Genomic DNA, 72,089 nt, shown 5'->3' with positions numbered 1-72,089 from the left:
TGCCCTGATGCCTTAAAAATGAAACACAAAGTTAATCAAGAATTTGTCCTTAAACACTAATGATCTTGCAAACATATAAAGAGCTTGAATAACCTAGATTTCGTTTCTAAAACTGCATGGAGTTTGTTAGAAACTCTGACCAATAATAATAATAATAATAATAATAATAATAATAATAATAATAATAATAATAATAATAATAATAATAATAATAATAATAACGGCGTGTGGCCTCCGAAGAGGCCTAGTGCAGGTCTTTCGAGTTGCCGCCGTGCACGGAAGTCAACGACATCTGTATCTTCGTCCTTCCCATACCTGATGACAGCACAGTTTTCCTCACCTGACTTACTTTTGTCGCCGCTACTTTGGCTGCCCATCAGACCTTCGTCAGCGTTCTAACAGACGGCTTCTTTCATTCCAGCTCGTTCTTGTCATTTTGCGCTATAACCACATTTATCTTGTTTCATGCTGGCCAGTGTCCTGTTTTACTAATGCACAGTGTTTACTTCCATAAAGCAATGTACTTCACAAAAACTGATGGTCTGATGCAGAGTACGTGTCGGCCTACAATGGCCACGTCTGGTCCGTAAATCTGTGAGGATGGTGCCCTACTTATAATGAATGCCAATGCTGCACGGTGAACACACCCAACCCCCGAGCCATCGGATTTAACCAATGAAGGTTAAAATCCCCGACCCGGCCGGGAATCTAACGCGGGAGCGCGTGGTCCAAAGGCCAGCACGCTAACCATTTAGCCATGGCGCCGGACAACTCTCACCAATACAAGGCACCTACCATCCCAGATTCTGAGAAGGAATTTGTGCTGTTGCATGCAGTTGAGTTAATCGAACCTACTGCATTTCACACACAAAGGGTTAGAAATCCCAATTTTAAAGGAATTTTACAGCCAGCTTTAGGAATTGAAATATATTCTATATGAGATGAAATTCGCTAACGATTTTACTATAGACTGAAAATTAAACGATCCGACACAATTTTTAATTTTTGTAATAATTACCTACATTCTTCATATAATATGTAATATTACCAAAACCATGTAAAAATACGTTAAATAAAACACAGGTTTAACCATTTCAGAATCAGAATTTCCGACATTTTTCATATTCAGTTGTATACAAGTAAAGGAATGCAATATGTAATTGCACAAGAATGCGGGCTGTACTCATGTCATCTCATTCGGCTTTCCTTGAACTTCTCCGTGAGAGGACTTACTTTAGAAGAGCCTCTTATACTCACTGCGGATGTTATTAAGCCGTTTGCCACTTCCTACCCAACTTTACAGTTTCATTTCAATTACATGAAATTTACAGTCATCTTGACTGACTGATGACTTCGTTATCGTGCTGTCCCCGTGGTCTAGCGGTAGCGAATCTGCCTCTAACTGAAAGGTGGTGGGTTCAATTCTCACGTTGGATCTGAGGGCTAGTGAAGGTCCACTCTGCCGACATCAGAAAAATTGAGGACCCGTCTGACGCTCAGTAGGCCGAGGTCCATCAGGGCTGTTGTGCCACGCCTTTATTCTTCTTCTTTTTCTTCGGGGGACATTCATATACAATGTGCAAAGTTATATAACTCCTCAGTTACTTTCCGCCAATATTCAGGCATGCTCTTTGACATAGATCGCAGCACTAATCCCATCTATCGGAGATGAGTGGCAGCAGAAGATAGAAATCATATCACAGCAGTGGTAAATGCCATGTTATTGTTGATCAGTTGTATGATCTTTCGATATTGTACGCCTTCATATTTAGTTTTCTTCCGTGCCTGGGATATTAGAAAATGTAAGGCAGGGCCACTCAAACGCCCAAAATCTTACCCTGCAAACTGAGGTGCAGAGTTTCTGTACACAGTGCATCGGTCCCACTCGGCTCGGCTCGGACCAACGCTTCGTCTCTGGGCTACTCGGCTAAGCTCGGCTCAACTCGGCTCGGATTTGAAGCGCTACGGAGGAAGTAAGGAAGAGGGAAACAGGTGGAGTGAGAGGGAAAGAGAGTGAGACAGAGCTATTGCTCCAAATCGAGGAGTGGGCGTCTGCACTCTGGTCAGCCCAGCGAAGTCGTCTTTTGCACCGTGCACAGCGCAATGCACAGGTGCATGCACCCTCAGAGGCCCTGATCTAAGGTAAAGGCAATCATTCCTTCTTTCATGATTCTCTCTTGTCTTACTCTTCACGCGATCGTTCATTTACGGTTTTTATCAATTTTATTAACATCTTCATAAATTTCCTTGTCAATACGAACCGATGACCTAACGGTTTTCCACCTCAAGACAAAAGCTATCGCCAGTCAACACGACTGAACAATACTTTCACGTTAGCAATGCTCAGCGTTTATATGGACTAAGCAACAAAAGCCCAAATTCATGAATTCTATTATAATAATCGGTATGGTTAAACTGTATATGCCACAAATGATTGGAAGAGATTCAAAAAATTAATTTTAGGCACCTTCCCCTAAATTACTATCTGATCCAGCGTGAATAGAAGTTATTTATAGCCTAGACTGTAGTATCATACTCCCAAACTTACATAAAATGAAGAGCCAAGGGAATTGGGGGGGGGGCAGTTTGGATCATTTATCAGGAAATTATTTCAAAAGTTTAAAACAATATAATTCAGAAGCTAGTTAAGAACAGTACCTCATATTTATTCTGTGTATGAACTATAATATACTGAACTATGGTGAAAAGTTGCAAGGACAATACTTGCTTATTAGAAGAACAATAGTTGGAAAACTCACTTAACATTTCACTCTAAAGGGTAAAAGGGAGGGTTCTTTCACCAGACCAACAATGAATAAACGGGGATCACTGTACTTGAAAACATAAAACTCACAACGTGCCACCTATAAAACATGACCTACTATTACATAAAGTATTGCGAAACAAATCACATCACAACATTACTTCTGAAATCACAAAATTATCTACTTTATACAACATGTTTTACAGAAATAAAGAATGGTTCTCTTTTCGAATGCCTCATTTCATGAAGATTCACTTTCTTGGCAATTCTGCGTAGAACTCCTGGGATTCAGCTCCACACAAAACCTTTAAAACTTGCAGATCTCGCCACTTCTCTTGTGTTATCAGCAAATCACCTGAAATGCAACAAACAATATAAAGTCATGTCTGAAGGTCATATGAAGTTACAATGTAAAATAAAGTAATATCCGTACCATTATACGCTCTGTCAGAGTACAGGAGTTCTCCTTCTGATAGTTGTGCATTCATACGGTACTTCCTTCGCGGGGGCCGTATCACAGAAGAGTACCAGGGACCATTGTAAGTGTCCCTATGAAATATCATTCGTGAATTGTTCTCCTCTATTCGGAACCCTCTGATGGGCCTTGATTGAAAAGGGCACTTCTTCAGGCAGAATGATTCTATGTACATAGTCCAGTCTCGGACTATCGAATAGTCAAATTCATTAACTCGAAATGGTGTTGGTTTTGATCGTGTACTCCTGGTTACGTTGCTCAAGTCTTCAGCTATTTCAATTCGTGATTTTTAATTTATTAGTCCCATGTTTTTGTTAATTCCAGGTAGGAATGACACCGAATCGGGAATGTGACACGAACAGATCTGAACCTCATTTCATACACCATGTGATGGAGATAACTTTTCAAGGTGTAATTCTTGTTTTGGCCATTGCACGAGTCAGGGATAATTCGACCTCAAAATAGTGGTCCAAAAGGGATACTACTTATTTAGCACCTTTTCTAGCTGTAACTTCTGTGTACGTGTAGAAAACTGATTTAGAATCCGAGAACCGGTGAATATTGAATGAGTAGAATGCCACCTGGCGCTTGTAGTAAACTGTGTTAGACGAGATGTTCGGCAAAGGAAGATTCTTCCGGTAGTCCATCGCTATGCTCTCGTCCTCTTCCGACTTCCTGCTCCGGATTTTGGATTTGCATTTTCGATGATAAAAAATATGTGCTTTTAAAAGGTGTACTTTCTTCTTGACTTCTAAACATTTCACTTTCCTTTCAATTTCGGCTTTCCTGTCCACCTGTGCCACTGACAGGTTGTTGAATTTTGCACTTAATGTTTTTAATTTTACTTCGTACTCGTGGCAGGTACTGCATGTGTCCGATCTAGGGTAGTCAAACGATGTATTAAATTCAATAGAAAATATAGTTCTATAGGTTCCGTAACTCACCCGATTCGCACTGAACATCTCGCAATCTTTTTCATACATTTTCCTTATAATAGTACCTAAGGTATCCTAGACAATATAACTCCGTTGAAGTCTAGAGCCATTAGGTGCATAGGCTTAAGGTATAGTATGGAACTACCTTGTTTCAGTAGTTCTATTAGACTGCCGTATTGCCGAATACTTTTCAAAATGCCATCTATCAACGTAACTCCAACATTCAGTTTACATTATTCTTTCTCTGTTCAATCTCTAACCATCTGTTTTATATTAATAATCATCGAATGTACCAGTTATTAACATAATTCTCAATACTTATCTCAAGTTACTCCTCCTAATTTTGTATACTGCATGAATCACAAATTGAAACGGTTACAATAAATAATACCCTCTCCCTAATCTATGGTTTTCGAGATTAAGGGAGACGGGTATCTTTGACTTTGACATTTTCTTTATGTTAAGATCATCAGGAAGGTAAACCTTAGACGTTTTCTCTGCTGAGTAGTGGCTTTGTAGGCCCTTGAAGGACTTGTTATGCTCGCAAATTCTATCATGAATGTCCGCTCGAAGCTTATGTGGTCGATTTCTGTGTTTCCCTCTGCCATCCTTAGGTGTTAACAAATAAATTTTCAAAGAGCGTTGAACAGTTTGCAATCTTTTTCTTATTCCGTGAATGGATAAGAAGTCTTTCTGACATACCAAAACATCAGCAACGTTTGCATCTTCGTCAGTTCTCCTTATTCTGTAGCATCGTAGCTTTGGGCTTCATCCTCATTCTTCCTGCTCCTTCGTCGTGTTATCCACTGGACTGTAATCAGGCCCGCCAGGTGTATTCCAGTCACCCAACGCATTAAAAATCACCAATAATACTCTGTATGTCACAAGTTTGTAACTTACTGAAACACTTGTTTTTGCAGCTGCATTCCTCACCAGTTTCATAACTCTGAGCTCTTAATTTCTTTGAAGCATCACTGACAACGTTTGCATCTTCGTCAGTTCTCCTTATTCTGTAGCATCGTAGCTTTGGGCTTCATCCTCATTCTTCCTGCTCCTTCGTCGTGTTATCCACTGGACTGTAATCAGGCCCGCCAGGTGTATTCCAGTCACCCAACGCATTAAAAATCACCAATAATACTCTGTATGTCACAAGTTTGTAACTTACTGAAACACTTCTTTTTGCAGCTGCATTCCTCACCAGTTTCATAACTCTGAGCTCTTAATTTCTTTGAAGCATCACTGACACGTTCATACTTCTTCCTCTTCCTGGGTTTATCACCCACTCAGTTACTTTGTCACACACCATTTCGATTCAACAGCCAGCCAATAACTGAGGTATTGCTACCGTAAGAGATTGTTGAAGACAATGCTCTGTTAACAATCGGCAGAGGATTTATAATGAAAACTTGTTTCCCTCCAAACTAAGCACAAGGAACAAAGTATGAGTGTAATCCGTGACCACCTTCTTTCATTGTTCACAATGGACTTGCCCCCTTTATTTCCCCCTGTCCAAGGAATCTCCTTCTAGTAATTGCAAGAAAACTATGAGCCTTCTTCCCCTGTGTCATAGCGAGCATGAAACTACTCAGCGTCTAGTATGTTATGGAATCAAAACGTGACAATCGACAAAAATTGGACATTGCCCCTTATTCTCCTGGGGTCTTCATATCGATTTTCATTAAATTCTGCTCAGCAATTTTCTCGTGGTTCGGCATTGATATGGACTTAGCAAAGAAAAAAAACCGACAAAAATCGAAATCCATGAATATCTGTTATAATAGTCGGTACGGTAAAAATGTGTAAGACAAATGATCGGAATTTTAATTCTATATAACGTTGGTTATGCAGTATTTATCGATAGGACCACTAATAACATTAAACTAAATTTTAGGTCTTCCCCTTTATTACTATTTACCACTACGGTACTCAACGCCCTTGAAACAGCCTTGGCCTGCCCAGCGACCGCTGCTCAGCCCGAAGGCCTGCAGATTTCGTGCGTCGTGTGGTGAGCACGACGCATCCCCTCGGCCGTTATTCTGGGCTTTCGAGACCGGGGCCGCCATCTCACCGTCGGATAGCTCCTCAATTCTAATCACGTAGGCTGAGTGGATCTCGAACCAGCCCTCAGGTCGAGAGAAAATCACTGACCTGGCCGGAAATCGAACCCTACAACACGGGGCCGGCATATTACTATTTCACTCGGCGTAAATAAAATTATCTATAGCCTAGATTGTAGTGCCTCCTTCCCTGACTTTACATAGTGATTTTCATTAAATTCCCTTCAGCCGTTTTCTCGTGATGCCCATACATACATACATACATACATACATACATACATACATACATACATACATACAGAGCTGACGGAAAATTAAGAAGTGCATATCCTTGTTAGTAGCGTCCGTGACTCAGACGGCAGCGGGCCGGCCTCTTACCGCTGGGTTACGTGGTTCAAATCCCGGTCACTCCATGTGAGATTTGTGCTGGACAAAGCGGAGGCGGGACAGGTTTTCCTCCGAGTACTCCGGTTTCCCTGTCATCTTTCATTCAGGCAACGCTCTCCAATATCATTTCATTTCATTTGTCAGCCATTAATCATTGCCCCAGAGGAGAGCGACAGGCTTCGACAGCCAGTAAAATTCCTCTTCTCGCCGCTAGATGGGGCTTCATTCATTCCGGTCAAATGACTGGAAACAGGCTGTGGATTTTCATTTTCATTTTTTTCATATCCTTGTTACTGTCGACACGACTGATACAGAAATAACATGTCTTCAAAATTCTGAGCAATGTACAGACAAAATTATTATTATTATTATTATTATTATTATTATTATTATTATTATTATTATTATTATTATTATTCAGGTGCATTTTTGGCAGTCTAACAAGGTAATCTATGCAGCACGGCAGATTTAGCATCATTCTTGTAGATTTTGTCTTCGTTTCTTATTGATCTTTTGGGACTGAAGACAAACATGACAGGGATCACCGTTATTTTTAATCCGGCAATGAAAGCAGAATAAGAAGGTGGCCAGTGAGTAAGAAATCCTACCGGCATTTTATTAGGCAACACAGACGCTAAAAAAAACCGACATAGGACCAAGCGGAATGCCAGGAGGAAAAAATCAAAGGAATTAACGCCACACTCACAGAAAGCAATCTAAATAAACAATATCACTAAGTAGCGAACAGAGCAAAGTTCTGTTATTGACCTGAAGAATTCCAGCAGCATTCCAAGCTGGCGCCGGTTGTCTCGTGCTATGCGCGATGCTCATTGGAAACAGTTCACAGTGAATGAAAACCTGACGAAAAGCGAATCACCTTGTTTTTATCTACTTATGTCACCAAGACGTGATCAGAATAAGTCGATGAGAACATGGGCTTGAGCTGATCTACTACGACAGCATGGTCAGTGGCTGCATGTTCCAAACTGAGCTCTCATCTGGTCCTTGTTCAAAATAACGAATATTCTTCCTTCAAGAAGTATATTTTCCAGTTTCTCTTTATAGCCGCGGAAGCGTATAGTTCCAGCGTGACCTGATAACAGCCTGCAATCGTAAAATCCAGGTTCATAATAATAATAATAATAATAATAATAATAATAATAATCACATTAAAGCTACTTCGTTTGGATATTGCTAGCCTGGTCGGCATAAAACTCCAAGAATAAGAGCCGAGAGTATTCGTCGCACTGACCTTGCTTCACCTCGTAGTCTGCAGGGCTTCTGCTGGCTGAGGAGCGGTTGCTTGGTAGGCCAAGACCTATCAGAGCTGTAAGGCCATGGTTTTTCTTTATTGCTAGCCTGGAGCAGTCCTTTTATGGCAATCCCTCTAACAAAGGTAGCCGGCGTTTGCCTTGTATAAATGTTTGTGTGGTGGAGGATAGAGCTCTGTGTGGTGCATGAGTTTTAGTGATGTGACGAGTCGAATATTTCAACTCGTTTAACTTGAGTCAAACATGTATTCGAGTCAACTCGAGTGACTTTCTGTTGTAACTCGAGTAAAGAAATCGCCGCATGTCCAGATGAATCATGGCCGACTGCGATAAGACCTCACTTGCTAACGCGCTCCCGAGTTAGAGACACGAACTCGCCCGAATCCTCCCGGGTGAGATCGAATGGTTTCTGTTCAATGACTTATCGATTTTTAATAAATGCCAGGAAGGGAACTGAAGTTCATCTATAGAGTATTCATTCAATTATAAAAATAATAGTTGTTTACTTTTGCATCCTATCTCATTCACAAGACATAGCGATGGTTGCCAGCTCGAGTTGGCAGAGTTTCCGAACACGATTTACTTGACTTGAAGTATTCAACTCGTCATTTGCTACATGAGGGCAAAGTTAAGAAATGTCCCGAATAGCCCCGAGTTCGGCCGAGTGCTTTCTGTTCTTTGATCGGTTCCTAACCCAAGCAAGAAACCAGTAACAGCATTAACTTTATTTTTTAAAATTATTAATTTTTTCCTTAGCCTTAGTGAAATGTGTTACAGAATTAGTTTCTTTACAGAGGATTGAGACTATTATTATTTGGTTTATGTTTGAGAAGAACTCACTATTTCTGGTTTCTTATTTATTAATGCTTTCTTCAGCTGCCAGCCAGTGTTAAGTTAACAAGTATGTGATTTTTGGTAGAGAATACATTACTTTACTATTACTAATACAATTGTCTTCGTTTTCATGCCTCAAATGTGCAACTCGCACAGTCATAACATAGATTAGAGTAACTTCTGCGCACACAGAAAGCACTCGGTTTCCCTCACTCGCCTCTTTTACGAGACATAACGATGGTCTCGGCGTCTCGTCTCGCTCCCCCTGCCCGACTCGTCATTTCGAGTTTCCTTACTCGCTTCTTTCACGAGATATTCCGATTGTCTTGCTCTCCCTGCCCTACCCGGTCAACTTGTCAACTCGAGTCCAAACTCTAGTTGGTATTGTTTCCGAATGCGAGTGACTCGAGTTGAAGTATTCGACTCGTCACATCGCTAAACTTTGGAACGGCGCAAATATTGCGTCACCAATCCTAAGAATTTAGCTCTCTAAAATTAAAATCCAGACGCTGCCAGGAATCAAAGCGGAGACCGCATAAACCGAAGACCAAGACGTGACCACTTAGCCATGAATTCCGACGTGATGATGATGATGATGATGATGATGGATTACTTACTGAATAGTACCAGAACATGTTGCTTTTGTCGTTGTTTGGGTCATCGGTCCACAGACTGATTTAATGCAGCTCTCCATGCCACCTGCCACTATACTGATCTTTTCATTTCTGTGTAACTACTGCCTCCTACACCTACTCTGATCTGCTCGTCATATTCATGCCTTGGTCTACTATTACCGTTCTTACCTTCTACACTTCCCTAAAAAACTAACCGAACAAGTTTCTTCTTCTTATTTTCCTTCTTCTGGTCTAATTTAGCCAAATCATTCTCCTCTCAGCAATCATATTCACTACTTCTTCATTCGTGATCCGACATTGCTTTTTACATCGAGTTCTTAGCTGTAATTCTTATATTTTACAGTTCTGATTATTATTACTCGTATTTCGTTTCTGATTAATAATGCTTTCTTAAATTCAAAGGAATAGCCTATCGGAACTTCATTCAGAGTTCACTGGTTTTCCCACTACCCATTTGCTTATTAAAAATATATTCGTTGATGAAAGGATTAAATTGTATTTTTTTGTTCAGCGATCACATGATCACATTTAATACAAATTTCACTTCATAAAGTGTAAAATTTGATTAATGCTTTGGAATTTGTTACGGCGCTGAATGGACCTCTCTTAAGGTAATAAAACACAGTTCCTTCATGGCTGAAATCCCAGAGGCGACGGATGTTTTATGTATTTCTTCAGAATTTAGCTATTGTACTCATTTCATAATTATAACACTACATCCTACTTACAATACGAGTACAAGGGAATGAGGAAAAACATAAAGCCAATAATTACAAGCCAGTCAGCTTCACGTTTGTTGTTTGTAAGCTGTGGCAAAGCATTCATTCTGATTAGTATTTAGACACGTTTGCGAAATTACTAACTGGTTTGACAGAATGAATTTCGGGTGTAGGAAACGTTATTCCAGTGAGACTCAACTTTTAGCATTCAAGGAAGATTTTTTTTTTTTGCTTTACATCGCACCGACACAGATAGGTCTTATGGAGACGATGTGACAGGAACGGCCTAGGAATGGGTAGGAAGCGGCCGTGGCTTTGCCTGGTCTGAAAATGGGAAATCACGGAAACCCATCGTCAGGGCTGCCGGCAGTGGGATTCGAACGCACTATCTCACGTACAGCTCACAGCTGCGCACACCTAACCGCACGGCCAAATCGTCCGGTATTCCAGGAAGATAGAGCAGATATTGCACCCATAAGCGAATTTACCTAATTAATTTACAAATTAAAAGTTGTATATTTCGCATATGGGATACTACAGTTGGCTGGGAAACTAGCAGTCACAAAGGAACTTTCTGGCGCCGGTGTGACGGCGAGTAGAATCCTCGAAACTCTTCTTAGAGCACGACCAAATTGTAAACCGCCCTGAGTACTCCTTCCAATAAATTTTATGATACCGCCTAGGAGTGGCGACTTTCTGTTAGTTCTCACGAGAAAATCACGCGTTGAGGCCTGACCTACTTAGCTAGGACAAAAGGGACAACGACCATACCCGCCAACTCTTAGGAGGAAATGGAAGCATCCACGCTACGAAGAGCGCGAAAGTCTCAGCCAATCACAAAATTCTAAATTTGAATGAACTGTCATAGCGGGAATCTACAGTCAGTATTTCGCTATCTGAAGCCCAGTGTGGTGGTGAAAAACAGTGTCCTGATTTCTTTATAATATTTGGAAATTTATCAGTGCGAATCTGTGGTTAATAAATGCCTAATTAATAAAATTTAACTCCACACGGAGGGGTAGTAGTCTCCAGGAGAATGAAGTGTCATGGCGGGATGGAGCCATTCACCGGAAGAAAATAACACCAGTGACGCGCGCCGTCGTGTGGATTATCCTGTGATCATTTCCCACGACGCAATCTTACATGTAAGTCAGACCGAAATTAGGAAGTTGTGTACATAAATTTTGAAAACTTTAACCTACGGATGTACGATAAAGCGCTCCCGAGGGCTAGATCACTACGCCACATCCCTTCCACAGAACTATTTTCAAGGTGGGGGGGAGAACTCTTTACAAAACCCAGCGACCAGGGGGTAGAATCCTCAGTGTGATTCTTCAGTCCCCTCAGTGATTCTTCAGAATTCTCAGTGTGATTCTTCAGTCTCCTCAGTGTTTCTTCAGATTCTCAGTGATTCTTTAGTAGTCGCAGTGATTCTTCAGTATTCTCAGTGAAACTTCAGTTTGACAGTGTGAATCAGAGCGACAGTGTGACAGAGTGCGACAGCTAATTCAGTTAGTCATTTTTACTTTTGGCTGGTAGGAAAGCGAGTAGAGACACTTGTAGGCATTTTGAGAAAGCCTTGTATTATTTTACTTGGGAGAGTAACATTTCAGAAATGAACACTTTAACAGACTTTTACTATTTATGCAGGAATAACAGGCAAGGGCTACACTTTCAACACTTGACTTAAATGAACTCACATTATGAGTCGAGAGGAACAAGTCCATGTTTTCAGCATAATTACATAAAACCTCTCTAACCCACGGGTAGTTTCACATTTGTTATCAGCATAGACTTCTCCACAACATTTGAAACTTTATTTTAGCTTGCTTTTACCACCTAATAAACTGTTTGGCAAGCGAGATGTTTACGGGGAGAAACTGGTAAAGGCAGACAGGGAGGAGAATGACTTTTCTTGAATGAAGGCCGCAGTGGTAGACCTTGAGCAAACAGCTATGTCCCGTTGGGGTTAATGTTCGATAAGCCCTATGTAAACAAAAGCTGAGAGACCAGAGTGCAGACCAACAGGTGATTTTCAGGTAGATAGCGGAGACGACCGGCCAACTTCACGACAGGAGTCTGCAGTGGTATCGTCTAACCTTCACTGGAGTGCGAGAAATGCGAGTGTTTTATGTTAACGTAAGCGTGTGTTACGGCATGACAAAAATGTGTCAAATTTGCGCGTGTGGAAATTTGGAATACCACAGCAGCTTCAAGATGGTATTCTAATTCACCATGACCGAGTCCGGAGGGTGAGCCAGCATGCCTCCATCACCCAGGTATGAGCATCAATAAATAATGTAAATAAACATGTAGGACCGTGACTAATCGATGATCAAATGTAGTTTAGAGTATTAGGTAGGATTGTAAATAATTCACAGTTTTATAATACTACTATAATAATAATAATAATAATAATAATAATAATAATGTCGCACTTTTCAGCTAGGGTTATTTGTGCATTTTTGTTGAGGTAGATGTTGTTTGCGTGTTGTCATGGATTATTTTTGTAGGATGTCACTTTGACAATTTAGGAAGCTGTGATATTTGATCTATGAGTGTAATGCCGATTTATAATTTTATTATTATATTCATCATGTTATTAGATCGTTGGTTGTGAGTTATATTTTGTTGGTGTTTTGATCTTGTAGACGCCGCCTCGTTGTTTTTAATGTTTATTTTTGCTTTTTATGCGCATTCAGTTTGTTTATGTTGTGGGATCATCCTTCAGATGACCGTTTCTGGTAGTACTTATCCCGTGTATTTTTGCGACGATTTTTGGTAGACGCGAGTATTTATTTCTGTGTAGTTGCGTTACACATGTTTCAACACCTGTGTTTTGAGAGGCAATCTCGTCACTTTTTTTTAAAAGAAACAGTGAGTGCCAGGAAGCCATTGATGAGTCAGTTCTGATATTTTGTGATATGTGAAGCAGAGAATGATCGAGAGATCGAGCTAGATGAATAATATCCCTGATGACCTACGTTGATAATGGAAATGTGATATTTGGACCATGTCATGAACTGTCGTAAGAAATCGTAATATGCACGACAGATATTTCGCCCGCCGGATACGAGCGAGGCCGTATTGTGAGAATAATGAATAATGATGACGTCGAGAATTAATGAGTAAATAGAATTGTGAAATAAATATTGTAACCAAGAGTGTTAAATGTCTTACGACATGGGTTATGATTGTAGGCAGGAGCCTGTATTTGTTTAAATAATTCCAGGGAAAGTAGATGCTCGGCAAATATGCTAGCCATTGTACAATGTGAGCAGAGCGACGAGTCAATGTGTTTTTCGATAGTCATGTAAAGTCATGGATGACATGAAATAACTGTAATTATTGTCCATAAAGTTTAAATAGTATCATGTCCAGACATTTGTCGTCTGAGGTTAGAGATTGCCGTCAAATTCGCAATTTTTGCTACTTGCAGCGGGATATATTTTCTGGAGACTCCGATTTTATTTTGCGCATTCCATCCTTATTAATTTCCAGTAGGCCGCGATGGTGGGATCTAGTTTTGCTTATTTGTTTTTCTTTCTGAGTGTACTTTATTACCGTTTAGTTTGTAGGACGTGAGCGTATGTGAATTATTTATATTTGATCTGATGTAAATAGATAGGAGTAGATAGGCTAGTTTTCATTTCTGCATTTTCTTTGTCGGAGCAGTGTTTCACCGTTAACAGATTTAATGATGTAAATAAGATTTCAGATGTTAGGTTAATGGATCATCGATTAAGTCACAGTCGAAACCATAGTAGTGGTATGCTCATACCAGATTTCAGTAATTACCAAACCTTTTAAAATCCACTACATTTTATTTAGAAAGTGAAGCGATCTTTAATAAACCAATTGTATAAAAACTGCCGCAATGAATGAGGTGAACAAGATGGCATCTGCCTCCATCTAGTAGTGGTACCACAAATAATGAGTTGATAATGAAATGCAGTTAGCGGCAAATTCAATAGAAATTTTAATGTACAAGGATCGCTGTCATTTTGAAATATTAACGTAAGGCACTTGGCCTAATCTTTTGGATTATTTTTAAGAAGTCCAGTCTATCACAGGCAAGCAAGTGAAGTTTTAAAATTAGATGAGTGGTTATGACACTCAGATTTATGTTTCAATAATTTATTTTGTTTAATCATGAGGTGTTTGAATAAGACAGTGGTTATCTGGTAAATGAAGGGTGATGTTCATGGCTGTTTTCTTCGAATTATTCCTTATGTGATACACTTGGTTAGTGCAGTCCATGATTATTTTAAAGTTGGGTGTTTTCCCAAATGAGCCACATGTGTTAATATTTGATAACTCCTCTGAGACAGTGGATTTGATGACGTAACTAATTACTTTATTATGATTCAACTACTTTTAATTTATTTGAGAGATATTTTTCTACGTAATATCATTCTGTAGGTCAAAGTAGGTGGTCTTTCTGACCAGAGTTTAAATTGATTCACGTTATCAACTTGAAGACAGTGTCAACATAGTCTGGAATATTTTAATTAATGTGATTGACCATCAGTCAGTTTATTAGGCAGATAATGTGTTATTTGTAAGGCAGATCCTCAATTTATTTTAACTTTTCTTAATCTCATTTATTTCATTTTGTTTACATTTTCACCAGTCTAGTTCATTTACATTTATTTGGCATTTTGCATTTATTTCAATAAATCAGTCTTTTATTTAAATTTTTAATTCAGTCTTTGCGTACCGTCATTTGTAGTTAGTTTACCCCATCTTTTCATTCCCTCACTCCTTGATCGACGGGTGGCCTCTCTTCGGGGATAGCGGACGGTCACGACTGAGGAAGAAGAGTCTACATGCAGCGGTGAGTATCATTTACATGTCATTTATTACAGGAGCAGCCGGCGCACAGAAGAAGGAAGAGTTCACCGCAGTTGTTGCCTTGAAAAGGGCACAATATTTTATATTCAGGAGGTCGTATAGACTATCAGTATTGACCTATCCAATGCTTTTTATAGAGTAGCTACTCACGAAAATGATGGCTATTAAACTGGACAAAATAGTAGTTGCGTGGGTGGCTAAATTTCTAGAAGACAGCACTGAGAGAATTAGGTTAGGTGAAGTGTTCTCTGATCCCGTAATTATTAAGAGACGGGTCTCGCAGGACGGTATTATTCGACCTTTGTCTTCTTATATAATTAATAAGGCTATTTCCGAATTATGTTATACTGTACAGAGTAGTAAATGAGTTGAAGGATTTTGATTGACTGTAGGGGAGCCTAGACAATGTTGTGAGGTGGATCACGGATAATGCTATGATGGTAAATGGGATAAAACTCAAGTTGTAACTTTTACCAAGATAAAAAGTTATCTCAGTTTTAATTATTGTATTGAAGCGGGTGATAGTACCTCATGGAGAACACCGTAAGTACCCAGGTGTTATTATACAGAATGAGGATGAAGCACGGAATGGTTCCATGGCTCAAGCCCAATGGGACGGACCATTTGATTGACGAGTATCAAGCGTGTTTCAGGAAATGTTGATCGTGTGCTGAACAGATATGGAATCTGAAAACGATATTAAAGACCCGCAGATTCAACAAAACGATCGTCACCATCGTCGACTTTAAAAATGCATAGGAGTATGTGTTCGACACGCTAGAGGAGTTCAGAGTGAACTGGAAGAGGAGAAAAATGATCTGTGCGACCGTCACGAACACGATGTATTATGTACGATTAGTTTGGTCAGTCTCCGAGCACCGAGCGAGTTGGCCGTGTGGTTCGTGTCGCGCAGCTGTGAGCCTGCATGCGAGAGATAGTGGATTCGAACCCTACTGTCGGCAGCCCTGAAGATGATTTCCCGTGGTTTCCCATGTTGACACCAGGCAAATGCTGGGGCCGCAACTTAATTATGGCCACGGCCACTTCCTTCCCAATCCTCGCCCTTTCATATCGCATCATCGCCATAGGACCTAAAAAGCTCTTGAGCCTTTGGAAGTAGGTAGCGGGTGCGACAAGGAGATTGCCTCTTCCCTCTTCTGTTTAACTTTGTATGTCATCAGAGAATGGGCGTTAACGCAGCCGATACACGCACTAGATCCCCTTTGTGCGAACTATTTCAGAAAGGTCAGAGACTAAAAGAGGCGGAGAAACTTCCTCGAGAGTAGAATTTGGTTCACATCCCGATGTCCGTCCCACATTCATGTCCTGGGAAGCTGAACAAAACATATCGTCGCTGCACCAGCAAAACCCCGTATCGTACAATGCTCTTCCTATCCCTTATTCTCCTTGAGAGTGGTCAGCTCTAGCCACGTATGGATATGCAGTCCATCAGAACAATTTTCGTTGTGTTCATTTTCGTATGCCAAAGTATAAAGGAAATTGAACTTTACTGTACCGCGCTGTAGGCATGCATTTAATGTTCATTTTCGTTTACGCGTCAGCATAGGAAAACGAACTCAACGAAACTTGTTCTAATGGACTGAATATCCAGCTGTGACTGCGAGGCGTGATCAGTCCTGAGGAGAATAATGAATAGGAAGGGCATTGTGGGATACGAGGTTTTTCCGGTGCAGCCACGATATTAACAAAGGACTTGGAATTGTTGATCACCACGTCCCAACCCCTTGTAAGCAAACTGGGCCGATAATGATGTTTACGTTAATCTCGGGAACAAAAAACTCCTCAGCTATTCTCACAATGTCTAGCGAGCCAATGATAAAGAATTACTTCTTACTACTTCTTATAATTATTTCGATCCTTAAACATTTTATTTAGCTAATGTGAAATAAATGATCACTTGATGAGAGATGACCGCCACAGAAGGACTTACAAAATGTTTGCCTCGCATATCGCGACACATACATTGTAGATAGCACGATAATAACGCAAGAAAAACATATTTTACTACTTAACGCGACTCGTAAAGTGTGTCATGAATCACGGAATACACTAAAATAGTTTACATAAAAATAACAGTTAAGGGTGAACATGAAGCTCTGTTAATTTCTTTGAAAGTGACTTTAACAATTACCATGGCACCACTGAGTCATCCTAAAATACGAGGTACTTTTTCGGAGGGCAGCTGCTCGGTAATGAAGTTTACGTGATTGATTCTGAAATACTAAACGTAAACTTAGATAATGCGTGGACCATTTGTAAGCAATGTATATACCGGGTGAGTTGGCTTTGCGGTTAGGGCCGCGCGGCTGTGAACTTGTATCCGGGAGATAGTGGGTTCGAACCCCACTGTCCGCAGCCCTGAATATGGTTTTCCGCGGTTTCCCATTTTCATACCAGAAAAATGCTGCGGCTGTACATTAATTAAGGTCACGGCCGCTTCCTTCCCACTCCTAGGCCTTTCCTGTCACATCGTCGCGTAAGACCTACCTGTGTCGGAGCGACGTAAAGCAAATTTAAAGAAAAAGGAAAAAGAAAGCAATTATGTTTTATTCCCATTCTTTCCACAGAAGATATTTGTTTTCCATCAGCTTAAAGCTCTGTTACCGGCAAGGACTACATTGTTCGAACAGCAACGAGGGTGTTAGCAGTCGGGACTAGGGTATATAAGAAATTTTCAGTTAGGTTTATGAAACTACGATGGATATCCTGACTTTCTCGTATTCAAACAGTAATTCATGCCCAAATTTAACAGTTATCATTCGCACAGAAATAGATTATAACTAAAATATTAGTTGTGTAGCTGTGATCAACTATGATCATGATTATCGTATGATTTATTTTTATGCATCACGGACTCAGAAGTATTTCGGCAAATCATACACATGCGGTTATACAAGAAATGTGAATATCATATGGTGCAGAGGCACCAAACCAAACCAAACCAAACCAAACCAAACCAAACCAAACCAAACCAAACCAAACCAAACCAAACCAAACCAAACCAAACCAAACCAAACCAAACCAAACCAAACCAAACCAAACCAAACCAAACCAAACCAAACCAAACCAAACCAAACCAAACCAAACCAAACCAAACCAAACCAAACCAAACCAAACCAAACCAAACCAAACCAAACCAAACCAAACCAAACCAAACCAAACCAAACCAAACCAAACCAAACCAAACCAAACCAATCAATCAATCAATCAATCAATCAATCGATCAATCAATCAAATCATTTTTTAACAATTTTCTTTACGTCGCACCGACACATGTAGGTCTTATGGCGACGGTAGGACAGGAAAGGCCTAGGAGTGGCCTTATTTAAAGTACAGCCCCAGCATTTTCTTGGTGTGAAATTGGGAAACCACTGAAAACCATCTTCAGGGCTGCCGACAGTGGGGTTCGAACCCGCTATATCGCCGATGCAAGCTCACAGTTGTGCGACCTTAACCGTGGGGCACAATTAATTGATGGATCGATCGATCAATCAATCAATCAATCAATCAATCAATCAATCAATCATACCGAGTGATTTGACGTTCTCCCCTGTATTTCTATTCATTCATTTTCGATATTTCAGCAATTTTAATTTCCGTTAGCGCGTAAGTGGGGAAAGAACAGTAACGTAGTTTTACCTCAAATTCTATAGTATCAGTTAACCTGTAATAATTAGAATACAACTAAGTATTGTTGATGATTGTTCTTTATTTATTTTACTACATAGAGTACAGTAGTATCTTGCCTGCTATATTCGTGTGTGTCCATATAAACCTACACAATTTTGATAGAAGTTAACGTAAACTTGAGTTATTTTTAAGGATCTCAATGGCTCTGGGACATCTCAAACTTCTGATATTAATGCGGCATTAACAGTCTCTAGTTACCATACAGATACCTGTAATCTGCAGGTTTACAAACACTTGGAAACCTCACTAGAACTAAATTTTGAACTGTCACTACTTTGTAATGGGGATACACAAAACTGGCTTACAATGAACCCTGAAAAGATCCAGATCATCACAATAGGCCAGGAGACAGATTTATGTTGTATTAAACGTGGAAATCTACTTGACGTTGCGTTACCTGACACAAAAGTTGCACAGGGAAGAATAGTAGAAAATATCCGCCAGAGTATGTAAAATGTACCTGTTCGAGAGTGTATCAATTCTTCCATCCGTTGTAAAACGCCAGAAAATGTCTGCCTCTATCAACAAAATAATACAGCCAATACTCGATTAATTCTCTTATTTGACCATCTTATTTGACCACTGTGATATTGTGTACAGCGACCTTAACCCATAGTTAGCCAGTAGACAAAAAAAAAAAAAAACCCACAAGGATCCGACTCAGTACTTTTCCGTCTCCATAACTTTAATCGGCCATCAATTCGGTATGCATTTAAGTGTGTTTGTCGAACCCTTGACCCGTTTCTCTACGAGTTTTTAATCACCGGATGCCCTTCCTGACGTCAACCTCATCAGAGTAACGAGATGAAATGAATGACGTGATATATGATAGTAGGAAGGGAGAAGGTGAAACCCCGTGCCGGCACATAGCCTCCTCCTGTCGAATAGCACCAAGGGGTCTGCTCAAGGCTTAACGTCGCCATCCGACGGCCGAATCACCATCAACAGCGTCATATACCCTCACTCCTTATGAGAAATGCGTAGGGGTTTGGAATTTCATCCAGACTTTTGGCACGCAATCTAGTGATTAGAAATTAGAAACCACCACCTCCCTTAACCTGCCGGCCAACATTCTGATGGTGAAATCGAACCGGCTAACCGCGATGTCAGACCGTTTAGACTTCAACACCTTTACGATCATAACGATAACGTAGCAGTAGAATCACTAAATAATACATAATTCCACCTTCTGTGTCGTGCAATTCAACATTTAAAGCTGCATAACCATAGATTTGAATACTTCTGTCCGCCTCTGTATGTCTTCCGGTCATGGCCAACTATCAACGGCTCTCCCATCAATAAACTGAACTACAGTATCTGGCTGGGCTTGCTCCATCTGATATCAGAAGGGAAGTGAGTGCGAACGATGAAAGCAGAAAGTCATCTAATATGACCTCTCACACACTCTACGGATATCATCCTGCTGAAAGGAGAATAAAATCGAGAACGGGCTTCCTAACAACTACTCAACCACTGCGAGGAACAGTTGCAAAAGCATTAGTTTCTATGGGGAAGGAGAGACCTAGTAATTTGTCTGAATGGACGGAACCGAAAGAATCTCTACCTCCCGGCCACACAGAGAACTGGCCAATCTGAACTTGTGTCGATTTTATGCTTATAATTTTTTAATGTTTGATTGTTTCATGTTTTGTACCCTACTTCTGACACGAATAAATAAATAAATAAATAAATAAATAAATAAATAAATAAATAAATAAATAAATAAATAAATAAAATAGTAAAGAAAAATGGAGCTTGCATTCCACCTTACAAAAAACACGTACAGCAAGAAAGCGATCCATGTTAGGACAAAACTACGCCACTATCAGGCAGTAATTCAACCAGAGTGCTTGTATGCTTCAGAATGCCTGGGATTAACAACCAGGAAAGAAATTGAAGAAACTGAGAAGAAGAAAAGAAAGATTTTAAGAAAAATCCTCGGTCCAAAGAAATGTACTGACACATATCGATTACGCAGTAACAAAGAAATATATAAAACATGCAGCAGGATTTCAGATGCCATTAGAAAGCGAAGAGTTAAATTTTTTGGACATATTTCAAGAATGCCTGATGACAGACTTGCCAAGAAAATCTTTAACCACTTCAATAAGCCTAATAGGAAAGGCAGCTCTTATGAAAAATGGTTTGTTAACACGAAGAAGGATTTGCAAGAAATGAACATCACACATCAAGACATCCACAATAGAACCGCCTCCAGAAAAAAGTTACAGACATTTAAGGGTTTCCTAGAGCCGGAAACAGCGACCAAGAAGAGACAACAATGGGCGACTGAAAGGAAAGAAGCAGCAAGCAGGAGGATGAAGGAGTACTGGCGCCAAAGAAAATTTAAATCATGAGGAGTTAATTACGTGGTCGACAGCTGGCCAAAATCGATAAACGAAGAGGAAGAAGACATAAATAAATAAATAAAATAAATAAATAAATAAATAAATAAAAAATTCCTGTAACTTCCTTATAATATCCGTCCTTTCCACGCCCCCCCCCCCCACCCTCACACATACCTTTTTACTTCCTTTCCGTTTTTACTCAATTTCGTTCTTATTTTGATCTTTTTTTATTTGTCTTAGTCAGTCCTTGGCTGTCTTTTTTTTTTTTACGTATTTATTCTATATTATTCCTCCTGAACGCCTTTGTTCATTCTCATTTCGCAACACACGGACAAACTGCACAGGAAACATCTTACTTTGAGGTAAGGCGGCATCGTCATTTCCCAATGGTAAGGTTGGCGCGCCACGGTAAAGTATTTTTAAGTTCAAATCGCCATTGTTAGAAAATTATGATTCCTCTTCTGAAGAAGAGGAACAAAGTATCAATCGAACGTACAGAATTTTCCTTTTGTTTTCTTTGACACGGCAAGAATCCCAGAAGATTAACATGTCTATCAATATGGGCGGTGCAGACATCAAGCTAGTTGTACCTTCTTGTTTTGGTCTAGTCGCACCTAGTATCTCGTTTTCATGTGATGATTTTCTTATATTTTATTATTATGTATTTTGGGTTTAAAATTAATTCATTTTGTGTGCTACGGTTCGCATTAAATATCTCCGAAATGTAATGTATGCGTTGTTAATAATAATCAGATTCCTTGCTAGGTATCCCCCTCCTCACAGCCGAATCGAACAACATATTCCAGACCATTCCGGTCCTATACCAATAAAAATTGAGGACTGCCTGTTCATAACGCGCTATTTTCACCCTAAGAAAGTAGTGAAAAATCACAAGGAAACGTATAATAAAAGGCACATGATAGGGTATGTTACTACTTGTAAGGAATTACAATTTCCTGGTCTGGATTACTCATGGTATTCAATAGTATTTGGCTACTGCAATGTGTGTGGACGAAATACTTTTTTAAGAAATGAAATGGAAATAGCACGTTTTGAATAGACACTCCTCATCTGTGCTTTTCATTAAAAATCCCTGTAATGAAAGACTCTCTGACACCAAATAAGGACTGTCGGGACAGAAATGAACACTGTTGGTGGTGTTGGTTCTTAGAGAAGCAAGTTTAGTAACTTATGTACAGAAGCTTAAAACAATACCAGTGAAAGGGGTATCATGACGTGATTATCATTTATTTGTCTCCGAAAAATGTTACGAGGAGTTACTAGAAGAATTGCAAAAAATTAATTCACTGAATATTAGGGCCAAGAATGTTAATACACTCACTTGAAGATACGATAAAATTGCCTTAGTCCGAATAAAAAATGAAATAATTTCATGACTATCTTTACTGCACTCGGTTTTACGTCGAAATCGGGTACGCAAGGACATAAACCAAAAGTTTTAAAACTCGATAGATATCGGTAACGACTGAACCGTGCAGCACGCTTTCTCCGAGGTGTTGATGTGCTCTCCACGACCACAGTAATAAAGGCAGTAAAGCACTTTATTGGAGCAACCTTACAGTATATAAAACATAGGTTTCTGTCAAATATCACCAGATCCACCATGAAGTCCTTACTACTTCTGCTACTTCCAGCTGCACTGGGTAAGTAAGACAACAAGACTAGTTGATTCAAATGTCAAGAATTTTTTCAGTGTTCACTCTCATTCGCGAATTCCTCGCAGAGATCAGAGACTGATCATTAACTCGTGTTTATAGATCAGATACTAAAAGATTCATTCAGATCAAAAACAGGTAGAGCAATTACCAACAACTGCCGAACATTGATGACCTCTTCGAAATTGTAGTATAATCTTAAATCATACTACTGAGAAGACATCAAGAGTATACAATTTCATGTATGAAACTACCTATACTCAAATAATAGCAGCAGAAGAGAATATCACCTGTATGAGTATGTAATAATAATAACTGTCTGAATTCCCTGCACCTGATTATATCTCATCTAAATTAACAATGTTGTGAATCAAATCTCAGAATATAAACCGTATTTTTCCACGGGCTGTGTTGTAATACATACGTTTTCATTATAGAACAAAGATGCTCAGCTGGGCGCCTCTTGAGGCTAGCCCAGTGCGGCCGGGCTGGCGTGACGTAAATGCGGCAGCTTACGTAGCAAGCATACGTCACAGTCAAGTGGGAGACCGAAACACCTTGCACGGAATCGAGGGAGCATTGACGTTATATTGTAATTTCGACGCTCTCCCCCATTACTCACCAAGGTGCTGATTGGGATACATTCTTTAAAATAAAATTCTATAATAGCAACAAAAACTGAATTTTTCAAAATATTCTGGTTTGATTTGTACTGCGCTCGATATAAACAGTCTCTTTTATTTTCTTATATTTATTCATTCAAAGAAAGCTGACACATTATAACATTTATGTTACCATCCACAAAGGTACAATGTTCAAGCGTACAAGCTACGATTTACAATTCCTTGCATGGGAATGACTGTATTTTCATTTTAAAAATTCCTGTTGTTCATTGAGCAAAAATTAATATACAACCCGCGACAAAGTTGGGCGAAACTTTGCAGAAGGGTTCCTTTCGGATGGTGTTCAAAAGCCTCCTCACTTTCCGTTGGATGTCAGGAATATCGTCAAATCTCTTTTCTTTCAAAGGGATTTTGAGTCATGGGAATAGAAGAAGTCTGGAGGATTGAGATCTGGCAAGTATAGGGGATGTTTCGTTTCATGGTCGTACCTGAGACACCAGGTTTCATCCTCAGTGACGATACAGTTCAAGAAATTTGGTGTCGCATCCACCGTTCCGACAAAATCATGTGAAGACTCTAAACGTGCCTGCTTCTAATCGTCAGTCAAGTGATGTGGCACAAGACGAGAACACGTTTTCCTCTTCCCTAACTCCGGGTAACGATTTGTCACACGGATGCATGGTTAATCTGCAGTTCATCCGCTATCATGCGCACAGTTAATCACCGATCGTTCGTGATTAATGTCCTCACCTTCTCAATGTTTTATTCACTGACGGTGGTCGCCGGTCTTCCGCTACGGGGTTTGTCAGAAACACTTTCCCGGTCTCCTCAAAAACGGGCGAACCACTCGTACACACACTTCAAGGACAGTACTTGATCTTCATAAAGACGTACCAGCATCGCATGCGTTTCTTTCGGTGTCTTGCGAAGCCTAAAACAAAACTTTACATTGATCTTTTGGTCGTTCATATTCCTGTTCGCAGTTTAGAACCACCGCACTAAACACGCACTGTATCAAACAGGTCTTACACGATACACACACGATGCTCAACTGAACAACGTTGGGAGCAGGTGGTCAAAACCGGTAAGCATGAATGGATTGCTAGTGAGTTTATCAGATAATTTAAACCCAAACAACCACAAGCAACCACCGTAACTCCGTATTGTATTAAAACTGTTTCTAAAGCACCTGTTGAAATATAATAGTGAAAACTGTAATTCATTACGTACATTAAAAAATATTTGAGGTTGGAGGCCTAACTCTTTATTGTATCAGGTAAAAAAAAAATTGCAATTAATATGATTGTTTTCTTATAACGTAAATTGGAAATGACATGGATTTCTTCCCTCTATCTTTCATTATTTTCTGACTCCATTCCAAAGTCGGGTATCGCAGCAATGATCGGGAGTAGTCACAACGTCACTGTGGTTGAATACTGTACGCTGCGCTCATCGCCTACCAGTCCGCCCACTTACAGTGCTGGTTGCTCGCAGGACGAAATACCCACTGTGTGCACCTCTGTTTTAGAATGCTATGCCTTTCAGAGTTTAGGGGAAGGCGCAAAATTTAACTCTCAAATATTTATATTATTAGTGGTCCTATCGATAAATATTACATAACTAAAGTGATATATAATTAAATTTCCTATCATTTATGTCTTATCAATTTTTACCGTACCGGCTGTGATAACAGAGATATTCATGAAGTCCACATCAACGCCGAGCCACGAGCAAATGGGTGAACAGAATTTAATGAAAATCGATGTACTGGGTTGACGAATAAGAAACTACAGTCTAGGCTGTAAATAATTTTATTCACCGTGGATGAAATGGTAGTTTAGGGGAATGCGCCTAAAATTTAATTTTTAAATACCTGTTGGTCCTATCGATAAGTACTGCATAACAAACAGTTATGGAGAGTACAATTTCAGATCATTAATGTTCTATTCAGTTTTAACGTACCGACTATGGTAAGAGTTGCATTTCAGAGTCGGAAGAAAACTAAATGTGAAAGCATACAATGTAGAAAGCTCATAAAACGTATCAACAATAACATTACATTGACCATTGTTTGCTGTGATGTTATTTGTCTCTTATGATGCCACTCATCTCCTATAGACAGGATTACTGCTGCACATCGAATATAACAGCCTGCCTGAATATTGGCGGGAAATTGCCGGGGAATTAGATAAATTTCTTCTTTAGTATGCCTTTCCTGAATGAATGAATAAAAACCTACAACCTGTTTTCCAGTCAGTGACCGGGTTAGGGATGGAATTAATGAAGCCCCCATTTTGCGTCTAGGATAAGAATTGTGCCGGCTACTGAAGCCTGTCGCACTCCTCTGGGGCTATGATTAATGACTAACAGATGAAAGGGTAATGGAGAGTGTTGCTGGAATGAAAGATAACGGGGATAACCGGAGTACACGCAGACAAACCTGATTGCTGGTACAAACAGGTAGGGACAATGACAGGAGGGTACTCGCAATGAGGACATAAAGGCTAAGTTAGGAATGAACTCGATGGATGAAGCTGTACGCATAAACCGGCTTCGGTGGTGGGGTCATGTGAGGCGAATGGAGGAGGATAGGTTACCTAGGAGAATAATGGACTCTGTTATGGAGGGTAAGAGAAGCAGAGGGAGACCAAAACGACGACGGTTAGACTCAGTTTCTAACGATTTAAAGATAAGAGGTATGGAACTAAATGAGACGCAGCACTGGTTGCAAATAGAGGAGTGTGGCGACGTTTAGTAAATTCACAGAGGCTTGCAGACTGAACGCTGATAGGCATAACAGTTTTTAATGATAATGTAGGTATGTATGTATGTTGAAAAATCGATTCGTCACTGCTAATCCCACACTAGCGCGGAAGTCCAGTAAACGCTTCCCATTCACATTACCTCCCATACCCTCCTACATTTACCTATCGCCTTCTCATATCCTTCAGCTATATTTCCAACTTGCACATTAAAATCGCCAATTAGCACAACCTTGTCCTTTCAGTTGACCCTGAATACGATATCTCGCTGTGTTTCATAAATCTTTGGCAATTTCATCCTCTTTTCCACCCTCATATGGTAAATAGACTCAGATTGTTCTCGTGCTAATTCCTCCAAAAACCAAATCTATCCACATCGTTCGCTCATTTACGTGTCGAACAGAAATTATGTTGCGTGCAATAGTATTCCTCTCCCTACTCCACACTTTGCCCTTCCCTTCTTAACACCCGTCAAGTACACTTTATAATCTCTTCCTCGTTATCCCAACTTACCCAAATAACTTATTATTAATTACAAACACATTGTTACACGTTGTAACTATCCACCTATTTCTATTCGCAGGTAATAATCTAAAACCTTTTTGTCAAGTCAATAATCGCATCCTTGGAGGGGTGAAGGCTGAAAAAAGTGAATTTCCAGGACTGGTAAGTTTTAGATCCTTGGATTATTATCTCCAATCCGTAGTGGTTTCAATGGTGGATGCCAAACAGTTGCATATATTTTTCTATTTCAAATGTGGAGGTTATCCGCAGATGGTCACTGATTACTTAAGAAAATAACAGGAAATTTTACTTTTATGAAAGCCTATAGATTCTTTTAGTTGCGCTGAAGCACGGAATGTGTAAAATTATATTCTATTTTTTTTTTTACACTCCGATATTCCGGAAATAACTGTGATCATCTTTAGTTATTTGTTACTAACAAGACATCTCAGGATGTAGCACTGTATTCTTCTTCTTCTTATCCTTTAGTCTGATAGAAATCTAAACCCAACATTCGTAGATCTTCAGAATTATACTGCTAAAAAGAACGGTGGGTTAGAGCAAATTTCTACTTGTGTGGCACCCAGTGGAGATTCCCTGATAACTTCATTAATGATGTTATCAATTTTCCTCGTATTGTTTTATGTAACGGTCATAGGCAGACATTGTCCGTGGTGTAAACAGAGCAAAATACAATCCGATAACTTTCTTCGTGTAGACAAATGGGGAGTAATCAGAATTGGAATAAGGCGAATCATCACAGAAAAATGGGAAGAAATCCAGAAGAAAACTGAAAATAATAACAAGGATGGCAGCTAAACCATTTCGTTATTAGAAGGATCCTAGAAAAGGAAAATAATATTGGTCTTCATAAACTAGAAGATTCCTTGTATATCCCAGAGACGAAATGGAAATATATCAAAATCTCCCATAGGAATTAAAATTAAAGCGAAGATTCGCTAGAGCACGAAGAGAATAAACTAGTACTAAACCAATAAACGATGACGAAATAAAAAAATAGGTATCATATACTTGATGGAAAGACGGGGAATGGATTTAGTGAATGCAATAATGTATGATGAGAAATTTGGGTTTCGAAATTTTTCCAAATCATTTAAGAAAAGACTAGGTAAACAACAGCAATAGGAAGCCTGCTACCCGGTCTACGAGCCTTCACATTCCAGTATAAACACTACTGAAAACTCGCTGTTCCTTTATTTGTCAGGGTTGCCGACCATAACGTAAACATGAACGGGAAGAATCTTCAACTAATCAGCTAAACTTATGCTACAATGTAGGCCAAGAATAACTGGATTCAAAAAAAAAAAAAAAAAAAAGAAAAAAAGAAAGGCCTGAGATAAAGAGAAAGGGATGCTGAAAGCACCCAAGCGATTGCCCTATGTTACATAAGAATAAAACCTAATGGGACATGAAGCCCAGACACAGATGATAACCCCATTCTACCTTGTGACTAGGAAGAGAGAATTTCAACCGCCCAAAATTTGAAAATCTTAGTCACAATAAAATTATGAAAATGGAAACGAAGGTCCACACCCGTGCTTGCTTTTAGGATATTACACCCAGTAGGGTGGTTATGTTCACTGCTAGAAAAAACTAAAAAACCTACATGATGGAGAAAATTATGGATTCGTCATTAATATCTGGGTGCTCGGGTTTTCTTGCCCTCACAGTTGTTTTTCGGTTTCAGATAGTAAGTCGAGCGTGAATCAACTTTAGTTGAGAGCTATGCTGGAACATATATACTTTCATCCGTAATCCGTAATCTCGATTATTTCGGACATATTTTTTTCCGCCCCTTCTCACCGCCGTGCCAATGGGGCTGACCTTGGACTTAAATTATATCTGGAGTGTGACTATTCCCCTCCCGGTTACGGCAGTTCATTTCTTTATCCGATTCCTAGAGCAGGGGGAGTGTGGTGCCAATATCTCCATAACGGTTCTTTTTAGTTCCTTAAAACATGGTTTTTGGGCCCGTAGGGCTTACCGAGTTTCGTTCTTTGCGTCAAGGGGCTTAAAATGAGCTTTGTATCGTCCTAGTACGACAAAATCAACATTTTGCCTATGCTAGCCTAGTATTTTTATATCTCCCCCGTCGCCACCAATCGAATTGTTTTGAAAATAAAATACAGCCAATGCCCCTCAGGAATAATGTATATTTACATTAGTAAAATAATTTTTAGGATCGGTCCAATAGTTTCTGAGATTACACTCCAGATATACACAAACTCACAAAATTCGCACTCTCTATTATATTAGTATAGATCATTATTACTTCGGAGTATACAAAAATATTCATTTACAGGACGAAGAGTGAACACATCATTAAGGGTAAGGTTCGATAATATTCCAAGTTATTTGAAAACTTTTAAGGATATGTTAGGTAAGTAGTTGATAGGGAATTTGCCACCTGGTCGGAAGCCCTAAATGCAGTTCGGAGGGTCCAGAAAAGTATAGATATTATTTGATAGTTAATATCTTTGGAACAAAATGACATATAGTTGCAATTCTTGCACGGTAGCGTTGTTCATTGTTTTCGCAACAGATGATGGAGGTCATGTGAATGGCACGCAATCTTGGCGCACGTTTTTCAGCAATGACAATGAAGTAAGATTGTCGTTTGAGCAACGCAAGGCCGTACTGAAGTGGTCCTGTAAGTACGAACACATGATGGAGGTACAACGGCACTGGCGTAATGTGTACGGAACTCAGCCACCAACACGTACAATCTGTGGTATTCGGGATAAATTTGAAGCCGACGGCACTGTTCAAGAAGTGCACCACGGGGCCAGCTTCCAACCCTGCTGTGTTACAAAATTTTACTAGGTCACCTTAAAAATCTTTGAATCAGGGTGCACGAGAAAGTGGGGTAAACCGATCAACCGTACGACGAATAATGAAGGCTGCAAAGTGGAAAGTGTACATACTAAGATCGCCGCACGCTGTGAACGAAGACGACCCGGATCGAAGGATGGAATACTGCGAGTGGTTTGAAGACACGGTTCGCGAGGACGAACGGTTTGCAGGGATGGTTATCAGGTCTGACGAGGTGCAAACCAAACTGAATGGTACTGTAAACTGCCACAATTGCGTGTACTGGGCCCTGAATGTCCTCACATTTACGTGGACAAACCTGTCAACCTAACCGGTGTTAATGTATGGTGTGATCTATCATCACGCTGTTTGATTGGCCCATTCTTCTTAGAAGGTACCACAACTGGTAATGAAATGGCGTATGGCTATTAATGCCGGGAGATCCCAGGACGGGTTCGGCTCGCCAGGTGCAGGTCTTTTATTTGACACCCGTAGGCGACCTGCTCGTCGTGATGAGGTTGAAATGATGATGAAGACAACACATACACCCAGCCCCCGTGCCAGGGAAATCAACCAATGGTGGTTAAAATTCCCAACCCTGGCGGGAATCGAACTCGGGACCCTTGTGACCAAAGGCCAGCACGCTAACCATTTAGCCATGGAGCCGGACACCATAACTGATGAGGTGTACCTTCATATGCTATATCGATATTACCTGCCATCCGAGAGGTGTTTGGAAATGAAAGATGGCGCTCCGCCTCATTACAACAGAGATGTCAGAGTCTACTTGGATGAAAACCTACCTGGACGAGGGTTAGGTCGAAGAGGAGCTGTTCACTACCCATCACGGTCTCCAGACGTTACGCCTCTTGACTTCTACCTATGGGGACCTTGAAAAATGAAGTTTATCAACAGAAGTCAGCCACACTGAACGAGCTACGAGATCCAAGCGTCCTATGCGGCTATCACACCGGCAACACTGACAGCCGTAGTTCGGTCAGCAGCTCAGCGGCATCGACGCTGTTTGGCTGCTGATTGGGGTCACTTGAAACACATAAAATATCCCCCCCCCCCCCCGCCACGACCGCAGTGCAAGAATTGTAACGGTATGAAATTTTGTTCCATTAATATTCACTATCAGAGTGCGAGTACATTTTTCTGCCCCCCTCCTGTATTGATGATTCGAAAACTTTATGGAAACCCCAATTAGCAGAATGTCGCAAAACTAATGTGAGTTTGGAGATAAAATATGTTTTATACACCTTCAGGGCCTAAGTTTTTGTACACTTGGGTGAAGAGCTCGGAGTATATAGCTACACGTTCTTCAATGAGGTTACGTAGTACGACCCGAACGTTGAATTTTGGGTGCTTTGGTCATGGCGCGAGCTACATGTAAACAAAATGTAACCGGATTCCAGTGGTTACACGATACACCGTTAAGAAAAGAGGAAAATAAATCAAATTACACGGCACTTTAAAACCTTAACACACAATAAACATCAGACGAACTGCGCCAATACCCACAAATAAATATTAGGTTGGGCAACTTGACGACTATAATAAAGGAACGTGGAGCGGGTCTGGGAAACCTACCAGGGCCATAGAGATACGAAAGTTTCGGGTTTCCAGAAAAATCAACGGTGATCCCTTGATTCAAGATATTACAAATAATACTGTATAACAATACTTCCATTCTTGACGAGACGAATGCAATTTCTCGAATTTCAAAACATTACGAATTGTGTTTCCGATTTTATGTATGGAATTTCTGGTAAAAGGAGTTCGTTTGGATTCCAGTAATGTTTATCTTGTTTCATGACTTCGCCTACGGCGGTATGTGTTCGTCTCCTCTACCGTATTGATGGCAATGCGCATTGCTTCTTCATTTCAGGTATACCTCGAGAAACATTATTGGAATGGTACTAATAAGGGAAGGTCTCAATGTGCAGGATCCATGATCAGCGAACACTGGGTGCTAACAGCAGCACACTGCCTCGTTTCTAAGTATGTTTATTCATTCATTTAATGAATACAACTTGAAGTAACTGGTATCTATTGAGAGTTCGTATTGTAACATTAATTCTGATTACATTTCTCACTATTTTAGTGATCCTTCTAAGAAATTCCTTTTTGTGCGGGTTTTTCCTACCGAGGGACATCCTTACTTCCTTGATTCTACAGATGTTATTACACACGAGGAATACCAGGACTTCCATAATGACATCGCACTAATTAGGGTGAGTACAAAATATTAGCAATCTAACCACTTGTAAATCCAGTATCTTGTGAATAATCATCCTGGGAGGTAAGGGAGATGCTTACCTAAAATTCGCCTTTTCTAAGGCAAATTCAGAGAGGATTGGTGTGTTGTGATATTTATTTTCCGTTTTCTGGTTTCTTTGTTCATCAGTGTATAGAATGTTTTGATACCCCTGTTTGTCTCTACGTAAATGATGCTCTATCATCCACTTCCTTGTGCAGAAGTATGTATCACCGTTTCTAGCCTTTGTCATTTCATCGAACTGCATTTCCTCTACGGAACTACTTCACTCCCCGTTGCATATTTCCGCCCTGTACCTTTTGAGCTTGTGGTTCTCAATCTTCCTGCTTTCTTCCCATCATCCTCATAATCCCAAAGATTCTCGGCTAATGCATGCACATTTCTGCAATCAGAATCTAAATGTACAGCGTACCATACCCAAGTGAATTTACCGATCATCATTCGAAGAGAGTTAAAGAATTTATATTTTCATTAAGCATTTTACATATAAAATACATTGCCAAGAAACATATATTATAGATTCTTCATAATACATACTATCATCGTCATCATCATTGTTTACTAAAGCCTCTGATTTGACACTGCAGCCAACTTTCTATACACATTGACAGCATCTCCTCATACGAGCTGAATTCGTGATTATATTAAGGTTATTGATGTATGAAAGTCTTGCTCTCCCTTTTCCCATTTTACCAAAAACCTTCCCTTCCATGATGTTCCATATGATGGTGATGATGATGCTTGTTCTTTAAAGGGGCCTAACATCGAAGGTCATCGGCCCCTAATGTTCCATATGAAAATGTTTAGTCTCATTAAGTGGTCAAACAATTTCACATAATCCAAAGGCAGGCATTTATGCAAGTGAAGGATCTGATTAAAATTAATTTTTATTCACCTCCCTTGGCACTGAAGTGTTCGTTTTCTTTCAGTTCAGCTTGTTCGGTTAAATCACATCTCAGTTGCTTCTAGCCCGCCCTTTCCTCGTTTATCCCAGGGTGTATGTTTCGCTCCCTTTGGTTAGTACTGTACACTCACACTATCAATATAAAAGTTTACTGGTTGTTTTGGCAGGAGCTGCAAGGAAGTATGTAAGTGTGCTCCCAAGAAGTCCTACTTCTATGCAGAGACGTGAATATAAGTACCGAATGTACTACAGATGGGTGTAGCTGGCACAGATGTAAACTTTATGGCACCCAAAATGATGATGGACGCCATATTGTACCCTCCCCTACCCAAAGGCACCGACAAAATGTCTACAGGGCGTTGGCGGGTCGAAAGAATAATAAAATAGGCTCTTAACTAAGGAAACCATACAGGCATACAGGCATACTTTAACTAATAAAACCGGTTTATTCAACCTTAATGATGATGGGGATGACGCATTTATATTCACAGATAAATTACATTAATTGTTTATGATCGTCGTTGTGGATTATTCAATGGATTTTTGTCCTTCGTGATAGAAATGAGTAAGTTTATCGCAGAGCGATATATCGCGACATGAAGCGGACGGAAATATTTACCATAAACACTGAGGCTATAACACATTATTAACAAATAAAACAAACATGCATGCAACAAGTCTGAGCGATCCCTATTCTAATGCACACACAAAAACTAATTCCCGATGAAATACGATAAAAAATATACAAATGTGGAACGAACATCCGGGTTCGAACCAACCCTCGCTGGGATAATTATAGTCACAGCATGACACATAAAACAACATTTTAAAAAATCACACATTGTATGCAATAAATACGTGAGTGAAGCTGAATATGAGGAAACAGGCTGAAATATGGGGAAAGGAAGAAAAGAAAAAGAAACACTGGTGGTGGAATACGGACTGTGAGGAAGCGGTTGAGAATCGCAGGAAAGCCTGGAGCGACTGGAGCATTAAGAAGAACCTGGAAAAATGGGAAGTTTTCCTACGAGTAAGGAAGGAAACAGCCAGAACCATAAGATGGACCAAAAGACAGAGGATGAAGCAGGAATTGGATGAAATTGAAAACAACTTCAGGAAAAACAATAGTAGAGACTTTTTTGGGAAATTCAAAAAGAGCCTGAGTGGATATAAAGGCAGAGAACTCTTTATAAGAGATAAGAATGGGGATCTGGCAGTTAGTGCGAAGGAGAACTGTAGGATACTTGCAGAATACTTTCATGACCTGTTAAACTGTGAACCACCTGAAGAAGAGCTGGAGCTGGGGACAAACACAGAAGAGAGAGAGTCATGTCCTCCAACTAGAGATGAGGTCGCGCAGGCCATAAGCGATCTAAAGAATAACAAAGCAACCGGAGAAGATGGAATATCAGCTGAGATGATTAAGTGGGGAGGTGACAAGGCAGTAGACAACATGACCAACATCATCGGCCAGATTTGGAGAACAAAGAAGTTACCAGAAGGATGGAAGAATGCGATCATAATACCAATACATAAGAAGGGAGACAAGAGGGATGCAAACAACTATAGAGGAATTTCGCTACTAGAGATTGGCTATAAGGTGTTGTCGAAAGTCCTGCTCAATAGACTGGAAGAACAGTTAGAAAGTACAATTGGAGACTACCAAGCAGGATTTAGGAAGGGAAGAGGATGCATAGAACAGATATTTATACTGAAACAACTGATAGAACATAGGGCCTTAAAGAACAAAAAAACGGTGGTAACCTTTGTAGATTTCACTAAGGCATATGACTCCATCGACAGACAAACTCTTGGAAGAATCCTGAAGAACAGAGGATTAGATGGCACTACACATGAACTCATAATGGAAATTCTATCAGACACAAAGGCAAGGGTGAGATTCAGAGGAGTACTCTCTGAAGAATTTGATATCAACACTGGTGTAAAACAAGGAGATGGATTATCACCAATGTTGTTCAACATAGCTCTGGATGAAGTCATCAGACAGTGGAGAACAATGAATGAGACAATGGGAATACCAAAGACGCATGTTGGGGACAAAAAGGACAATAGGGCCCAAGTAGATTGTCTAGCCTTTGCGGACGACATAGTTATAGTAAGTGAGACAGAAGAAGATGCAAAGACACAACTCAACAACTTAAGCAATATAGCCGGAAGGGTAGGACTGAGGATCGCCTACAACAAGACAAAGACATTGAATACCACTGAGGATTGGACAACACCGGAAGGCACCGTGCAGAAGGTGGACAAATTCAAGTACCTAGGAGAATTTATAACAGGAAGGAATAGGAGCAATGAAGGAATAACAGAGAGGATAAAAAAGATGCGATCAGCCTTCTGTATGACCAGAGATATATACAATAAAAAGAATATATCTACGGACGCAAAGATCAGACATTACAAGGCAACGGTGAGAAATGCTGTATTATATGCTGCTGAGACTATAGCCCTAGGAAGAAATGGTGCGGAACAACTAGAGAAAGAAGAGAGAAAAATATTGAGGAAAATACTAGGCCCTAAGAGAGGAGGTGAGAGATGGATGAGGAGACCCAGGGAAGAACTATACCGGAACATGAGGACAATCTCAGAAGAAATCAGACTGAAAAGAGCACGGTTTGCGGGACATGTAATCAGGATGAATATGGATAGAATGACAAAAAGAGTATGGGAAACAACAGCGAGGACACGAGGAAAGACAGGAACCAAGTGGGTAGTTGAACTCCGGAAAGATTGGTCAGAATTGGGGATCAAGGTGGAAGAAAAGGAAAATTGGAAAAGGAAGTACATACCGACTAATATGCCAGAGATCAACGATAGGGATGGATACAGGAAAAGGATTGAGAGTCACCAGTGGAGTAGACAAGAGAAGAGGATACTGAATATCTCGGAAGAAGAGCGGGAGAGAAGAAGAGAAAGGATGAAGAGGTTCTGGGAGGAGAAGAAGAAAATGCAATCCATGAAGGAGCTGTCCGTGGTCCTACAGAGGCCGTAACGCAAGAAGAAGAAGAAGAAGAAGAAGAAGAATAAATACGTGAGGCACTCCAATCTTCCTTTCAGCATTGTAAACTTCCAGTGCCTGGTTGAGCATCGAACTGACAACCCCTTGGGACGAGTACATGGTACTGAAATCCCTGGCTATATTATATTCAAATAATTAACAATGATTCTCTAGCAAACATTAGCATAACCCACCGTGTCATTTGTCAACGCATACATCATTCTGGCGTGTTGAATATTTCACTTTCTTAGCCGTTCAGACAGGCCTACTTCGCTTTACTTTTAAAGCCCCTCTTCTCACAGAGATGGGACACTCACACAAAAAACACCTCTTGTAGCAGGGTCAGACGGATCCCCCCTTCCCACAGGCGGTCAACAGCCCCTCTATTAGTGAGCGTAACATTTCCTTTCATAAGAAAACAAGACCACTTCGCTCTGAAGAACGTCCACAATAACCTGAGGTCTATTCCTCACAAATCGCGCCAGCTTCCGATAAATCTCCTCGAATTCAACACATATATTTCATGGCCAAACCATGACTCCAACATCACATCAATCTTACAACACGACACCGGTTTTACGATGCTAATATTTATATGACCACCATTATTATTATTATTATTATTATTATTATTATTATTATTTTCATATTTAGACTGTCATTCCACATGACTTACCTGGTGCTTAGGTCATACCGGTCTTTCGTGAGGAATCTACTTCGCAATTACAATATAATTACGTACTCAAACGGCAATTCACACCTAATTAATAACTTCTAATTAATTGATGGTTAGCTCTTGGTTACTTTATCTTCACACGGCAATACAATAATCAATTCGATATTCACACTATATTTATCTCACAATCGAATTGTAATTAAATCCTGATAAATTAAATCAAATAATCCGATTTAAATTATAACAATCCCTAGCTAAGTATTTCAGGGGAGGCCTTGGGGTATCAGTTCTGTCGACAATTCTCGTAGCTTTGTGCCCTCACGTAACATAATACTTACCCTTTTACCAGTCATGCACTTATCAATATTAGACTAACTATAATCTAGCTTGAATTACCCTAGACTCATTACTACTGGTCTTCTGACGCAATAATCGACCAAAGGTTCCCCAAGATAAAATTAATAAATCTCTACCACATGCAAGACTAACAAATTATAGTTATTAAATTATTTACAATTAATCACTCAGACCCGCTATTGACTACATGAAATAGGAATTAACAACTACGTGCCCATTATGGCACTTCATATTAAAATGAAATTACATCCCTAACCTTTATAGCGTCAGCTTATGATAAACCTTTCCCATCACCTCTAATCAGGCCAGATAATATGATTCATACTCATCTCTATCACTTGATGACACATTTGTCAACTGAGGAGATCCATCCTGGGTTTACTGTTGATCCATGGACACCGCGGTGATCAGTTGCAGTTCTATTCCACCTTTAGGCTGGGAGTCCATAGTTTCTTGCTGGTGGAGCCGCTGGCAGTAATCCTGTGTACATACCGTTGCCTACGCTATAATACAAGGCCTTGAAATGCACTAATGAAAACGGGTGCCACCTTAGTTCACCGTTCAGCCACTAGGATCGCGCTGTTGCCCCCTTGTGTTCGCATGGCCGTGTATGTCTATAAGTAAATTATATCCTAAATAAAGAGAGCTGAATGTTGTAGGTGTCTACAGTTTTAAAACTTTCCTACTCAGGGGCTTCTTATCGAGTTTCAAAACTTTATCACTTCTACTTGAGTGGCTCGAAGCAATGTTGTCTAATAGAGGTCTCAGAAATTTTTGGAGTAGAAAAAGAGGTAGTTTGTCGTCTTTACACTCTCTACACTTAATTTCACTGATGAACCTGGTTTTCAGAAAAAACGTACACATTTTTAGTAACTGTCGTCGGGGTAAATACTGCACAGCAGAGGTAACAAATTCCGTCATGCGCTGCAGAAGAGCCACAAACGATGATTTCGGGTATCTGAGGGCTCCTCGATCTTGAAAGCGAATAAGACACAATGTTGGACTTTCACTAGCTGGAGAAGTGATATGTTCTAAACAGCCTTCACAGTCTGTTTGTTCTTCTGCCACACGCACTAAGTAACCTGCTACCATAGCTAGAGAAATACCAGGTATTGTAGCTGTTGAATCTGAAACAAATTAATCATATTTATGTACTAGCGAACACTTAAATAAAAAAGTATTGTTCACACAGATCTGATGTAATTTACCTTGCAAGGGTTTTGCAATGATGGACATTACGTGTTCAGGAAGCTGCGGAATTTCCACATCATCGCGACTTTCATTCCTTCTATATCTTTCGTCCATCTGGCACATTCTTGGTTGTAGTAAACTGGTTCGTACATTGCGGATCTTATTTTCATCCCTCAGCTCAACATTGCCATGTTTTGATGCCGCAATAATTCCTGTATGGAGCGTTGTTTCGATTGCGTTAAGGCATGACCTTGCGTCCATTGTGTCATTGTATCCCGCTTTGCGTCGTAGGTGGCTAAAGAAAAGCTCGATATCATCGCTTGTTAGATTCCTCGTCAAGACATAATGAAAATTTATACTTATGAGGTATTTTACGCAGGCCACAGTGGATTGGGTAGTCAAGACCAACGCCTGATACGTTTCCCTCGTGAATCTTTTCTCTTTCTGTGGATGCATTTGAATGTTCTTGATATATGACAGGAAATCATTTATTAACCAACTGAAGGCGTTCATCTTCAATGCTGAAAAATGCCAGTTTGTTCTCATTCCTGGAATATGTCCCATACGAGGTGTTGCAGACATCATGGGCATCGAACCACTTCATAAAATGCTCCATGAAAGAAATTGGTTTTTTTAAACTGTTCCTGTCTTTAATGCTCTCGGGACAAACCACCTCCATACTCTTCAAACCAGCGATTGTTTCAGGGGAAAATACAATTTTGGCTCTTGCTACATTAATTTTCTCCAAATTTGTAGGGTAAACTATTTTTCTGGTTAGTTTCCTCACCGGCTTCATAATTGAAGATTTCTGGAGTTTGAAAAAACCTCTCAAATGATCGCCGGTCACGATAGCATTGTTTACAAAAAAGTCTCGTGACAAATGTTGGGATCGCACGTTTTTTATGACGTGACTGGGATCGAAACTTAGGAACAGAGGCCTAGTTTTATCAGTTGGATGTTGTATCTCATGCGTAATGCTTCCTCCACATAATGTTTCGAACATCGTAACATTTACCTGAGAATTGTCGGTCACAATTCTGATCACTCTGAAACCACACTCTTCAACAGCATTTAACGCATCCAAGGTTAATTTTGCAAGTTGTGAGCCCGTAACGGATAAAGTGAAATAGAAAGACATCGGTATTCTGTAATATGTAGAGAGTCCCTTGACCAAAATGCAGAGTAGTTTATTGGCCAACCTACCTTCGATTCCAAGAGCGTCAATGTCAATGTCATTCAGTCCAATAAACATATCTAATTTCCTGTCATACATAAGTTTCTGCTTAATGGACATTTCATCTATTATAAGGGAACCAACCTTTTCGTTATCGTTCACTAACGACAGTTTTTCTACCAGTAATCGGGCTTTAGTTAGCGAAGTTATGCCGGTCTCCCCTTTTGAGTATCCAACATACGATTTCAACGTTCTGGGATGAGGAAGATGCAAAATATCGATTCTGAGAAGCCGATAACCAGTTGGCGACCTTGAAGATAATAGCACACAAATTTTAACTGTAGTCTCCTGGTATTTACATTTCTTTTTTCCAAAGCTCTGAAGTTGTTCTAACAAAAAGTTTGCTTTCATATTTCCTCCCTCAGCTTCCTTCTGAATTTTAGAAACCCGATTTGCAAGATTTCCGGGATCCTTCTTTACCTTACTAAGTTCTGCTTCCAAGTCACGAATTTTTACGCGCAACTTCTTAATAATTGTCACGTGCTTTCTATTTCTTCTGATCTCCTTCCTTAATTTCCTGGTAATGTATTTTGGTACTGTTGATTTTAGGACGGGAGAAAACTGTGTACCTACTGTTGTGTTGCCTACATTTATCAGGTCAGATTCTCCAGTATTATCAGGCACAGGAGAATCCGATTGTTCCACACATTTTCTCTTATTTCTTATATACTCATTTTCACTGTCCGTTTTTTCAAGCTGTCTTTACTTAGGAGCTTTCCTACATTTTAAAGTGACTTGTTTGTGTTTGGGGAACTCTGTAAAAACTGAAGGGACTTTATTAGGCAGGAGCGTCTATTTAGATGTACTTATACTAAAGTCTTATTCTCTGAAGTGTTTACTGCACACCCTCGATTTTTCTGTAGGAACCCAGAGAGATCCCGGCTTGTCTCCTCTGCGAGATATAGCAACAAGCCACCGTTCTTTCAAAGCACTACTCACTGGAAACTTGTGAAATGAAATTCCACTACCTTTAATGTGTCGTGAATGACAATAAGGAACACAGCAATAAACCATGATTGAACCTGCGAGTGCTTATTATCACAAGAATACACACATTCACAACCAACTCAATACACACGTTTAAAGGCGCGAACCTGGTAAACAGGGAGCAAGGTAGCGATCCTAGCGGCCCGCCAATAAACTGCAGTGTGACCACCTCTATAGCGTTTTACGGGCTCTATTTCCAGGCCTTGTATTATAGCGTAGGCAACGGTACATACACGTCACTGTTTAATTTCACACTCTGGTTAATAGCGTTCAGCGTGAACGTTCGGTCACGATTTCGGATACTACTACGTAGTCCGCGGTTCAGTACCGAATTCCGTCTATCTCTCAGCCACTATACCTTTTGTCGCTACCTAATACTATCGTGCTATAGTAATAATAATAGTAATAATAATAATAATAATAATAATAATATTACTTTCCTCACTGAATGTTCGCGACACATCAAGGTTTTATAAAAAGTTAACACTGGTGTCACGGAGACCAAATCTATACACTATTTATGCGAATTCTACTATTTCACTTGAAATTGAAGTTAAATTCACTTGAACAAAGAGTTAATGGCAGCTTAGCAAAACAGAGCTCCACCGTCGACAAGCTGAGAGTCCCGAGTGAGAGACTGCGCCCTCGGCAGTGGTTTTTACAAGGAGGCACTTTCCCTCTCCCCAAATCTGTATATGGCCTATTCACGGCACATTAGAGGTTTAATAGTACGACTATCAGGTGACCAATATTCGCCTGATGTGATTGAGACATATCCGTACGATTATCCTTCGTTGGATCTCCTTTAACTAATTAATGTTTGTCCTGCCTCCCCCTCTCTACTAGGGTGAAGTCCCGTCTCGGGGATGTGTGGTGACGATATCTAGATGGCCCTCGGTAATTTTCCACGCAGAAATGACCTCCCTCCCTCCAAAAGTTAACAAGTAAGAGGACATTAGAGACTCTAAATAAATAACCCAGTTATATTTATCTGTTTTAAATCGGGAAACGGCTCCAGAATTCAAATTTAATTAATTGTTACATCGTAGATAATTAAGTTGGCTAGTCCGAATTAAAGATGGCTCCCATATTTCGTTTCGAAAAAGTTGGTTTCCCCTCATTCTCTGAGTCTTGAGGAAGGGATGTCTTCTCTTGAATTACGTCATAGGGAATTCCCGATTGCAGCCCCGCCCGAGTCTAGGTAGGCTTGGCTTCTGCCGCGAGTTCCAGCTACACAAAGAAATATATTGCGCAATAGGTCGCAAACAAAGAAATCCTGTCAAAATAACTTTAAAAGACTCAATTTATCTGTCTCTATGATGCGGATATTAATTAATATCGGTCTCCCTTTCTTTGCGTCCATAATTTCAAGGATCAGTATTGACCAAAGGTCCTTGGATCACGTCCCTGTCAGGTGCAATATCCTAGACTTAGATGAGGCAAATGACATAGTCACCATCAAATTCTTTCTTCACGACGCATATTTCTCACTTAATCACTAATACTAGTGTCAACGATGTCAGTCAGGTCGACTTCGCCCTGGTACGATGCCGTGTCTTTCCTGTAGACGTGGGCCGATAACCTTCGATGTTAGGTCCCTTTAAACAACAAGCATCATCATCCTGTAGTCGTTATGTGAAGGTCAGACCATGTCACTCTTTAGCATTAACTGATCACCTCAAACACTGGAAAATTAACTGCAAGTTGCTCCAAGTGAACATTAAGTGCTGGAGTGTACATAAACAGAAGGACATTTTGCTTAACAACGTCACTACTTTCCCTGTCAACCCAGACTGTACTGACGCCACTTGGATACCTATTTGATGACGATGACTGTGGTGATGATGATGGTGATTGGCGTAGGGTTGTGGCAACCCTATCGCCCAGTGGACAACCACTGCAATCAGCCTCCCGAGTATTGGCGGGTAAACCATAGACTTAACTGACATGAGGAAATGCGTGTCAGGCACTGACCATCTAGTGCATAACAAAGTATCGACGCGAAGATCCATGGTAAGCCTAGCAAGCCAGTGGTAGCGTCTTCGAATTGCTTTCAACAATCAAACGAGCCTTGAGTGGAGATAAAAAATAATACCAAAATTGACAAAGTCTTCTACCAGACCTGGCTGGTATGACGGCCAACATGGCTCCGACGAAAGACAGATATTTCTAACGAACAATGTAAGAATTGGGACTATGAATATTTTGATCCTGACTGGAGAAACTGAAGAACTTATCGATATGATGAAGAGGAAAACTCTATCCATATTCGGAATGAGTGAAACAAAATGGAGAAAGGCAGGTAGTAATATTCTCAGAAATGACTACAAATTATTATGGAGTGGACGCGAGGAAGAGGCCAGAAATGGTGTATCTTTCCTGAAAACAAAAAGACATGGACGCCATTACTTAAGTATCTAATAAGAATGATAGAATATAGAATCGTTAAATTATCTATGCAGCTCGAGTCCACAAATTACACGGCAGTGCAGGTATATGCAACACAGGTTGGATGCAGTGCCCAAGAGAAGGAGCAGTTCCGTCAAGATCTAGAAGTTATAATTGATGAAGAATATGTCATCATCATTGGGGACTTAAATGGACAAGATGGGACAGGCAGACTTGGTTATGAGGAAATCACTGGACCACATGAGTTTGGGAACAGAAATGCGTAAGGCGAACAACTGCTTGATTTGTGCAGAAGAAATGGATTGATCATCAAAAATACCTTCTTCCAAAAACAAGACAGCCACAAGATAACAAGATATAGCTGGGATGGAAAACATAAGTCTCTCATCGACTATATCATCACTAACAAAGGAGGAAGGAAATATGTAAGCGATGTCCAAGTTATCTCCAGTGAGAGTATGGACAGTGATTGCAGACCTAAATCATGTGGCTAATACAACCCCGCAGAAAGTAAAAAAGAAAACGTACAGTGAAGTATTCGAAATTTGAAGAAGCCAAGCTGAGGGAAGAATATACCATAAGGATACAGAGACGCTAACCAAAAGGGGAAATGAATACAGTAGAGGAAGAATGGAAATTTTTTAAAGATAGTTTGGTTGGTGAAGCTAAAGACCTATGTGAAGCAACAGGATCGATCATGAAAGAAAAAGAGACACCTTAGTGGAATGACAGATTCAGATTGGCTATAAAAGTGAGAAATTGTGCAAAAAAAGATCCTAGACAAAGAAAAGCAAAGAGATGTACAAGATCCAGGTGGCCAAGAAATGACTAAACTACAGGAACTCTACAGGGCAAAAAACCTTACAGCTAAGAGGATAGTAAGAGAAGAGAAAGAGGAAAAATGGAATGAGTTTGTGGAAAAGTTGGAAGATGACAGCAGAGGAAACAAGAAACTTTTTACAGAGTTATTAAATACAAGCGAAATAACCTAGAAGACATCGAGGTAATAGAGCAGGACAATGGATCAGTAGCACGAGAGAAAGATGGAATTAGGAGAGAATTCAATACCTTCTTTGACAAGCTCCTGAATGAGAGGCATCAAATGTAATTCTAAACAGAGAAATATCTGGAAAAATTGAAGAGCCCAGCAAAATTATGGAGCCATCCAATCACATGGCTTGAGATAGAGAAGAGCCTTAAGAGTATGCAGAAAGGGAATGCTGCAGGAATAGATGAGTTAAGTGTGGACATGTTGAGAGCAGGATGAACCCCAGCAATCCATTGGCTATATAGACTCCTAAATGTAGTATGGAAGCAAAATATCATCCCAGAAGACTGGAAGAAAGGTATATTTGTACCTATATTCAAGAAAGGCAGCAGACGGAAATGTACCATCTACCGTGGCATCACTCTACTCTCTGATGGACTAAAAATTCTGGATAAAATTATAGAGGATAGATTACGAGAAATTGTAGAACCACTTTTAGAAGAGGAACAATATGGCTGTAGGCCTGGAAGATCAACAATAGGTCTTATATTTGCTGTCAGGATGCTAATGGAAAAACATTGGGAAAAAGAGAAGCCTTTATATCTACTGTTCCTTGACATCGAAAAGGCCTATGACAGCATGCCAAGGGAGCTTATTTGGGAGTGCCTACGAAAGCTCAAATTTTGAGACAGTATAACTTCCAAAGTTAAGGTGCTTTACGAGGAAAGTAGAAGCTGTGTACAAGTGGGTTCTGGACTGTCAGACTGGTTTGAGACAAAAAGGGGAATACAACAATGTAGTGCTTTGTCGCCCCTATTATTTATATTGTAATGGATACAATATTAAAGGCGCTAAAAGAAAAGGAGGAACAAGACTTAATAGCATTTGCATTTGCAGATGATGTAGTAATATGTGGTAACTCAGAGAAAGATGTGGAAGAGAGACTGCAGGGGTGGAGTCAGGAGTTTGAGAGATATGGATTAAACATCAACAAGGCTAAAACGGTGCTGTTGAAGGTACGGAAGGGTGACAATCAGTCATAAATCATGCTAAATGGCACTAAGCTGGACAGTGTCATAGAATTTAAGTACTTGGATACTATAATTATAATGCCCAAAGATAACTTAAGTATATATGAAGTAAACAGTCGAATCAGCAAAGCAATACATTTATACCTCGAAGTAAGAATGCTACTATATGGGATAAACAAGTACTACTCAAAACCAAGATGACACTGTATAAATCATACTACACCCCTATCCTCACATACAGCCTGGAAACCGCTACATTAACAAGAAAGGACCACTAGAAACTCCAAGCAGCAGAAATGTTCCTACGCACAATGATCCAGAAAATTAGGAAGGATAAAATCTGGAATGAAAAAGTCAGAAGACGTAGGACTAGAAGGCTCATTACTCCAGAAGATCCAAAAGGCAAGACTGAAGTGGTACGGTCATGTGAAAAGAACGAGTGCCAATAGGTCTGCAAGAAAGGAGTATGAAAGAGAAATAAGGGGAAGGAGACCAGTGGGAAGACCTAGAGAAAAATGGACAGACTTAGTGAAGAAGGTTGTAGAGAAGAAAGGACAGGATTGGGAGCGGATTGTGAACGAAGAATGGCTCATGGACCGAACAAAATGGAAACGGCTCGTATACCACACCTGGGAAACTGGAGTTGGCCAACGATGATTATGATTATGATGATGCTTTTTGTTTGAAGGGGAATAACATCTAGGTCATCGGCCCGTAATCATACTATATGAGACGAAATGTAATGACAGTTTTAAGGTCCAAATCGCATCCACTGACAAGAATTAAAAATGTGATGAAGAATGGATGGATGAATATGAATTTAAAATAATCAACAGATTCAGCTCACAGTACTGAAAGTTCAAAATAATTCAAAAATCGATCCACTGACTAGAATTAAAAGAAGATACGATGATAAATGATTATGAACTTAAAACAGTCGGTGGATTATACACGGAATACCCCACCCTTCCAGAAACTATCTTAAAACAATATTATATACTGTCCAAGGGACTGCTTCCAAAGTATAATCCTGAATCTATGATGATTTTTAATTCAGGCTAACGGACCCTCATAACGGTATTTATCGCTAGGAAAGTGAAAAGCATGGTATTTCTCATGCAGCGTTAAATCATGAGTAACGTAGACTTACGGTGTTCAACACATTGTGGTACTACTCACAGGTAATGCAATATGCACGGGAAACGCAGACCTATTGGTGTTTCTCACATAATGGTGCCACTTATAGGCATTACATACCTATGGTGTTCCTCACGTAGGTGTACTAATCAACGGCACTCGTACTATCCCGTGGTGTTCCTCACATAGTGGTTACGAATCACAGGCAACGCAGACCCACGGTGTCGCTCATATAGTGGTACTAACGACAGGTAACGCCCAGAACCGTGGTGCTTCCCACAGTGGTACTAATCACAAGCAACGTAAGCCCGTGGTGTTCCGCATATAGTGGTACTAATCAGGGGTACTGTAAAATCCATCCTGATTCACCATCTGTTGCTACTAATCATAAACCTATTGTGTACCTAGCATAATGGTACTGCTCGAAAGTAAAAACGATCCATACTGTTCCTCGCGTGATGGCACTAATTACAAGTAATATAATGGTTCTAATTTAATCATTCTTTGGTCGCGCGTCTTATGACAGGTAAGCGGATACCGTGGGTATATTCTTCGCCTGAGTCCCCCACCCAGAGAGGGGTGGACCACTCTTTGTGCATCCATTACAGCACCGCTAAAACATTTCTGTATACTACAGAACCCGGCCACCGTACTGCTAAGCAGGCATGGTAGCCTCAGGTGGAAGAAAAGTTCTTTGACAACAGAAACTCATTCCAAAGCTCGCTAACGCAGAAGACTAATAGGTCTTATCCCGGTCAAAATAGTGCCAGTACCTTCAATCTCGTGAAGAACCAATGTCCTGCGCACTGACTTCCGGAATTTACGGAAATTACAAAACAAAGCAATTGATTGGTTGATCACTTTCTCTTCTCTGTAGTGATATCTGGCTGTGGCACGTCGATTGAGCATCGAGTATCGCAGTGCCAATATTCTAAAACAAATATAACCCGGCATACTGCTCTATCACCAAACACAACTCCTGTCACGCACTATGGAGATTGTTGAGGGAGTACTCGACTGGCGCCTCACCAAACATTGTGGCTTCGTTGAGGATAATGGAAAAATAGACATGTTCTTGCAACTCGAATGCTGATGGAGAAATGTCGAGAGAAACGACTGCAATTTCATATTACTTTCCTCGATCCTCAGGAGATTTCCGACGTATTTCGCAAGAATGCATCCCGTATGCTATTAGCACTATGACGTGTCAGAGCAACTATCGGCTGTGTAGAAATGTTGTGCGTGAGCCCGAACAGTCGACGCTATGCCTTCGGGACCTCAGAGAGCTTCCCTGTGAATATCGATGTCCTCGAAGGGCTCAGCACTGATATGGTTATTGGATTTGTAACGGCGTGTTCATTTGATCCTGATACTCGCCGACGATGTGCACTCTAACAGAACAAATTTCCTCTCCCGGCAAGATGTACGCATAAAAACCAGAAAACGGAATACCAGGAAGCAAATCCAAGTGACGACGAAAAAGAGTAGTTTTGGCAGGAACTGCAAGGAAAGCATCTGCGTGTGCTCCCAGGAAAACCTACTATTTCTATGTAGAGACATGCTTGATGTATTAAGGATAGGTGTAGCTGTCATAGATGCAAAGGCTATGGTACCCGAAATGATGATGGGTGCCATGTCCTGTCAGGAGAAAAGTAGTTTAGCAAATATGATAGTTTCTGATAACTCGGGAATCGTCTGTAGAGCGACTTGACATTAGCAGTGAAGTTCGAGATAAGGTAAATGTGGCATGGATGCAATGGAGGGAAGTAACTGACGTACTTTGAGAAAAGTGAGTTCCTTATCAGAAGTTTGAAGATGTACCAAACATGAGTTGAATACCAGCCGCTAAAAAGAGCACTGAACGCCCATGTCAAACCTAGAAGATGCGAAAAATCACTGGTCGATGGGCGCATCCTTGTTCCAGCCTATCGGCAGCAAGTATTGAGAAACTTCAGAAAAGAACCATTGGTGTCATTGCCATATTCTAAGTTACACAGTGACCAATCTCAACTTCCGTTCTGTAATTAAAATAAATATCTAATGAAGTAGTATGAGTAACTAAAGCCAGTTTCTGATAACCCGTACGAAGAACGGGTAGTTCTGCTAGTCATACATAAACGGAGTTCTTAGGGAATTTTACAGACCTCTTTCAATCAATCAATCAATCAATCAATCAATCAATCAATCAATCAATCAATCAATCAATCAATCAATCAATCAATCAATCAATCAATCAAGTCACCAAAGATCTGCATTTACGGCCGTCGCAGGTGACAGATTCTCTTGGTAAATTAATCAGTCCCTAACTCCTCTTCCAATAAAAAAATATTTTCCCCAATTTACCCTCTTGGATTCCAAATTTATCTTCATATTGTGACCTTTCCTACTTTTAAAGCACTACTCAAACTAATTCGTCTACAAATGTCATCCCAGGCCATCTCTCCGCTGACAGATCTGAACATACCACTTAGACAAGCAGTTCGTCTCCTCTCATCCAAGTGTTCCCAGCCCAAACTTTGCAAAATTTTTGTAACGCTAGTCTTTTCTCGGAAATCACCCAGAACAAATCGAGATGCTTTTCTTTGGATTTTTTCCAGTTCTGGAATCAAGTAATCCTGGTGAGAGTCCCATACATTGAAACCATACTTTTTTTTTTTGCTAGGGGCTTTACGTCGCACCGACACAGATAGGTCTTATGGCGACGATGGGATAGGAAAGGCCTAGGAGTTGGAAGGAAGCGGCCGTGGCCTTAATTAAGGTTCAGCCCCAGCATTTGCCTGCTGTGAAAATGGGAAACTACGGAAAACCATCTTCAGGGCTGCCGATAGTGGGATTCGAACCTACTATCTCACGGATGCAAGGCTCACAGCCGCGTGCCTCTACGCGCACGGCCAACTCGCCCGGTGAACCATACTCTAGTAGGGGTCTTACCAAAGACTTATAAGCCCTTTACTTTCATTCTTACTACAACCCCTAAACACCCTCATAACAATGTGCAGAGACCTGTACCCTTTATTTATTTACAATCCCGTTTATGTGATAACCCCAATGAAGGTCTTTTCTTATGTTAACACCTAGGTACTTTCAGTGATCCCCATAAGGAACTTTCACCCCATTAACGCAGTAATTAAAACTTAGGGTACTTTTCCTATTAGGGAAACTCCCAACCCGGCATTTAAATCCCCTTACCAACATACCATTGCCTGCTGTCCATCTCACAACATTATCGAGGTCTTTTTGCAGTTGCTCACAATCTTGTAACTTATTTATTACCCTAGAGAGTATAACACCATCACCAAAACGCCTTAACTCTGATTACAATTTTTACTCATATCTTTAAATACATATAAGAAAACATAAAGGTCCAGTAAAATTACCTTGAGAAATTCTCCTCTTAATAATTACAGAATCAGATAATGCTTCACCTACTTTATTCCTCTGGGTTTTATTTTCTAGAAATATAGCCACCAATTCAGTTAAATTTTTGTCTAGTCCACTTGCACACATTTTTGCCAGTATTCTCCCATGATCTATCCTATTAAATGCCTTAGATAGTTCAATCGCGATACATTCCATTTGACCTCCTGAATCTAAGGAATCTGTAATATCTTGCTGGACCGAGCTCGATAGCTGCAGTCGCTTAAGTGCGGCCAGTGTCCGGTATTCGGGAGATAGTAGGTTCGAACCCCACTGTCGGCAGCCCTGAAAATGGTTTTCCGTGGTTTCCCATTTTCACACCAGGCAAATGCTGGGGCTGTACCTTAATTAAGGCCACGGCCGCTTCCTTCCAACTCCTAGCCCTTCCCTGTCCCATCGTCGCCATAAAACCCAGTGCCCCCAAACAACATCAAACAATCACTATCACCAACACTACCCGTTACCATCGTGACGTAAACACGCCAAGAGAACATGGCAACCAAGAAACATGAACCAAAACAACACTGGTCCAACAAGAAAAGTATGAAGGTAAAAAGGAAAAACTACAAATACAGGTCAAAATTAAATAAGCAGAAATGCAAGAAAACAAGAGAAAAATAAATCAAGAGACTGGCACCCAAGTGAAATCTCGCGTAGTTTTAAAATTATACACAGAGTAGTTTCATAGAATTACTTAATAGTATTACTAAATAAATTGTTTTTAATTAATCACACACCTTCTTTTCACCAAACGGTTTGGATGTATAACTAGGTACAATTTGGAAACCCAACCTAAAGAAATCTAAGTTAACTAAAAAACTGAACTTAATAAATTCGAGACCCACGACGATACTCAAGATGAAAGAATTTCACCCCAAATATTTTCACGCAGCAGGAAGCAGATCCAACACATAAATGAAGAAGGGACTTACATTGTTGGAGTTTGCAGAAGTACGCTTGTATCCATTAGTCACATAAATGAAATATACTTGAAGTTACTAAATTCATAATAAAAGGAAGACGCTCTCCGAGTCTGATATGGCAGCACTAAGGACTAAATTCTTATGCAGAAACATTGTTATCCAGTATCCATGTGGTAGATCGGAAAGCGATCCAGAAGTGAGGACGAAACACGTCTTACCTCCATCGCACTCCAGCGTTTACTCAAGCATGGCGTCTCACGCCAACAGGCAGCATGGCCCTCAACCAACGAAGGGGAGAGTGAGAGACTCGCTCTCAAGGTGACACTACAACTTAGGGCAGGAGTTCGTACCATACAATTTTAAGGATTCCAAGAGAAAACATTAAAGCAATAAAATGTGAGCAAAGCCACGTAGAAAGTACTAGTGGAATGCAAGGCGGAAATAATTTACGAATGACACCCATTTCTATAGCACGAATGCAGTTTCGAAATATGGTTGGGGAGAGCTAAAACCTCATCACGAACGTGACAACATATATGTCTCAATCCTTTATCACAAGAAAACATATTTTAACTATATTTCCATGTAAACTGTCTTTTAAGTACGTGTTACTCAAATATCTATCATCCGCTCCCTGGCTCGTGACAGTCCAAGCCTCATTTCCTAACTCCGGTGTCCAGGTTGGTTGTTCTCTTTCTCGTGTATAGCTCATTCCATGTTAAGGAAACAGTAGTGCTCTTGTTGCCATATCGAACGGCCCTGCTCAACAGCATTATGGATAAACCGCGGCTTATATATTGGTGAAACTAAGTACTTAATATCAAAATAAACGAAGGAAGGCGGTAAGCTGTAAATTAGTTTTTTGAAATCTAGGGTGCAGGTCTGTAGGGCGGGGGATAGCTTATTTAAGGTTTTACAGCAACATGGACAAACTATTGCACATACGAAACCTCAGTATTAAAAATCAAGGCAGTGTGGGAGAAAATAGACAATAGACATATTTATATGCTCGGGGTGGGCAGTGCAGTTAAGTGCTTTTAATAAATTTGCCCAGGCAACACCGGGTACCACTGTGCCGTCGGATCTACCCACGAAAAGAATGTGAACAATTAAATGCGCTTTCGAAAAAGTGGTAAAAATGTGGCAAAAATAAAATGCGCTTAAAGAACAAAAGCTAAATAACAGAACCAAGCACAGATAAACATCATAGCGAATTTCTATATCAGTACAAGTCATGCCGTGATGTATCGCTGTACAGCACAGCATCAGAATTTTCAGTCCCAACTGCTGTACAAGAATATTAGAACGAACGAACGAACCCGGCCCATCCAAACAGCACAGCACACACAGAAGCACAACTCAAATCCACTTACACACCCATTCGCGGCTACAAGCATTAACCTTTCACTCAATACACACACATACAACATTCACTCACGACTTACGCTCCGATGTTCGCAGCCCAGAAGCCTTGGGTTCGAAAGGAACCTCCCAGTAATTGCTCAAGAGAGCGACAAATAATTAGTGAGAATCTAACGCTGGATGCAACCAGCCACCAAGACTACGTTTGAGAAGGGAAGGGGAAGGGACAGGAGGGGGAACGACCAATGTAGAAACTCACTCACAGCGCAGGCGCACTTCAAGTGTCTGTTAGAGTCTTGTGAGAGAGCGTAATAGAAGTTTCTCGTAACACAATTTCTTAAATATAAAATGAAAATATTTCTTAAATGAAAATATCTGTGATAACATACATAAATAAATATATGACTTTTCTTCAACCGTGTTAAGCTGCCGGCTATTCACAGCGTAACGGATTAAGTGTAACATAGACCAGAGCAACTCAGAAGGAAAATGAAGGAAGGCAACAAAGTGATGGCTGTTCCTGCCATTGTGCTTCCTCCCTGCGGATGTATTTCTTAAACAGTAATTATTTTGATAACTTGCGGCCAAAAACATACCTTATACATTATATTTCTTTCATAACACAAGATATAAAATACATTAAGATATTCATTATTCACGAGGTATTATGAGCGTCTAAGAGGGGGTGAGTTCACTCCTTGTAAGACAATACGAGCAATATTGTTTTCTTAACATGGAATGAGCTATAGATTTGTGTATCATCACAAGATGGCATATGTACAGTATATGTATGTTATGTTTGTATGTACCGGTATGTAAACTTCGCCTTTGTTGTATGAAGTAATAAGACGTCACTTTTTTCAGAGAAATTAATATGTACCGTAACTTACAGCTACCTGTGCCGATGACCTTCATTGATGCTCACAGCAAGATCACACCAATACCTGCACAAGATCAGAGGCTGACGAACACTGAAGTCACTCTGGTCGGATGGGGAATAACGTCTGTAAGTATCGCCCGCACGGTAATAATGGATTTCAGCAGGCTGGGTCCTTAAACTAAATTGTCTGGTTTCTTGGTGACTGCGTGTAATTCTTAGCACAAACAGCTTTAAAGGAGGCCACAAAGATATCTAAGTATTAAAAAGTTTTCCTCATACCAAATTATTTCAGTGTGCTTATATTAACAGTCTAATGATCTTCTTTTTAGTAACTTTAATGTTTTTGAAGATATGTAATAGCTTTGGCTGGGTACCTCGGCGGACGGCAAATTGAAAACCTCAGGAAGCTTACAATAGTTCGCACACCGAAGACGAATGTTTTATTGTATCTCAGACAATGAGGTCTTTTCTGGTTATTGCACGAAGCCAATGAACTGATGATGCGCATGCAAGTAGCTTACAAGCTGAATATATTATACTCCTTATCCCTCCTCACTTCGTCTTCCTGCTTCTGCTGCTGTAGTTCCTCCAGGATTAGCGAAACGTAGTCGTATTTTGTTGTCAACATCATTGAACCCGACAAGTTCCTGTTATCGCCTCGTATCTTGGGCCCTTTTGCTCTTCGTAGCTCGGGTAGTAAGTAGAAGCTCAACGGGTCTTTAGGTGTCATGGATTTCATTCTTTTCTTTCACACTCGTGCACAATCTTACCTGCTCACGCTGAAAATTGTTCCACTTCGACCAACCTTACACTGGTCGTGTAATTTACATCCTCATCACACCCACCTTATCTTTCCAGCATGCAGCCAAGGTATTCTAAACTGCCGGAGTTTAGCAGTGGTTGGGAGTTCAGAAAAATGTATGTCGTTGGAACCATTGGACTTTCGAAAGTGCATGAAGATGTTCGTTCTTTGATTCCTTTGTGTTCGAAAAATGTTCACAAGTTTTTTAAATAGCACGTAGTCACTAATAACTGCACCACTACCAATTATCAGGAATGCCTTATGAAGATCTTTTGTGATTTTCGATGTCAGGAAAATCATGACAATGATTGAAAGGAGCGGAGTAAGAACATTACGCTGGTGGACTCCAACTTAGCCAGCAGGGCATCTCACATGTAGTTAAAATCCTTGTAAGATACGTATCCTGAAAAAAAATCAGATATGATTCTGGAACAGCGTGAGCTCGTAACACATACAACCTGTCTTGGATCGCACTTTTAGTTTTCTTCTGGTTAATTTTTAGTGCTGAAACGCCCGGCTCCATAGCTAAATAGTTAGCGTGCTCGCCTTTGATCACAGGGGTTCCGGGTTCGATTCCCGGCAGTGTCGGGAATTTTAACTATCATTGGCTAATGTCGCTGGCACGGGGATTGAGGGAATATGTTGTTTTCATCATAATTTCATCCTCATAACGATTCTCATTTCGCGTACGGGTGTCAACTTGAAAGACCTGCATCTGGCGAACCGAACTTGTCCTCGGACACTCCCGGCACTAAAAGCCATAGGCCATTTCATTTTTATTTTATTTTTTGTGCTAAAAATTCGTATGAAATTTTTAATTCTTACATGATTGTTTCATGTTCACTAGCATCACTGCTGAAGACAGGGAAGGCTTTCTTATCCCAAAGTAAACTCCTGCGCAACTACCAGCACCAACATGAAAAGTTGTGATGAAATAGTACCACTCCGTTCTACGCCACCCTTCCTAGCAACTTTACGCACAACGCAGTCCTCGTCGAATTCGATGAACATGGTTCCTTGCTCATAAATGTACATGATCATTCTCTTGTATCTGCGCTGGATGCTAGGATTACCTATAACCTTAAAGTCGTAGATTTAAGACTTTTTCGCGATTCAAGCTTCCCGTGAAAGTGCACACAAGCACTGCTGAACACTTTCCTGAAACCAGCTTCTTCAACGAGGTTCTAACTCTCTTGTTATTGGTTGTTCAGCAGTTTGAAAAATGGATAATTGAGTGATGGGCCGATAGAAGACTTGCTCGGCAGATCCTTTTTGTAAATCCGTGAATGAGGGGTAAATGAGACGGCCAAAATTTCTATAGGTTGATGGATGAAATTTTAGCTACACAAGTTATAAACACTGAACCGAGAGAAAAGGGAGACTACGCGTTAAGTGTTATCACTTCATCGTCACAATAATACAACAACAGTTTACAATACCCACTCCGTGACCCATGCCCTTTACAAAAGTAAAAATGTATGCCGTCCTGTCGAAGTCGTTCTACATTTATGGGTCGAGCGGGAGATGAAACAGAACTACGACAATTACTACCCTTTATAAACTATAAGCCAACGGCCGTAGCCGTGTTGAAACACCGGATCCCGTGAGATCTCCGAAGTTAAGCAACATTGGGCGTGGTCAGGAGTTGGATGGGCTGCCACGCGCTGTTGGTGGGGGGTAAGGGAATGGAGGAGCGGAAAGGAACTGGCCACCCTACCGCACGTAAACTCCGGCTCAGGAACACCTCTGCGGAGGTTCGGACCTGCCTTCGGGCAGAATAACCCTTACCTATAAACTATAATATACTGCGATGATAAACGGAAGTGCTTGAAGCATGCTGCCAGATATTTCTCTACAGGGTAGTTATGAACAGCCAGGCACGTTCCATCTTTAACACGCCTTTGTCAACACCGAAACATCTCTCGCCGGTAGCATGTTGTTGTTTACATCCGTATACGTGAGGTACCAACAGGCAGACGTAATTGTACACTGGTGTTCATTAAAAAGTGTCGTGACCCTCATTTCAGGCAAGAAATCAGTACAGCCTTCATAACCACCCACTACCTGCTTACACTCTCTCTGTCACTGGTCACATGCATTAGACGTGTAACACATCCACACATCTGAAGGGTGAGAGAAGGATGGATACATCTAGCATGAACGAAACACGCGCGGAGGGGAAGTTACTTGCTCCCCCACCATCCCGCACGCTCCCCTGTTTAGATTGTTAAGATGTGCTAGAGAGGGGAATGAGGGGAGGAACCACACGACTCCATGAAAGTAAGGGACGTACAGCGTACGTCTACTCATTGAGGGTCAAATTCTTCGCTTTCTTTGTAATACTTATGTGCGAAAGCTGGCTGAAATGTTAGCGGTCTCGACCTTGACTTCATTATGAAATCGCATCGCGCTCAACCACTGTAAGAAAGATGATGATGATGATGATGATGATGATGATGCTTGTTGTTTGAAAGGGCCTAACATCTAGGTCATCGACCCCTAATGGTAAGAAATGTAATGACAAATTAAAAGTTCAAAATCAAACACTGACTAAAATAAAAATGCCATGAAGAATGAAGGGTGGGAGGGATATGAATGTAAAACAATCAGGGGATCCGACCCAAAAACTAACATAAAATAGTATTACTGACCAAGGGACCACTTCTGATGCACAATCCTGAATCGACTAGACGTGTTGGCTAAGGGGTCCAAAAGCCAGGTCAACGGCCCCTCAAAATAGTACTTATCGCTATTACAGTAGAACCATGGTATTTGTCATGTTGGGGTACTAATCAAAAGTAGCGCAGATTCATGGTATTCCACACATGATGGTACAACTCACAGGTATTGTAGTTCGCACAGGTAACACAGACCTATGGTGTTTCTCACATAATGGCGCCACTCATAGGCAACACAAACCGATGGTGTTCTTCACCTACGTGAACTAATCACGGACGCCGGTATTCCCGTGGTGTTCCTCATATAGTGGGTACTAACCACAGGCAACGCAGACCCACGTTGTCGTTCATATAGTGGTTCTAACCACAGGCAACGCCTAAACCCGTGGTGTTTCTCACAATGATACTAATCACGGGTACTGGAAACTCACAGTGAACCACTCTCTGCTACTACTAACCACAAACCTTTGGTGTAATAGTGGTACAACCCGCAAATAAAGGCGACCCTTGGTGTTCCCCGCGAGATGGTAATAATCAAAAGTATTTTCATGGTTCTAATACAATCATCCCTTGGTCGCCCCTTTTTAGTCGCTTCTCACGACAGACAGGGGATACCGTGCGTGTATTTTTCTCTTGCATCCCCCACCCACAGGGGGTAGAGAGAGAGAGAGAGAGAGAGAGAGAGAGAGAGAGAGAGAGAGAGAAAAGAAGCGGAAGAAGAAGAAGAAGAAGAAGGAGAAGAAGGGATCCGTAACTTCGAAAAATGAAGTAACGGACGAAGAAAGGCAAGGGCCACGAGAGGCGTGAAAATGAAAGGCTCCCTAGGCCTCGAATGCTCTAATACCGCCGGGGTAAAAAAGAACAAGAGTTCATCAACAGAGGTCGGACAGGATAGACGAAAGTGAGGAACCTGGCGCATGTAAGTGGAAGCAATGCCAGGACTCAGCTAAGGGCCTCGTGGTCGCCAACCCACACTCCCAAGTTGAGAGCCCCTTGGGCCCTTTTTAGTCTCCTCTTAAGGCAGGCAGGGGATACCATGGGTGGATTCTTCATCTGCGTACCCCACCCACAAGGGTCTGTAAGAAAGAATGCCCTTATTTTAGTGAATATGGGCCCTGTTAAATTAAACTACTTGAATGCTCTTACAAGCAATGCCAGAAGAATAATGAATATAGTTTCCACTAAAATATGCACGGATATCATTTTTTAACGAAAGAAATGAAGATGAATGTAGGTAACCGTTTCATTTAAAAACCTACGACCTACTCTTTTACTGGAACATTATACTAAGTTTCCTTTCTTAATAAAATTGTGGAAAATGGGAGATAAATTAAATTGAATAAAATTACGTATAAAAATAAAAGGCAGAGATAATTCATCCATTTAAAAAGACCTGTAAAAGAAGAATTTTGTTTACAATCTAAAAAATATAGAATAATGAGAGGTGAGTTGTAAGAAAGAAAAATAAGATATTCTCATAATATTATAATAAACTATCTTAAAAGAACCAAAAAAGCGCATTTTCTAAGAAAATAAATAAGTAAAATGACCACTTCCTGTGCTCGAAAGTAATTGCATTTCAATTAAATGGAAAGTAGAGTATAAGCGAAAACAATGCACTAGTTTTCCACAAAACAATTTTATAGCCATAAAGTAATTGTAGGAAACTAATCGTGGGAAACGGAAACTGAATGGTTCTTCCTTACTCGATTAACAGGACGACCATCAATAGTCATTGTACAAAATTTCATTGAGTCTTCGAGGAATGGAGGAGACCAGAGAACTACACATGCAAGGTTCAGGTGTGCGTTCTTGTCACGACTTCCACTCTCCACTCATCAACGACCATAATGTATTCTATGGGATTGAGATTAAGTGACTTAGCGGGACAGTCCAATGTTGACACTTTCGGTTGTTCCAACAACCACGTTCTGGTGGTGTGTGATGTATGCACGCTGCTGTTTTCGTGGTAGGGTTATCCTCCGTGTGGTAGAGAACTCGAACAATAGGAAGCTTTTAGAATCTGACTATATTCTTCGGAGTCCATCCTATGTAAGGCTTTCACCAACTCTCCTAATCCATTGGATGTCATCCACACCCAAAAGCCCACGCTAATTCGTCTACTCCGTAACAAAATGTTGAAGAGAATTGCACGTTTTGTCGGGTCACCACATCGATAGGTAGCTATCGGCGTCTGGTGAGAAAACCTTGTCTCACCACTCAACAGACTCCCAGAAGTCTTGCTGCGATGGAAGATACTGACGGCAGAAAACCACGCGTGATTCTTGGTGCTCAGATGTAAGGACACCTTTCTGGCAGGCCTTCGGTGATAGATGCCAGCAGGATGAAAACGCCGGTGGACTTTCAACGCATTCACCGGCAGGCCTAGGATTCTGATGTGCATTGTAGTTAGAAGAAAAGTATTTTCGTTTCTGGCTTCTAAAATAGCTTTGACTTGCTCCCTAGCTGTCTTACATGGTTGCTCCGATCGTCTAAGAGTTTTAAGGCCTTCCGTGCCCTCTTCCTGGTATCTTCTTATCCAACACCGAACTGTGTCTTCTGAGGGAATGACCTCTTCAACAGTACCTGATATCGGATGACCACATTCCTACTTACCTACAATGCGGCCCCTCCTCACCTCTGATGTGTAAGGCATGACGGATGATGTGTAGTCAGTGTAATGCATGGATACTCCATTCACTTGAAGGAGGAGGGAGTGTTTTTTCAAACTTCAAATCATTGTGGAGTTATGAGTTATTCAAGCACTTTTCATACGGTCGAACGTGTCCTTTATTCCCACACCCCTTTCCCCTGCGCACAGTCAGTGAAGAGAGAGACGGAAGTAAGACGGTAGAGTAAAAGCACTGAAATCTTATAACAAGCGCCGATTACTGAAGCATTTTATCGTCTGCATGCAACTCCGTTGTTTTAGCAGTTTGGAAACACTGAATTACATGAGATAACCATGTTCATGCGAGACTGATCATGATGAGTATTCGAATGGATCGAGGTGCCGTGTGCTGTTCTATATATCCGAAAGTATACTACAGGTCCACAAGTTATTCACAGGGGAAAACGTGCTAAGTAGGTCATTATTTTCTTTTCTTTTCACGAACAGTCATGTTATATAAAAATATTCCTTTTTATTTTGACCATATTTTAAACCTTTATAAAGCCATTAAATTTGAAATAACTGCTGAAAATATTTCCCATAGGGTGTATTATTACTATTACTCCTACTTCTACTACTAATAATAATAATAACATCGCGTTTTATCCTCAAAAACTAAAGCGAAAATAACCTGGTATTAAATAATAACGATTATCACATTGCAGCTGCGTTTGAAAATCCATTCCTATGGAGTTATTTCCAGCGCTGATCAAACACTTAAATGCAATACGTATTGGGGCGGGCTTACATCGTGTACATTCCTTCAAATTAAATCACAGTTACTGGTTTTCCTTTATCAGGAAACGCCAGTACATCCAGAATGTTTGACCGTAGAAACATCTTAATCATTTCCAGAGAAAATGGAATTAGGAGTGACCTCTGAGTGCGTAACGTTACAAGCCACACTTGCTGGAAGACGAACACCTGTGATGTTGCCTCGCTGCTTCCCCTTCATCCTCAGGGTTGGCCAAAATCTACGCCCAAATCTTACCTGTTTTCCTCTACACCTGGAATTCTTCTGATCACGGGTGTACACGTCACATGAAGGCGTACTGAAATGAAATGGCGTATGGCTTTTAGTGCCGGGAGTGTCCGAGGACATGTTTGGCTCGCCAGCTGAAGATCTCTCGATTTGACTCCCCTAGGCGAACTGCGCGTCGTGATGAAGATGAAATGATGATGAAGACGACACATACACGTTCATCTTCGACATTTTATCATTACATTTTGAACTTACGAGGTTATAATATTGTGTGCCAAGAGTGAACACATCTTTCACATGCTGGACGGACAAACCGCATTTCAATTACAGTACATCCCATGCCGAACATCTCAGTCTTAACAACAACCAGCATTGCGGTTTCCTTTCGCTCGACAACCAGTATTGAAAGCAAAGAGTAACCAGCGCATATTTGTATCTCCATTCACGAGTCTACTTCTGTCTTGGTAACGTTACCTCCGCCACTTGTCTCACATGACAGCGATTATACCCAAAGAAAGCTGATAAGTGAGGATTTTTGATAAATGATTACAGTTAAGCAGACCACACCATCACCAAATAACAGATAAAGATATTGTAATTGACAAATTAACTTAATTGATGTTAACTCTCTTTATGAACTGGGAACTGTCAGCACGTCCAACTTCTTGTTCTGTTATTTTGTTTTCAGACGGAAGAACCACTTCTTCCAACATACCTTCAAAAACTGGAGCACGTTCCAGTCAACCAAACACTATGTGAACGAACACAATACAATCCAAGTAAAGTTCTGTGCCACTATCCCACTCGAGCTACAGGAACTGCGTGCCCGGTAAGTAGCCTTTCAGAAACTGAGCACTCTTTGGGTAGTTTACTGTTGTTTGTTGTAATCCGACTGGTCTTCATTAATAGATCAGTACTCTGACACTTTGTTCCAAGATGTAACATTACAAACTTAGTTACACTCCATCCATAAGTCTAAGTCATCGGCGCAATCTAAGCTGCTCACTGTATTTTTACCAAATTTAGTGAAAGCGTACAAACTTCAGTAACCAGATCAGGGGAATGATCAATATAGATAAAGAATTTTGCCTTGTCCCTTACATCCGACTTCCTTAAAGTATTTAAAATTGTGTTAGACTCCGTGAAACAACAATATAGATTCAATTCCTTCGATAAATTTGACATTGCCATAAATAACTCTGATCACTAATACCACAGTGAACTATCAGAACCTGGGATGCGTTTCCGTTCAGAAAGAACACGCATCGCTAACTTCTACTTCCGAACGTCACTAAAATACTTACATTTAATTAGAAAATGTTTAATACCGAACACATACTTTGCATGTTCACAATATAGTTTTGGATAATTCACACAGATCATTAGCTGTTTGTTGGTTCCTCAACATGAGGGCCTTATGTGGATCCAGGGCTTGTTGTTACTGCCAAAAGCCCTACTGCCTTTTCTGCGCTTGGCTGTAACCTCCAGTCACGAAACAATTGCCCCATATTAGATAGATCTCTGGTTAGAATAACCTCGGTAACTTCGAGTCTATGTGGCTAACAGCAAGGGCCCAGTCATCTGCGTACCCAAACTTCCTAGATGTTCTCTCTGGCATATATTAACAGGACAAAAAGGAAGCCAGAACAGAACCTTGTGGGAGACCATTATTAAGATTCCTCAGTGAGCTCATACGAACTAGTACCGATTTGAGTCCGGAAGTTTCTGTTACTGAGCATGTTGTTAATAAGGTTTCCAAAGTGCAGACATAGAATGATTCGTAGAAGTTTGAGAATCAATCCTAGTCTCCACGCAGTATCATATGCTGTTAATAGATCAACGAAGGCAATTGAATTTTTCTGATATTTCTGAAAATTAGCCTGAATGGATGTTGGATAGAAAGGACCTGATCTGTACAGCTTCGGTGCGGGAGGAGACCAGCTTGTACAACAGGTAATTTTTTTTAAATGATTGGCAAATACGGTTATAAACCATTCTTTCCAGAAGTTTATAGGTCATGCTAAGCAGGGAATGGGTCTATAGCTTTGAGGTTCGTTGTTAGGTTTGCCAGGTTTAAGAATAGCAATAATTTTTGTCCTCTTCAATTTATGTGGTGTATAGCCTGATAGAAGCGTGTCTGTGAAATATTTAGCAAGCCATATTCTTACATTTTTCCCAGAGTTGGGAAGAAACTCTGGATGAATATCATCGAAACCTGGAGCCTTCCCTACTTTCATATCCGTATGTGCTACAGTAACTTCTTCTGGAGTGAATGGAGTGGAATATTCAGAATTCGAGGTGCATATTGCCTTGAGCTCTCCTAATTCCTTCTTACCTCTGATCGTGTTGACTCTTGAAGTGTTGACTATGTTGGACGGAATTTGATTAGCTGTAACTGCTCCCTTGGTACGGTGTGGCGGTTTGCCTTCACCAAGCTTCCTAAGGAGAGACCAGGCATTTCTACTTGATTTTTGGAAGTACATGGATTCAGCGGTCTCTGTCCACTTAGCACGTCTTGCAGCTTGCTTGGCATAGCAGTTCATCAGCTATTTCTCGGTCGTTACTTACACAGAATTCCTCATAAAATTGCTCACATTTCTCAGTCCAGCCAGGGACATATTCCCTACGATAGCCTCTTGAGACACATTTCTTTGCTGTACTTATGATAGCACCAACAAATCACTTGTAATTGGACCTTATGGTAGGAATCCAACAGACGCATTTATCAAGGTTTTCCGAGAACTGTGTCCAGTTAGCTTTCTTGAAGTTATATCTAGGTTGTGGAAAGGACCTTATTATTGGGCTACTGTGGCCCATTTCCAGAAGAACTGGTCGATTTTGGCTGTGTGGAAAGTCTGCCATAACCTATCTCGACATTGGCAAGGGTTGGAGATTATTATCGAATGAGACAAAACACAGGTCGGGATTATGGTCTGTCTTCCAGGCTGCGGACCAAAATGTACATAGATCTTTGGCATCAAAAAAAAAAAAAAAAAATGATTGAGGTTGTGTTGTTCAGTCCAATCAACCAAAACTATTCCATTATCATCAATGCGAGAATATTTCCACAATTCATGGCGGCTATTAAAATCTCCCACATATATCGTAGGATGACTATGAGTATGGGGTACATGCGCATGTCACGTTATCCCCTGAGGTTTATAAATATTAACCACAGTAACTTCTCCTATCTTGGAAACAATCTCATGGATACCAAAATCAGAACTAATGGAAATAACATATGCATTTTCTATATTGGTTCGTACATATGTTTCAATGCCGTAGACCTTGTCATAGGTGAAACCTAGTAATTCAAAGCCAGGTATGGAGCCTCTTGAAAGAAGTTTGGTTACCTCTCCTGCATGTGTTTCCTGAATCAGGGCTGTGTCAAAGCTGTTATCGACCAAGATCTCGTGTAATACTTGGCATTTAGATCGACTTAAACCTTCTATATTTAACTGACAAATCGTCAGGCAATGACCTAACTTTCTAGACAGTGGGACCACAGAAGAACTTCTCAAAGACTTGCATTCCATTGTATGATGTGATTTATGCCAGGAGATCCAAAGGATTATCTGGCAACCAGTGTTGTTGCTTAGTTAGCACCACCCGAAGGACACGTGAAGGTAAATTTCAGGTAAAACCAACAAACGTTGAGTAACGTTGGCCCCGCAATCAAAAGTGTAGACTCAGTGTCTTAGGAACATCGGGGAGGCCATACATAGCGTCTATCTTCTCCATGACTACCATGGTATTGGTGGCAATTCAAACAAAATGGCTGACACTTAAGGCAAAGGATGTAAACCTATATATCAAGTGTCTCTCTTCGTAGACTTATCTACGGATCGAATGCACGCAAAAACAATATGGCTGATAGCCTACTTAGGGCACGGCAGCAAGAAATATGTATCCCTAAAATAAGGTGATAGACGATCACAAACTCTCTAGATAACACTAACGCACACTAAACACTTAATGCAGTTTTAAAAATACTGCCTAGAAACCACAAACGGAGCGTAGTTCTAACATATAGATGGAGATCAGACGCACAGAAACTACACTCGAACTTAAGTCATATTTCGTCTACATGCATTGCAGTAGTTGAATAATATCGACTGCATTTCAGACCAGAAAGATGTGACTCCTTAAAAGGAGTACCATATGAGGTCATGGGTACGTTCCATGTGCCTTTTTTATATGTTTCCTTACGTTTTTCCACAAATTTTCTAGGGTGGCAATAGTGCCTTTTGACAGACACATCTCACTTATTCTTTATCATGCATTTCACAACAGGTATACTGGGCATCACAGGAGCCTCCTGTGTGGACGCAGATACACTATCGCGTCCAGGGAATGCTCTACAACTCAGTGGACGTTTCCACCTAAGCAAAATCACAGGAGAGCGATACTGAACTCTATTATTTTATAAATGATGACTCCTCCTTACAAATATTACAAATCGGAACTGGTATCACCGTGTTCAGTAATAGCTGAAACAGACCGAACATATAAACTCACTATGGTTTACCATAACCGGAGGCTCAATTGTAATAGTTAGAGCCCGAAACTTAGGCAAAATACCTTTTTTATTTGGGTGTTTATATCGAAGTGTCAAATAGATAAACATTTTTCCGTATGTTTGGGAACCGTAGGGCCAGCTTTTATTTGATCATTTTTCTCTATTTTAGCTTACGGTGCCTATTTGATAGTTCAGTGGTTTTGTTTGCCTCTTTTGAGTTGCAGTGGGTATTCTCGGCTGTTATTTATATATTACAATTAAGCAATAGAAATAAAGTAAAATATGAGCCCATGTCCTGTTAATAATAAACAAGAATTTAAAGTTAATAGGTAAAAAGTACATTTACATAAACGATATTTTAATATTACACAAATCCCTGCCAAAAACTCACTGCACAAGCCAAATGGTCGAGAGGGTTGACAGGTCCCGTTCCCGCTACGAAAGATTACATTAAGTGGTGGTGGTAATTTTTGTTTTAAGAGAAAGGACAACTTGGTAACCATCTTCCATTAACACTAATCAGAAGGAAAATGGAAGAGGTCTGACGCTTCGAAAAATGAAGGTATCGGCAATGGAAAGTAAAGGGGCACAAGGGGCGTGAAAATAAACTCCCTAAGGGCGAAAACATTAGGCTATACGGTCGGAGTCGGAAAAGAACAAGAGTTAACCAAGTGAGTTTGGGTATGAAAGACAAGACAAAAATAAGTTGAAGCAACGCCAGACTCAGCTAGGGGCACCGTGGTCGCTAATACACACCCCCAAGTGAGGGCCCCTGTTCCCGTTTTTAGTCAAGTCTTTTGGCTGGCAGGAGATACCGTTGTTATTATATCATCCCCACCCACAGGGGGACGTAAGATTAAGTAGTAAAATGGGATGCAGATGTGCATTAAGTGACTTAAGCCATATTTATTATTTTAGGACCCATTTTTTTCATTGTAAATGCCTATTTTAATTATTTTACCGACTATTTCTTTAAGTTTAAGTGATTATTTACCTGCCATTTTTAGCCAAAATAAATGCCTGAACTTCTGGGCTCTAGTAATAGTACATTATGGAGAGAAGGGATCATTTGTACGTATTTGTTACAAATAACTAGTACGGCTATTTCTTTAAATGTCGAAATGAGAAATGTTTAATGTACCTTGCTCCCTTACCATTTCTGTAACATTCTTTTTTTCTTCCTCAGGGCGATTCCGGTGGACCTGTCTTCATGGACGGACTGCAGGTTGGAATTGTGAGCTTTTCAGGATTATTCGGAAGCTATTTCACTCGTAATTTTACTGTAGCGTTCAACACTCGTGTTTCAGGCTACAGAGACTGGATTGATGCGAAGATAAGATCTGATATATCTTAGACACATTTTCACAATACAATCTTTATACCTGAATTAGGAATACCATTCAAGTACTGTAATGTGCCTTGGTTGAAAATAATAATATGAGCATCTGTCATTCTCGTTTTTCCTGTTGTAACGGTCTGCTCCTAGTCCCTACAATGCTAAATTCCACAGCTCTACCCATGTCCTATGTTATGAAATTTCGGATTTAGCTATTGCAACTGTTTGTTATTCACTACTGTCAGTAGGGTACCTCGGTATCGGTAGACGGGAAATAAATAACTGTGAGAACTTCTCTCCTTGAACCTTCCTTCCTATCAGTTAAGGAAATAAGCAACAGCAAAAATTACGAAAAAATGACTGCTCTGATGAAATCGTAATTCAGGTAAGGCCGGAAACCGATAATATATGAGTAATTTTGTTTGAAATTGTAAACCATATGTTTCTAAAATACGATATTAAAGCATCAAATTAAAGCCACAAATATGAAAAGCACGGTGTAATTTTCGCTAATTAATAGGCGATGTGGAACATTAACGGTACTAAGATTTGTAAATGACATAATGCGCGCGCTCGTACCTCATATGAGAGGCAGTTTATCGGTCAAGAAACCGATGCTACTGAGGGTATCGTCAAGATGACCACGTGGTACTTCGGTACTTACAGGCAATCTAATTGCGCAACAGTCGCCTTGGCAGGCTAAGGCCCTAATAGAATGGTAGGACGGCCTTAAATTTTAATGTAGTAATATTTATTTATTTATTTATTTATTTATTTATTTATTTATTTATTTATTTATTTATTTATTTATTTATTTATTTATTTATTTATTTATTTATTTATTTATTCAGTTAGTTAGTTATTTAGTTATTTATGCAAGCTTGCGGACGAAGTCTGCGCGGGCCTATTTAAGCCCCGGGCCCGTCTGCATTGCAGACTTTGCAGGCCCTAATATTAAGCATCTGAAACCACTAAGTATTCAGGTGACGTTTCGTCTATATGACATTACTGTACTTTTAATAATTTAATTGACTTTGTTGTAATAACATTTGGTGATCCTCCATGTACAATGAACTCTCACAGCACACATACAAATAAATGAATTGTCACTGCAAAGTACTTATAAAAACTAAATCGTTCACATTCAACAATTAGGCTACATAAAACCACACTGAATCTCTTTTCCGAGAAGAGAGGGGGAGAAGATTTTACTGTACGATGCCTGGAAAGCACGACGCTTTCACAAAGAGCGCTTAACGGGCCCAGTTTCTGATGAATACAGATCCTTCTATGGTATGCATCAATAACGGTTTAATGCCTCATCAGTACGTCGAAATGACGCTGGGAAACCGTATCAATGGAGAGCTATAGAGTCGAGGTTTGTATGAGTTTCAACAAGATGACAGGTATAAAGTCAACATTCCGCCCCCTCTGTTGGAAGTGGACACATTGCATGTGAAATTCTTCTTATATGCAATGTTGTCTCCTAGTGGATGATGGATGTGTAGACCTGTTAGATTAACAGGGACACACTGATTGATTAAATAAATTACATACCTTCAAGATCCTAGATAAACATTTTCTAATAATTTACGAGTTGTTGAACGTGAATTACATGCAGAGAGCATAGTGGTTATCAAAGTCAAGGTAGTGACTGGGTTGAGATGGAATTCTGTGGGGGCGGAGCTGAATAAAAAAGTTATATAGATAAATGAACAAGGACAGGTGGAGTTCGTTTCTCGAAAAAGCGCGGGTTAGTGGGTAGCAGTCAAGCCTCAATGGGCAACAGAACCGAACGGAACCGAAGTTCAATTCCTGATAGGAGGGATTTTAGAGCTGTCTGTTGTCGCTGATGATTTACGTAAGGAATGATATACTGCAAGCCTAGGTCGCATCTCTCCTGTTGTACTCATATATGAAAATGAAAACCTACAACCTGTTTTCCAGTCTTTGACCAGGTCAGGGGTGAAATGAATGAATCAGCTATAGGCTGTGTTTACGATGGGGTCGTCACTCCCAAAGTGATTTAAATTGTTGAGTGATAGATGCTATGAAATGAGAATGGAAAGTGTTGCTGGAATGAAAGATGACAGGGAAAACCGGAGTACCCGGAGAAAAACCTGTCCCACCTACGCTTTGCCAAGCACAAATCTCACATGGAGTGACCGGAATTTGAACCACGGTATCAGCGGTGAGAGGCCGACGCGCTGCCGTCTGAGCCACGGAGGCTCTGTACTCATGTCAATGGCCCGAATTTATATGTAGTATCAAAGTGCCCAATATGAAAATAAAAATGTAGTATGTATAAGTGGAATATGGAATTAAATGTGTAACATCACAAAATCTATATATTAAAAGAGTTTATTAAAAACAGATTTGGCAAATCCGGACGTCCGTTCTACTGGACCGATTTGGTACATTTTTGTGTTATTCTCTCCGAAATTACCTGCCGGTGAATTATGAGACATTGAGAGGTCTCTAAGTTCAGCCGGCTTTGAGTAATCATAAAATAAAATCATTAAATGATCACTCCAATAATTTCAGGTGAAAGCTTACCCTAACCCGCAAATCATTGTACTCAGCAGGTTGCTAAGCGACTAACACTTTCATTAATATTCTGATATATGATTTTCAGCCTTAGTAATGTCATTGCATGCATCCATGTTTGATTATTACCTGTCAAGCCAGAGAGAATACACTTCCTCTGATCACGGAATAATACTATTCCCTGCTAGAAACTCTTTGATTCCCCAACCTTTCCCAGCTTCCTAATATATTCAACAGATGGCAGAGCTTTCCTAATAACTTACATACTGCTAAGAGAAAAAAGTCTACGTACAAAGAGACCCTAGACATTAGCCATTATCTGAGAACACCTATCGAAAGTTAACCTAGCTGCACTAGAAAGAGTGAAGGCTACGTATCTTGAAGTTCTCTGCGTGGCAGAAGATGCTCCTTCGTGACTAACCTATGAGCTCACAAGACAACCGTTCTATAAAGAAAAACTGCGATTTAAAATGTCATTGCCTTCTACGACACAATACGAAGCTTTGCATCAAGAACTGCAGGATAAAAAAGCGAATATATGGATAGATTTTTACCAAACAGACGGCATGATGGCGTCAGAATGGATGAATTCTGACTACGAACTGCGGCATATCATAACACTCTTATTAAATGTTCATAAAACCATTGAGAAGGGCAGGCAAAACAATATGACTACGACAAGAACATCAAGACGAGTTATCTGACCTATTTACAACAAATCCTGTGGAGGAGCGCGGGTTCTCTAGTATGTAATTAAATACGTAATATTCATAAAATGTATAACAGCATTAGCCTACTGCATTAAATTCACAAGAAATATTCATACATTCCTTTTGATTTATCGTAATGACATGAAAAAAAATCTTAAACACCACCAGATTGTTGTTGCTTGAATAATTTACAGTCTACTCTTTTATAATGTTGACAGTACTAAATAATGAAATCAAAATACTTTAAATATTTAAAGAATGTTATGCATTATAAATCCCAGAGTATACTACACAATATATTGCTGTGCCGAGATTCCTGTTGCCCTCATGCCTCAAAAATGAAAGAAAAAAAATTAATGTAGAATTTGTCTTTAAACACCAATGATCTTGCAAACATATAAAGAGTTTGAATAAGATTTCGTTTCAAAACTGCATGGAGTTTGTTAGAAACTCTGACCAATATTATTATTATTATTATTATTATTATTATTATTATTATTATTATTCTTATTAATAATAATAATAATAATAATAATAATAATAATAATAATAATAATAATGGCGTGTGGCCTCCGAAGAGGCCTAGTTCAGGTCTTTCGAGTTGACGCCGTACACAGAAGTCAACGACATCTGTATCTTCGTCCTTCCCATACCTGATGACAGCACAGTTTTCCTCACCTGACTTACTTTTGTCGCCGCTACTTTGGCTGCCCATCAGACCTTCGTCAGCGTTCTAACAGACGGCTTCTTTCATTCCAGCTCGTTCTTGTCATTTTGCGCTATAACCACATTTATCTTGTTTCAAGCTGGCCAGTGTCCTGTTTTACTAATGCACAGTGTTTACTTCCATAAAGCAATGTACTTCACAAAAACTGATGGTCTGATGCAGAATACGTGTCGGCCTACAATGGCCACGTCTGCTCCGTAAATCTGTGAGGATGGTGCCCTACTTATAATGAATCCCAATGCTGCACGATGCACACACCCAGCCCCCGAGCCATCGGAATTAATGAAGGTTAAAAATCCCGGCCGGGAATCTAACATGGGAGTGCGTGGTCCAAAGGCCAGCACGCTAACCATTTAGCCATGGGGTCGGACAACTTGACCAATAAGAAAAAGGCACCTACCATCCCAGATTCTTAGAAAGAATTAGTGCTGTTTTATGCAGTTGAGACAACCGGATCTACTGCATTTCACAGACAGAAGGTTAGAAATCCCAATTTTAAAGGAATTTTAAAGCCAGCTTTAGGAATTGAAACATGCTTTATACAAGGGTGCCCATACACGGGGGCAAGGTGGGGCCACGACCCCCTGCTAGCTCTCAGAGAAAGGCAAACATCTAATGTAGTTAGGTGTTTTCCTTTCAAGAAAATGATTTAAAAGTCAGCATTACGTAGAAGTGGTAGTACCATCTTCCACCAACAGGCAAGGTATACCGTGGGTTATTCTACTGCAGAATACAAGTCGCCATTTATCTTCCAAAATATTAAAAATACTACGTACCCCTAGGTCTAGGCCCCTTTCAATCTGTAATATGGACGTCCATGGCTCTATATGAGAAACAATTCGCAAATTATTTTACTATAGACTGAAAATTTAAACGAGTTGACAGAATGTTTTTTTTTTTTGTAATAATTGCCTAGATGTGTACAAAAATGTTACATTATTCATATAATATGTATAACTATGTAAAAATATGTGAAATAAAACACAGATATAACCATATCAGAACCAGAATTTGCTGACGTTTTTCATATTCAGTTGTCTGCAATGAGGAATGGAATATGTAACTGTACAAGGATCCGGGCCGTACTCTCATTCGGCTTTCCTTGAACTTCTCTGTGAGAGAAGTTAATGTAGAAGAGCCTCTTAAACTCATTACGGATCTTATTAAGCCGATTACCACCACTTACCCACCTTAACAGTTTCATTTCATTTACATGAAATTTACAGTCAGCTTGACTAACTGACTGATGACTTCGTTATCGTGCTGGCCCCGTGGTCTAGCCGTAGCGAATCTGCCTCTTACTGAAAGGTGGTGGGTTCAATTCTCGCGTTGGATCTGAGGAGCTAGTTGAGGTCCACTCTGCCGAGATCAGAAAAATTGAGGAGCCGTCTGATGCTCAGTAGGCCGAGGCCCCTCAGGGATGTTGTGCCATGCCTTCATTCTTCTCATTATTATTCTTCAGGGGATATTCGTATAGAATGTGCAAAGTTATATAACTCCCCAGTTAATTTCTGCCAATATTCAGCCATGCTCTTTGGACTTAGGACGCAGCACTAATCCCATCTATCGGAGATGAGTGACAGCAGAAGACAAAATTCATATCACAGCAGTGGCAAATATCATGTTATTGTTTATCAGTTGTATGATCTTTCGATATTGTACGCCTCCACATTTAGTTTTCATCCGACTCTGGGATATTAGAACACCTAAGGTAAAGGCAATCCTTCCTTCTTTCATGATTCTCTCTTGTCTAGCTCTTCAAGCGATCGTTCCCTTGTGGTTTTTATCAATTTTTATTAACATCTTCATGATTTTCCTTGCCAATTCGGACCGATGACCAAACGGTTTTACACCTCAGTCCAATCACGACAAAAGCCATCGCCAGTTAACTCGATTGATCAGTACTTCCCTGTTATAATGCTCGTCTTTTATATGGACTATGTAACACAAGTCTAAATTCATGAATTCTATTATAATAATCGGTATGGTTAAACTGTATAAGGCATAAATGATTGGAATTGCATTCTCTATAATTTTTGTTACGTAATACTTTCCGATAGGACCAGTAACCTAGCTAGACTATTCAAAAAATTAAGTTTAGTCACCTTCACCTAAACGACCATTTCATCCACCGTGAATAGAAGTTATTTATAGCCTAGACTGTAGTACCATATTCCTAGACTTATTCATGAAGAGCCCAGGGGAAAAGGGGGAATGTCCATTTTGGATCATTTATCAGGAAATGGTTTTAAAAGTTTAAAATATAATTCAGAAGCTATTTAAGAACAGTACCTCATATTTATTCTGTGTATGAACTATAAAATACTGAACTATGGTGAAAAGTTGCAAGGACAATACTTTCTTGTTAGAAGAACAATACCGAGCTCGATAGCTGCAGTCGCTTAAGTGCGGCCAGTATCCAGTATTCGGGAGATAGTGGGTTCGAACCCCACTGTCGGCAGCCCTGAAGACGGTTTTCCGTGGTTTCCCATTTTCACACCAGGCAAATGCTGGGGCTGTACCTTAATTAAGGCCACGGACGCTTCCTTCATATTCCTAGGCCTTTCCTCTCCCATCATCGCCATAAGACCTTTCTGTGTCGGTGCGACGTAGAACAAATAGCAAAAAAAAAGAAGAAGAACAATAGTTGGAAAACTCACTTAACATTTCACTCTAAAGGGTAAAAGGGAGGGGTCTTTGACCAGACCAACAATGAATAAACGGGGATCACTGTACTTGAAAATATAAAACTCACAAAGTGCCAACTATAAAACATGACCTATTATTACATAAAAATTATTGCAAAACAAATCACATCTCAACATTACTTCAGAAATCACAAAATTATCTACTTTATACAACAGTTTTCACAGAAATAAACAATGGTTCTCTTTTCGAATGCCTCATTTCATAAAGATTCACTTTCTTGGCAAT

The 72,089-nt window shown here is 40.2% G+C and overlaps 1 protein-coding gene across 1 annotated transcript; it reads left to right on the top strand.

The window, feature by feature from the left end:
- Positions 1-22,593: 22,593 nt before the first annotated feature.
- On the top strand, positions 22,594-65,235 carry LOC137502145 (chymotrypsin-2-like). The gene is made up of 7 exons (XM_068229127.1): positions 22,594-22,654; positions 26,635-26,717; positions 31,279-31,391; positions 31,495-31,624; positions 52,196-52,309; positions 60,005-60,145; positions 65,022-65,235. The coding sequence occupies exons 1-7, from the start codon at positions 22,615-22,617 to the stop codon at positions 65,187-65,189; spliced, it is 789 nt and encodes a 262-aa protein (XP_068085228.1). The 5' UTR covers positions 22,594-22,614; the 3' UTR covers positions 65,190-65,235.
- The last annotated feature ends 6,854 nt before the right edge of the window (positions 65,236-72,089 follow it).

The sequence above is a fragment of the Anabrus simplex genome, chromosome 9, assembly GCF_040414725.1.
Source record: "Anabrus simplex isolate iqAnaSimp1 chromosome 9, ASM4041472v1, whole genome shotgun sequence".
NCBI classification, from domain to species: domain Eukaryota; kingdom Metazoa; phylum Arthropoda; class Insecta; order Orthoptera; family Tettigoniidae; genus Anabrus; species Anabrus simplex.
Note: the sequence above shows the minus strand (reverse complement) of the source record. Positions and strands in the feature narration are given on the sequence as shown.

What these genes read in the sequence shown, in the direction of transcription:
- LOC137502145 (XM_068229127.1), top strand. Translation starts at nt 22,615, where the DNA reads ATGAAGTCCTTACTACTTCTGCTACTTCCAGCTGCACTGG. An exon ending in AAAGTGAATTTCCAGGACTG is followed by an intron (nt 26,718 to 31,278) that starts GTAAGTTTTAGA and finishes TCTTCATTTCAG; the next exon opens with GTATACCTCGAGAAACATTA. An exon ending in CTACAGGAACTGCGTGCCCG is followed by an intron (nt 60,146 to 65,021) that starts GTAAGTAGCCTT and finishes TTTCTTCCTCAG; the next exon opens with GGCGATTCCGGTGGACCTGT.